General features: G+C 45.4%; 1 protein-coding gene across 1 annotated transcript; it reads right to left on the reverse strand.

Moving 5' to 3' along the window:
• Window positions 1-23625: 23625 nt before the first annotated feature.
• Window positions 23626-47143, reverse strand: wscd1a (WSC domain containing 1a). The gene is made up of 9 exons (XM_018748339.2): window positions 46774-47143; window positions 34408-35119; window positions 34132-34246; window positions 31602-31786; window positions 29604-29725; window positions 27617-27788; window positions 27269-27433; window positions 26228-26428; window positions 23626-26004 (listed from the first exon to the last, which is right to left on the reverse strand). The coding sequence occupies exons 2-9, from the start codon at window positions 34808-34810 to the stop codon at window positions 25649-25651; spliced, it is 1719 nt and encodes a 572-aa protein (XP_018603855.2). The 5' UTR covers window positions 34811-35119; window positions 46774-47143; the 3' UTR covers window positions 23626-25648.
• Between the last annotated feature and the right edge of the window lie 24946 nt (window positions 47144-72089).

Genomic DNA, 72089 nt, shown 5'->3' on the forward strand with positions numbered 1-72089 from the left:
TCTGTCTGTCTGTCTGTCTGTCTGTCTGTCTGTCTTTGTACAGTATATAAGGTATAAACGTGTATATGATGCAATGTCATGTTTGGGCTCGTTTTCCCCCTTTCATTTGTTTAATAGACAGAATACCTTACTTGAGTAATGAAGAGAAACAAACATTTTACACATTTGCATCTGATTAAAACTGCTTATTTGCCTTCGTGTAGATGAAATATGAGATGCAAAATTTCTTGGCAGGTTTAGTAACCTGTAAGCTATTTGTTTTTCCACTTAATTTATGATTTTAATTTTGCCCATAGTGAAACTTGTGTGGTTTCTTGATCGCTTTCCGCCATAGTGACTGGTGACTGAATGCTTCAGATTTGATTGCACTACAGTTACAAAGATTTGACAAGCTGTTTCTGTGGTCTAAGATATCAGTTATAGTTATTTTGCCATGTTAGTGTGCATTTATCCTAAATCCTGTTTCTGCAAACTTAAAGTAACATGACCATGACTTGCCTCTCACCACTGTATCAGTGATATTCCTATATTGCTACAGATATATTTACTGTAATACCTTTCCATTTTAATAAGAAATCCCACAGTAACATGCCTTTCATATAAAATTTTCTCAAAGCATATTTTTCATACTATGAACTACTGAAAATGGGGATGCTTTGAAATTTTAATGAAATTTCAGCTATTTGTGTCACTGGCCTAATTTACATGTGTGATGCATAGGGTCATTTATTTTTATTCATACTTGGTCAGGGCACTACTCATTTGCATATACATTCTAAAAGGTTTTAGAATGTCAGCGCAATGTAATTTGCATTAGGTTTTAAACACACCAGGCAATCTGTCGAATAATCAAATCAACCTGTTTAAATTCTTGCAATATGGAATAGAGATACGGGGCACAGTTGTTTGGGCTGATAAGATGTTTGGAGCTTCACTCTTTTGTGATGCAAGTCCAGATCATAAACTGGGTCTGAATCCTCTCTGCTGCAGTCTAGTCTAGGGGCGCTGCAGTTGATGACTGCTATTCTCTTGCAGTTATTCTCTTCAGTGAACAGAGCAGAAAGCAAAGATTGCTTGTGATTCAGTTAGGGAGGAATATGTGTAAAGACTATAAATGACTCTACACCCCCCATGAAAACCCATTTTCCCCAGAGCATCTCAACACATACAGTATTCACTTATTCGAACACCCTGTCAATCTCTGGGCAGAGCAAGCTTTACGGGACTAGGGCCAGTAGTCTTTGACTGACAGAAAAGATCTGTCTGGAAAAGCGCATTTGCAGTTTAATTCAACCCCATGCTGGCTCACAGAAAGGCTAATCAATTAGGGGCCAGTGAACATCCTTCTGAGGAGCTACAGATTTGGTCCATACTGGTGTTTCACTTGTAGGGTCTCCACAGCAGCAATACCACTGGTGCCTCCCAGCTCCTGGGTAGTGGGTTTGGACATAGGATTTGGTTCAGTCTACATGGAGTTGCAATGTTCTTCCTCTGCAGGTATCTTCTGGTGAATCTAAACTGCCTGTGTGTATGAGATGCTCTTTGGAATGCAATCACATCCAGGGTATACCTGACTCATGCCCTGTGCTTCCAGCATACTCTGGACCATTGTGGCCCTGCATTAAGACTGGTGGGTATTGATGACGGATGGATGGTGTCTTTGTGATTAGCACACCCAAGAGCTTTTCCTGTGCACACTTAATCCCTTGTGCACTTCTTGCCACTAATGATAAGAATGACTTGTGTTCTGACAAGTCTATCGGGTCCTTTTCCCTCATTTACTGTCAGGGTTGTGCTGTTTACATAGTGACTGATGGTACACAACTACTTGGTTCTGTATACACTGCACTTATTTGGCCAATTGTCTTGAAGCAGCAGACTGAAACATGGGCCCCCCCCCTCCAAGCTTTGGATTTTGCTTTCAGTGCTGTGAAACACTCTGATCCTTTGATGTTCATCATTTGCTAAATGAGCTTCCTTCTAGAAATCATTAAGGAAATTAAGGGGAACTGGGACATAAAGTTGTGATAGTGTTTATCATAAAGCTAAGCCTATATTAATCCCAGCAGGAAGCGAACATTTCTGCCCAGGGAGACAATTGTGATCTTTTTGTGATATTCATGGCCAGAGAAGCAGTGATTTTGTTTGTCAGAATATCTAAATTATAAGCAGTTTATTTAGGGAATATGATAATGCTGTACACTTCCATTTTTGCAGTTATCATCCATGCTATAGTTGCACAGTAAAATATTCTGAAATTGACTGAAAACTATTAAAATTCATAATGACAAGTCTGGTTAATATTCCCTTTATTCCAGGTGGGCTGTGTACATTTCCCCCACTGTTCATTAAATTTTTACAAAGCTCTATAAATATTTTTTATGTTTACTGGAGAGACTGATTCATAGACCCACATTGAGGTTTCTAAGTAGTTTTCCCTGCTGAATACAGCTTTCAGATGTTAAATTAGACTGACCAGTAAATGAGTTAACTTGCAATTATTGCTCTCCACTATGAATCTCCTATACTTTTAAACTGAAGTGGTTATTGTAATCTTTATGTGCTTTATTTACAGTATAAAATTTGAGAAACATTAATAATGTATTGGCTTCATTTTAAATTCTAAAGTGAGGACTAACTTGACAACTTACTGTAAGTTAATAGATCTTATGAGTGCATTTTAGATCTTAATAGTCATCTTTCAGGTAAAAAATACATTTAAGTGTTTAGATGGGGAGGGGGGGGTGCGGTGGTGTGGTGGCGCAGTGGGTTGGACTGGTTCTTCCTCTCCGGGTGGGTCTGGGGTTCAAGTCCTCCTTGGGGTGACTTGTGACAGACTGGTGTCTTGTCCTGGGTGTGTCCCCTCTGGCCTTCTGCCCTGTGTTGCTGGGTTAGGCTCTGGCTTCCCACAACCCTGTATGGGGCAAGCTGTGAGTGTGAGTGTGTGTGTTAAAATGTTGGACTAAATCAAAGTTCCTCTGTTGGTAATTGGGTGTTTTGTCAATTCGCTCTCATTAGCGCCTCACATTTGAACAAGAATCCACAGTATCAGTCCAGATGGTATGTGTGTATCTGACACCAAGCCAGACTGAGATCTTCAACATCCTGCTGCCAGCCATCTCTCTAGAGGCCTACTCTAGCAAAGAAGCTTGAGGTTCCCCCAAGGTCCATCTCCTGTGCAGAAGGCCTTGTCCATGAGCTTCTCTTCTAGCCAAGTCTCCAGGGCACAGCACTAGCAGGTGTACCATAGCATCATGTAGCCTTGTACTTGACTGGATCATCTAAATGATCCAGTTCTGTGAATGGATGGAAGGGTGTCATGGTGACACATCATTAAGCACTGGGGCCTCACAGCTCCTGGGCTTTTGGTTCAAATCTGACTGAACCCATGTAGTTTGAATGTTCTGTGTTCATGCAACTTCCACCCACAGTTCAGATGTTTCAGGTGAGTTAGTGACTGTTCAGTGTGTGACATTGCCCTGCAATGGCCTGGTGTCCCATCCAGGGTGTGTCCTGCCTTGTGCCCAATGCTTCTGTGATGGGCTTTGAGCCACTTATACTGAACAAGCAGATATTGATACTAGAAGTTGCTCTGCATAAATAATACATTGAACAGTTCTGTGTCATTATGGATGTTGTGATGAAGACAGGGTTGGCTGAAGTTCATATTAGAGGCCAAGACAACAGCAGCCCTTCTCATTTCTAAGGCTGAAACACTTCATTACCCTGACTGGAACCCAGATTCCAAGAGAATGTGAGATTTGCAGTTCCTGCATTTAGTGACTCCTTTCAAGTCTTTGGAGAAGGTACCAGCTGTGTTTTTCCACTGTATGAAGATGCCTTATTGGGGAGGAAGTGTGTGGGTTTTAAAAGTCACCGGCAGCATGCTGCGTGGTGATTGACAAGGCCCTCTGAGTAATGCTGGGCTCCCATGGCGACCGCGAAATGCCTTGTTTACGACCACAGCACTGTTTATAATAGCAGTTTGCATCTTCTACACTAAGTTCTCACTTTATTTCTATTCTGAATTATAATCAAATAAATGTCAAGTGGAATGAATGCAGAAAATTTAATGGGACTTTTAAATAAGATTTAAATGTAGCTTAGAAAAGCTCTATAGATTTAATTACAAACACCTTGTGATTAGGGTAAGAATATAATTTGGACAGACCTTGATTTTTTTTTTTTTTTTGCTTTACATAAATCAAAGACTTAAACATCTCTGCTAATTAGAGGAGAGTTTTTTTCTCTTCACCATAAGTGGGGTGCAGAAAGTTCCCTGAAACCAAAAGGCCTTTTCCCAAGTGAAGATTTAAAGTCAGTAGACAAATATATTTCCTCCTTGCTTTGAAGAGGAACACTGAGACCTGAAGGCATTTAAAATATGAATGCTGCATAACAAATGGCCAGAGCTTGTCATATGAAAAACCAAGCATTGATTAAACTAATTAGCAGGCATGGTATACTTTTTTAAAATGGTAAATATGACTTTGATGCTTTAGGTTTGACATTTAATATCCAGTCTTGCCATTCTCAGTTACTGCATTGTCTCATTTCAGTTAATTTTTTGGTTTTTCCTAAGGAGTCCATCCATCCAATTTCAATAACCGCTTGTCCTGAGTAGGGTTGCGCTGAGCTGGAGCCTTGCCCTGCAACGCAGGGCACAAGGCCGAAGGGGGGTGGACTCACTCAGCACAGCATGACAGTCTGTCGCAAGGCACCCCAAGCAGGACTCGAACCCCAGGCCCCCCACACAGCAGGCACCGACTGAACCAGTTATACCACCACACCACACCACACCCCCCCCTTCCTAGGGAGTTAAATTGATAAAATGCATTAAAATTTTGGTAATGTCTTTGAACCTATACTCCATGAAATCTATCCATTTACAGCCTCAGTTTTCAGGTCTTGTTTACCTGTTTGCCCTTTCCTCTTTGAGAAAAGCAGTTTTAATCTCCCACACAGAAGAGAAGCTAGACTTTATCTCATGGCTCCATCCAAATTGAGATTGGAATCTGTTGTTGGGTATCAAAGTCCCTGTACAAAGGGACACTCTGTTATACTGGGTTGCTTTTAAAAAGCAGTGCATCCTCACAACTGTGTACTAAGCGCCATTTATTGAGTAAACATGAAGAATCCCGAGTAGTTTTGGAACACTACATCCTTGGTGGAATGAAGACATTGATTAACTGTGACTCGGGCTCTCCTCAGCTCTCAGCGTGCCCTCGGTTAAGGTTCATTATCCGCTGCTTACGTCTGCCTTGGTTTTCTTCTGCAGCAAGAGGAGCAGGTGCACAGCCTCGCTGCCTTCCCTGTGTGCAGAACCACTGAGCTCTGAGACTTCTGGACCCAGAGGTGGAGGAACTGGGTTTGGGTGTAATAAACCAGTCCAGAATTCTATCTCTAAAGCATCAGACAGGGATTCAGTCATCCAAAGACTGATCCAAATATGAGTAATGCATTAATTTTTGCATTTAAATCATTCAGTGGAGCTTAGAACGGAATGCAGCTCCTCTGTTTAATTAGATTTTAGGAACTAATTATTTCTTGGTGTGTTTATCCCAAATGTGACAAACCTCATACATGAACGTGTCGAAGCCCTTTGCCTGTTGTGAAAGGAATTTTTAACTGGGTGATATGTCATTGTGGAGAAAAGCATCTTGTAAATGCATAAATGCAAGTTAAATATTTTTATTCTGTATTGTTTGCCTCTGCAAATTGAACAATATAAGGCATTTGTATGTTCTTTAATGTGTTCAAATCCTAGGTGTTATAATAAAGGGATTGCCTCTTAGAATGTTGAGCTATTTAAAATTTATTTTCAGTACAAAATGAAACTAAATATTAAAGTGCTTGGGTTTCTTGAGAGGTCGTGAATGTAAATGTTAAATTGCCAAAAATGCCACGACATTTTATAGATGAAAATACCCCTCCTTCACCTATTCCGATGAGACTGCAGTGATGCAGTAGAGTTCAGTGCAGTTCAAGTTAAATGGCAGCTATAACAAATGTTTCAAATCCTCTGAATCTCTGCTTCAGCCAAAATAATGCCACTGGGGATGTGCACATGTAACTTTGCAAGATCTTTGCTAGGAATTTGATGGGACTACGGGTGATCGATCCCCACTAAATCACTAATACTGAGCTGAGGTAGCTACTGTAAGAGTAACACACACAGCACATGTTCTGTGTGTATAGTAGGGTGTCAATGAAAGATGGGCGGAAAAGATTTAGTCTGAGGTCATGTCCCTTGAAACGGTTGTATTTGAAGTGAGGCTTGTGGGGGGAAAATTTCTCATGTCTCACAGGTTGCTCATGTATTTTATCACTACTATTATAGCATATTCATTACTAAAAATTTTATTCTTAATGCTGACTTATTTAATTGTATCAATGTTTATTTTTGCTAGCTCTTCCAGTTTTAATTTCTGCTAGCAAGGTGCCAGAATGAATTTAATTTTCTCAAGATAGGTTTATTTTTATTCAGACACATGCATGTGCAAAAATTGCAAATCTCTCAAATGTCCCAGTGTACCTAAGAATTTGTTCATATAGAACAGTTCTATAAATTAAGTGAAGACTGGCTGAGTAATTTAGCTTTGTGTTAATGTAAGGCATCCATAGAACATAAGTGACATACTTGAGAAAAGTAAATCTATTTTGAAATTTGGCTAGTTAGGGCAAAGGAAATAAGCTGAGGTGGTGACTCTGGAAAACATTTAATTTTTCATTGGCACCCTAGAGTTTGCTACATGCAGATGTGGTCATATCCAAGGTGGTCTTCACCCTGGTGATGTGTGTTTATGCTGTGGCTAGGAATGAGTAAGTGGCAAATAGAGCAGTTTAGATTTCGCACCTGGATTCTTATTGTGAGCCCTTTAAACTTGCTGAACCACTGCTTGTTTTGTTACCAATGTGGATGTTTAGTGGCAGATATATGGTTATCACTGGCGTATCTCAAGGCAGCAGCCACCGCCTCACAGAGCCCAACACTCAGTTGATGGAACATCCCAACATATGGAAGACCCTCACTCCAGGTCAACTGATGGACCTTGCAGGACCATGCAGCTGCTATCCAAACGGTGCTACGGTGGTAGTCATGTGATCATCCACTTGGCAGCTGCTTGGGAGAAGCTTTTAATACATTTATAATTTAGTGCATTAATATCTTGGAGAGAAAGGCTATAAGATGTCGCTTTTAATTTTGAATAATTCAAATTGCTCTGACGCATTTATTTATTTTTAATGGCATTCCTAATTCAAGAACAGTGTGCCAGAATAAGGTTTTTAAATTTATTTTTTTTCCCCGTTAACGGCCCCCTGGTTTTACTCACCGCTCCTCAAGCATTTGAGGTGGGAGGTGTGAATGGTTCAGCATATGCTTATGAGGGGAAGCTCAAGCAGCTGTTCCTTATTGCAAGGGGATCCCATCACTCTGTCTGCTTTTACACCTCAGAGTAAATATTAGTTTCTGAGGAGAGACTGACGGCAATCTGCCCGTCATTGCCTTTGATTCCAAAGTCTTTATAAAATACCTCCGTACTCTGTGCAATTTTTTTCCCCAATCTAATAAACTATGGAAGCCCATGAGCTGGAACCTCAGTTTATAAAACATCAATGCAGTTGTTGAACATCAAGAGGTGAAACTCATTAAAAACAAAACTGGATGAGATCTTGAAGTATCACTACTTCTCCATGTGATGGAAAGATGCTGTACTGAATAAGGGTGCAATGACTTTTATTTTGGCCAAAAAAGAATGAGCTTGCTCCAGCAGGATCATATATTTCCTGAACATCCACCTGTAGTTCTAGGCAGCTGTTCCTCTTTACTGCAGGTCTTTTATCATTGACTTAATGGTGCGGTTCTCACGTGGACAGGAATAGTGTTCGGAGAAGAGCATATGTTCTCCTGGATGCCTCAACATGCTTGTTTTGAACTGTTGGGAAGGGTGCTGTGAATCAGAGCGTGAATGTGAAAACGTACCGTTATGATGGAAAAGAAGTCAGCAGGCATAGTGGGTATTTAATTCATTTATCATTATCAGATTGTCCAGTGCAGGGGCTAAGTTGTCCAGAGCCTCTCCTGGAATTATTAGGGTATGAGGTAGGGTACACTGGGGGCAGGGCACCAGTGCAGTACAGGCACCTTAGTCACCAGTTCATTCGAAATGCATGTATTTGGGCTATGGGAGGAAACAGGAGCACTCTCAGAAAACCAAATGAACTGCAAAACATACAAACTACATACATGCTGCCTGTCCCGAGTGGGGTCGTTGCAAACCGGAACCTAACCCAGCAACACAGGGCACAAGGCTGGAGGGGGAGGAGATACAGGACAGGACGCCAGTCCGCCGGAAGGCAGCCCAAGCAGGACTCAAACCCCAGACCCACCAGAGAGCAGGCCACAGCCAAGCCCACTGTGCCACCGCACCCCCTGGCACAGTCTGAAGTGATGGGATCGCTTTTGATGTGATCACTTTTTGGATTTCTCATTGTCAGTTTTTCCTCATTTAGTACATGTAGGGAAAAGTGACCCTCCGGTGTGTTCCTTCTCCACTAGGGTTGTGATTTACACCCCATATCACAACTATTCCTCTAATCCAGTCAGCACTTTGATTAAGGCAATCACTGTGTGACAGCTGCCATCATTAGAGGATCCTGGAGCCAGCTGCTTATAGAATGTGCATATTTAATTTATTCCATGGTGTCCCCCATGCCTGTTTCAGAGATTTTCTGGTCTTTGGTTATGTTCATGCCATGTGAAAATGCCTTTGGAAAACTTCTCCATTCTAGTCTGTCTACTCCTTACTTTCTGGCAAAAATCACTTCTGTGATTCATTCTACTTTGGAAAAACGGCCCTGAATTTCAACAACAGTGAAGGAAAATCACGTTCACATAACTGCTGCATCTATGAATTGTTCTTGATTTCCATATGAATTGTCGCAAAGCAGTTACGAAAGATTCAAGAAAGGTTCTAGTTTCATTTCCCTGCACGTGATTCACAAGTTGGGGAAGCTCTAAATGAGAAAGTAGGCATGTGAATCCAGGAAAGTGCTAGTATTGCCTGTCTTTTAATCCACATATTACTTGATAGAAAAACCAATGAATGTAATGCGTTTTAGCATTTATTTGCGCACTAAGGCCTTCTGTATGAATGAAAAGCAGTTAGATGTTTTAATCAGTCCTCAAACCTCATCAGTGTCATTTTCTCAATTCGGTGAATTTCCACTGGGGAATAAAAAGCCACATACAAATATTTTTGCCACACACTTGAGTGCAACTTTGTGCTTCCAGACTTTCACCAGCAAATTATTTACTCTGTAAATTAAGAAACCAAGAGCTGAACACATGCGTGTTTCTTTGCTGGCAGTAATTTCAGGCTCTGAGCCCAGTCCATGAAGCTTGTTTGCCTTCAGGACTTATTAATGTGGGTTCGAATTCACTAGTCACACAGGTACATGTCAATATAACTTACCCACAGTCCATCACCACCCCGGGCACTTGCCCGTGAGCAGCCCTACTGTGTTAATTCCCTGCCCGTGTGGCCATACGCTATATGTACGCTCCGACTCTTGTTACACCAACCATGTGGCTCCTCCCTTTCCCTCCCTGTTCTCACATCATCCTTGTCTAAATACATCTTTGTTCATGTCTGTTCACATCCAATACAAGCCAGTGTACCCAGTGCAACTGTGCAAATGACAAATAGCTGACATGTTTTGATGTAGCATGTGCTTTTTTTCCATCACAACATACAAATGAGTAAATGGTGCATTTCATCTACAGATTAGATGCAGTTCAATACCACCATTTAAACAACATAAAAAATACTGCATGTAGAATTGCTAAAATCCAATTTTCGAATCAGTTAATATAGTGCAAGTTTATGGAGTAGATCAGAATAGAGGTGGGTGTGAAAAAGACATGTATTCAGACACTACTTCAATGTTGAGATGGATTCAGCAGGTCTGAGGGACAGAGGAAGTTAATTCCTCCTCAGTGTGGAAAATAGAGGGTGTGAAAATGTCAAATTAACATCCTAAAATTTCTCCTGAAAAAAGGAGAAAATCCGTACCATTAAGTTTTCATGGCCTGCAAAATGGCATGCAAGTCATCGATACTTCAACAATTCTCTACACACTGATTTCCTTTTAGAATTAAGTTGTATTATATGAGCTGTAAAATCTCCAGTGGGTCTCAGTATGGTACCAGCTGATCTGTGCCTTCTCTGAAGTGTTGAAATGAGTTTTTATATAGAATATTTCAGTGATTCTCCACATTTAAGTTACTATGCCATGGCCACTGTGGTGGGGGGGGGGCATTGTCACCAAAGAGCTTAACTGCCAAATCAAGGTCAAGTTTGACACCCTAGTGCTCTTTACGAAATGAAAATAATCAATTATGAAAAGGAGGAGCCGGTGTAAATCATAGTAATTTATGGCAGAGCGAGCAGCTGACCTCGCTGTAAAGAAACCCTGATTTTCTCCCAGTGGTTGTGCAGTAAAGTTTCCATCCAGCTGCGTGACCACAGGACATTTAATTTTACTGGCAGGACACCATTAGAGAAACGGCATTCGATGTTGTCCTTGCTCCTTCCCCAAAGGAAATAAAACAACTTTCTTCCAATCCAATTCTATCTTTATGATTGCAACAGAACAGTTTGGAAGGAAGTGCTGCATCCACAGTCACTTGGATTGATCTTCCCCCCCCCTCCTTTACGCAGACTGCTTAACTTTTTTAACAAGAGCCCAGGTTATGTTCTGGATTTTTCTCTCTTTACCAGCACCATGGTTCAGATACTTCAGCTATTTCTATGTTTGACACCTCAGGTCGACATGGACCAATGTGTTGCGCCGCTGCGGTCTAAATCTCCGAGTGTCGGTGCAACTCTCAGCCGGCCTCAGTCACGGAGGACTTCGCTGACACTAGTTTCATCACAGTGAAGCATGTGCCGCGCGAAATGAGAATTGCAAGGAATCTCTGTGGGTTTCCTGTACAGTTATCAACCTCTCTGGTACTCTGTACTGTGGTTCATCAGCTTATGAACACACCTGGGACTGGAGCAGGCAGGTAGCATATGGTTAGAGGGGACCCATGTTGAAATCTCAACTCTTGCCTGTGTTTGAGAGGTTTATTCTAAGCTGGCTCAGTAAAAATGACCCAACTGGTTAAATCACTAATATTGCATGTCACTCTGCAGAAAAGCATCAGCTAAATGTAAGTCCATTCATAAATAAAAAAATTAAGTTTGGTCGTTAAGCTTTCTAATACTGATAAATGTTGGTTTCTTCATTGGTTAGGTTTTTATAAAACCTAAAGATAAAGCTATAATTTAAAAAAAAAAAAAATCGGTGTGAAAAGTTGCCAGAAATAAACAAATCCATTTGCACATCAAATGTGTGATATATTCATCAGCTTCTGGCAAACTTAAACTTTATTTAAAATATGACAAAGTTAAGCATCCAAGACGGTCACAACTTTTTCAAAGTTTTGTTTAAACTACACTGGAATAAAAACTAATTTAAAACAAAAATGAAAATGTGTTGTCTGTGCAGACAGTTTTGTGCTGCCTAATTGGTTCATCTAATAAACATGTGCTGCTTTTTTTTTCCTGGATCACAGATGCACACAAATACCACATGCAAGCTGTAAACACTAGAGCAGCTGTAAACACTTTTCCCTCATAACAAAGTTTAGAACATGGTGACATTTTTCAATTAAGAATAATCTGGAATATGTTTGTCTTTGAAAATCCATAACTCAATTTATTGTAAGTAATCAAATCTGCATGTAACCTCTCTTTTGGCAAAATACTGCCTTTCCACCCAAAGGTCATAGGTTTGAATCCCACCTCCAACTGTAGTACCCTTCAACGATGTACTTCCCCTACAATTGCTCCAGTAAAATTACCCAGCTGTGTAAATGGGTAAATCATTGTATCTTGTAAATTGCTTTGGAGAAAAGCATCAGCTAAATGGATGTATTCTAAATATACTAAGGACAGCAAAACATGACCACAGGTTGTTGCTTAGTTAAGTTCCATTATAATTTTATTGTTATACAGCTGTCTCTCAAAACACAGGTGGATGCAAAAATGTGGCAGCTTTACAAAGCAGAGTCTACATTTGTGTCAAACAACCTGGGGAGTGAACCCGTAATTATTATTCTTATAACAGGAAATGCTTTGCAAGAGATGAGATGTCTGTCATCACCGTGCTCTCTAAAGGGGCCCTATAAATGTCGTCCTGGTCACTCTCAGCCTTGTCCAGGGAGGCAGCAATGCTGCCCACCTCATCCCCTGTGGAATCATGTCTCTTGGGCAGAGTGCAGAAAAATGATGTGAATTGATGAGCACGCGCACATAAGCCACCGTGCAACTTGAATCAATTGTCAGACTGGATTTTGCACCGCTTTCCTTCTCCAGCCAGTCGCGGCAGGAAAAATTCAGGCCTTGCTGCGATCGATGGGTCCTTAGCCGCATCTCTGACGGCAGCATCCATTCTAGCTCTGCAATTAACTTCATTAAAATGTAATTGAATTAAGTTTTAATGTAGACAAATCAATGTAGGTAAATACTGAGATCTGCACTTAGAAACATATTTACTGTATATTTACATTGTTAACTTCAAGACCTGCTTTGTTTCTGTTTAAGCCTTCATTTAAGTTCCTATCACATTAAATGCAATATTACATTAAATATAAATTTCACATGCTTGATTTCTAAACTGCATTCCCTGCGGGAACGCGACCCCCAAAATGTCTTTGAAGCTGCATCCAGCGCGTCGAGCTCTTCGCACAGCGAGACAACAGGACTCGCGGTTCTGCTGACGGGGTAGAGATTTTCTTGACGACGATTCAGCCGTCGGCTCTCAAACCTGAGGGCAAGACCCCTTGTTCCAGCGCCTGGGGGGCCGCTGCTGCGGCAGGAAGCAAACACTCTGCACCGAGCAAGGTGCCCCAGGGGATTGTGGGTGCCAATAAGAGATCCGTGTTCGATGAACACAGAGAAGGATCTCGCAGGCGATCAATGTAGAGTGAGTAAATAATAATTTGACCTTCTTGTCTCCTTTACTTCTCGGTGTATTTCACGGTTTCAATGCTCTTCTTGCTTTGAGTTTTTTTTAATTACATGTTTCCTTACTGAGGTATGTGAATGAATTAATGAAATTTTAATGACGGAATTTGAAATTCTTCATAGTTGCAGCAGAACAGCACAGACTTTAGAACATCAATAAACATACTGTAGGGTGCTGCGCTCTGGGTTCGGGTGGGGCGAAGGAGGACGCACGGAGAGCGATCATTATGAACATTTATTGGAACACCAGCATGCAGTGAGAGATACAGGCGCAAACACAAAAATGATGCTCTCAGGCCAAGGACCCTTTTCACAAAGACCTGTACCTTAAGCCAGCCTGTTTAGCACCTCTCAGGGTTTCCTTAGACTCACACTGGCCGACACACAGTCACCCCCTTATATTCCCCATGAGCCCCACAGCAGATAAACTAATTGAGCACGGTGGCACGGCAAGTAGTTCTGCTGTGTCACAGTGCCTTGGTGGTGTGAGAAGACATGGGTTTGATTCCCGCTCAGCCTGTGTGGAGTTTACATGTTCTCTCTGTGTCTGTGGGGGTTTCCTCTGGGTGCTCTGGTTTCTTCCCACAGTCCAAAGACATGCTGTTCAGGCTCCCCCATAATGTGTGAGTGATGGAGAGTGTGTTCCACTGACATATGGATAAGTGACCCATTGTAAGTAGTGTATCTCTTCATAGATGTATGATCTCAACTTCTCCAAATGAGAGATTCTTTACCTCCCAGCTGACCTGTCCTCCTGTCACAACCTGTCTATCAAACTGGACAACTCATTTCGCCTAGCTCCTTCGCTAACAGTCTGAGTAACAATTGATGCGAGTCTGTCATTCTTTCAACATATCGATGCCACAACCCGGTCCTGCAGATACATCCTGCATAATATTCGTAGGATCAGTCCCTACCTCGCTACTGACTCTAGGCCATGATGACTTCCCGTCTAGACTACTGCAACTCTCTTCTGTGTGGCCTTGCTGCTAATGCCATCAAACCTCTGCAGCTTCTACAGAATGCTGCTGCACGAGTTGTGTTTGATTTGCCAAAGCGCTCCCATGTATCTCCTCTACTCATCTCTCTGCGCTGGCTTCCTATAGCTGCCCGAATCAAATTCAAAACTGTGTACACATGCATCAGTAGAACTGCTCCCAGCTATTTACAGGACTTGATCAACCAGTACACCCCAGCCAGGCCCCTTTGCTCATCTACTTCTGCTCGCTTGGTGGCCCCGCGCACGAAAGGCAAAGCTCGGAGGTTCTCGGTTCTGGGTCCGTTGTGGTGGAATGACCTTCCCCTGTCACTCAGAACTGCAGAAACTCTGTCTATATTCAAGAAGGGTCTGAAAACTCACCTTTTCCAGATCCACTTCGCCCAAGATCTCTCCAGTTCATTTACGGTGTAACTGTTCACGCATCGTAGCTCCATAAGCATCCCCAGATACAACCTTTATTCAGCTACTACTCTAGCATGGTACTTGCTTATTAGTGTATCTTATAATATTTTTTAAAAAAAATGGTGGGAGGGTATCAGGATTTGTCTATCCTGTGTTTTATGCACCTACTCGATCGATGAACCTCGGTGCAGCAAGTGGTAGGTAACGAATTAGGTTTGCTTGAGACTTTCATGTCTGCAGCTACGTCTCCTTCTCTCAGTGTAATACATAAATTGTACTTTTGCTGAGATGCACGTCGCTTTGGACAAAAGCATCTGCTAAATGAATAAATGTAAATGTATCTAGCAGTGTAAGTCACCTTGGTGAATAAGGTGTGTGGGCTGATAACACTACATAGAGTTCATTGGAAGTCACTTTGGAGAAAAGTGTCTGCTAAATAAATGTAATTTACATTTTACCCATAATTCTCCACTATTTACAATAAACCCATTTTCCTGCTGAAACATAACACTCCCCAGTAACGAGGGTCTTTGCAGTATGTATAGCTGGTAGTGTAGTGGTTATGGCTGCTCCTTTGGACCCAAAGGTTGCAGGTTTGATCCCCCCTCCAGCTGTAATACCTTTGAGCAAGGTTCTTAGCCTAAATTGCTCTAGTAAAATTACACAGCTGTGTAAATAGTTGTAACATTGTGATGTGGTAAGTTGCTTTGGAGAAATTCAGCTAAATGAGTAAATGTACAGTAGATACATACAGTGAGGAAAGAAGTTAAGTATATGAATTTGGGAGGTCAGCAATTACTTTCATGTGTTAATTGTGGCACTAATTAGATAAGCAGTTACTCAAACCACATAGACAGACAATAAGGTCACAGCCTTCCCAAAATTGTTTAAATTCATAAAGAGCCATGTGCATCCTAATGTTCACTTTACATGCACCATCCCTGGGTGTGTTGGGCTCTTTCTTTTAAATATCTTTGTTTTTCTTAGACACAGAAGCCAGAAGTGTGTGATTCTGCCCCGTTTGGCAGGGCGACCTGGAGATGCTCTGCCTTATCTATTTGTAGGACAGGTTTACTGAGATAGCGCAGCCTTGTGCTGTAATGCATCTTTCTGACAAGGTGGGGAAATGCTGCGCTGCCCCTCCACCCCCACCCAAGGTGCACGTTTATCAGTGGTGATCCCCTCCCCATCTCCACGATGGCCGACGCAGCAACGCATCGGCATCTTGTGTGTGTGGCGCAACTCAGACAGGATAATTGACGGTGTCGTGTTCAACTGTGTCGACAAATCGGGATAATTATAATACCGTCGCCACGGAAATCAGAGTTGTGCCTCGGCGGATGGTGGTTCGCAGCAAAAGGGACCAGCATCGCAGTTCTCCAGATGGCTTTCACTGAGTTATGTGCATATTTTGCGATACAAAACCCATTGTGTGGAAAGATGACGGTTACTCGTGTTTTAGTGACACATAGGTGTTAAAAATGACTGGAGCGAAATGTAATTCTCCACCTTCGATGGGCGAAGTTATCGAAAGCAACAATCGAGTTGAGGGGAAAAGAGAATTTGCACTCGTACACCCGCTCTTGAATAATATGTCATAAAATGCAAATTGCCCCAGCATTAAACATTTGTGTTGATTGTATCGACTGAAGCCGTGGCTATATGAGTTCACGATGGCCCACAAACAAACGTTTGAGACTACAGGAGACTGATGAAGCGGAGCAGAAATCGAGAATAACAATCTTTTATAACAATTCCCATGTAGTTAAACTGCCCCCTGGGCCTCACTCTCCACTGCTGCTCTCCGTCACTGGAGCAGAAAGTGTAACGTGGGTAGCAGGTGCCAAAGCGGTTAAAGGATTCACCTTGCATTTGGAGGACCTGGGTTTCAATGGCCATCCCTGCTGTTGTACCCTTAATCAGGGTACTTACCCATAACCTTTACAGTAAACAATTAAGCAGCCATATAAATGGGTGTGTCATTGGGAGTAGCTTAGTTTATAGACCTAACTTTGTAAGAAAGTGTTGGCTAAATGAATTATTTTAATGTACTGGAATCATATTTTAGATTCCATGCTGGGTTCATGAAGTGAGTTTGATTGGTCAGCTTAGATGGTTAAGATAATATAATTGATACCCCAGTGTGTTTAAGAGCAAGCAGTCAGTCCTTCACTGTCTGTACAGCTAGTGTTATTTTTAACACTTTCTTTCAAACTAGAGGGAAAATTAAATTCTAACATCGTTTATCTTTTTTCTAATTTGAGTTTTAGAAAAGTAATTTCTTTTCGTCTAAAATTTTTAAGTATGGCACCAATAATGTAAAATAAAAATGGCTGTTTAAGTTGGTGGATGGCATAGAGGTTGAGGACAGGGTCCTGTGATTTACCACACTGAGCCTCTACTACTCTAGTGCATTCTAAACACACACACCATCTGAAACCGTTTCTCCCATACAGGGTCGCGAGGAGCCAAAGCCTAACCTGGCTACACAGGGCAAAAGGCTGGAGGGGGAGGGGACACACCCAGGATGGGATGCCAGTCCATCGCAAGGCACATGCTTGACTCAAATCGTTCCAGTTAGAATTAACTCACCTGCACAAATGGGTAGGGGTCATCATAATTTTTTTTGCTCAAGTATTGGCAAAAAAACAAATACATTTACTGTAATCCCCAGAAGCTGAGGGTAAAATATAAATCACACTGCACTTTTTAACTCGACAGAAAACATTTCAGATGTATCGCCTCTCTCCTTTCAAAAAGAGGCGTGCAGTGTTTTTGCGAGCCTTATATTTGAAACGCAAAGACGAGTTTGGCCCTTGAGCATAAACAAGCACGAAGTCGAAGTGCTTTAGGACAGAGGCCTCTCAGTAAAGCTGTATATCCAGGAGAGCCCCCTCACTGTCTTGCACACCCCCACAGCCATGCAGTTTTGAGGTGAGCATGTTCAACTTCCCCATTCATTAAATGCATCCATTCAGCCTCCTCTGGGGTTGCACCATTGGGTCACTCGAAACCACACTCCCTCCATATGGGAGTTGCTCATCCTGATCACATCCGTTTAGGTACATAACCCAGTGTGGACCTGAGTGCCTTCCTCATCCCTCTTTTTCCCAGTAGCCCACTGGCAGCACCACCCAGTTGTGACCCCAGCTTCTCTATCGACTACACTGCCCCTGTAATGCGACAGAGATTCAACAGAATCCATTGTCCCATCTCAGCGCTGGTGTGCTGCAACTCTAATATTCATTCCTTCAGCCGAGGGTGAATGAATGAATCCTTGTTAATCCCAGATGGAAATTCATTTTGGTTGCAGCAGCATAAAACGCACAACACACACACATGAGAACATATATACATGCATATGTAACCAAACAGGGGTGCGCAGTGGGTTTGACTGGGTCCTGCTCTCCGGTAGGTCTGGGGTTCAAGCCCCGCTTGGGTTGCCTTGGGACGGACTGGTGTCCCGTCCTGGGTGTGTCCCCTCCTCCTCCAGCCTTATGCCCTGTGCTGCTGGGTTAGGCTCCAGCTCTCCGTGACCCCGCATGGGACAAGCAGTTTCAGATGGTGTGTGATGTAACCAGACATAAATAGAAACATAAATGTTAGTAAGGGAAGTATGTAAACAAGTGAAGGTAGATGATGCAGTTATAAAACAATATCCAGTTGATCAGTAAGCTATAATAGTTGAATATCACACTCTTACTTTTTGCATGCTTGTCCTGGTCAGGGCCATGGCAGTCCAGAGCCTATCCCAAAATCGCTGGGTATAAGGGTCGGGGGGTACACTGTGGATGGAAAGCCAGCCTATTGCTGGGTAACCCCATCCACCTACCCACTCACTCTACTGCTACTCGCTTTGCCAAATGAAAAAAGAAAAAAAAATTCTAAATTTTGGCATTTAGTTATATTACAGCAGCGTTGTTTATTTTTTCTGTAAATCTTATTTTGGCTTTTCACTGAACCTGCAATTACAATCTGTGTTTATTAAAAATAGTTAATTTTATTTGAAAATGAAGCATTCTTATTGTAGGGGGTGCAGTGGCGCGGTGGGTTGGACCACAGTCCTGCTTTCCAGTGGGTCTGGGGTTCGAATCCCGCTTGGGGTGCCTTGTGGCGGACTGGCGTCCCGTCCTGGGTGTGTCCCCTTCCCCCTCCGGCCTTACGCCCTGTGTTGCCGGGTAGGCTCCGGTTCCCCGTGACCCCGTATGGGACGAGCGGTTCTGAAAATGTGTGTGTGTGTGTGTGTGTGTGTGTGTGTGTGTGTGTGTGTGTGTGTGTGTGTGTGTGCATTCTTATTGTGATTAGGAAAAATATGTATTTGGTTTTATGGCCCCTGACTTTTCCTCCAGAACGCAGTTATTTTAAAAGTAGAACAGGAGGCTGTTAATTCTTTCAAAATGATCAGCGTTGCACTTTCTCCTTCTCCCCACCTAAGCACTTACCCTCTCTGAATTTCCATGGCCCTTCAAGGTAATTACAATTCACGGGGTTCCTGAAAATTTAAACTGCCTATTACCATATGCATATCATTGGCCTAATTGAGACTTTGAGAAAAAGGTTTCATTTGCCGATCCCGCCCTGCGGGCGATATCCCCCGATGAGCCTCCCTCACCGCCTGCAAGTTGTCAGCCATGTGTGCACAACTGCCCCGTGTGACACACTTCTGGAGCCAGATGGGCCCTGTGTTGGAACCAGCAGCATATGGGTTTAACACTTTCAACTGGTGTGTGTGTGTGTGTGTGTGTGTGTGTGTGTGTGTGTGTTGCCTGCAACTGGAAACCAAGCTCATGATGATTTGAAACTTTACCTTTAAACTTTTAAAGAATTCACATCCAGCATGGCATCTTGTCCTTAAGTCATTGTCATATTTTTATCTAATTCATTTTGCTTATATTCTCTCGTTGTGTGTTCATTGCATGAATGGACGCATTCCCAACCCATGGATGCAACTGCATTTTAGAATTCTAAGCAGCCCTCATATTCAATTTATTCTGCTGTTGTCCTCAAACTGCGAACATTTAAATACTATATAAGCTGCCTTTATGAAAGCAGTCTTGCAGGGAGACATTATCCAGGCTATGGTAAGACTTTAAGAACATGCAAAAAAAGTGACAATCGTAAGAATATCCAAAATTTTCCCTCCTTTACTCTGCCCACTTTTTTGGCTATTCCCACAGCAATGTTAACTCACTGAACACAGATGAGAGTCATTTTACCACTGAACTGTGCAATCAGCCTACAGACCAAGTACGAGATGCAATCGACCATATGGTTTTGTATATGTGAGGGTTTGCTCTCTCTTGCTCTGCTTCCTCCTGTCAATGAATCATTCAGCAACTGGCGAACAGTGCAAGTAATACAGTTGGTGAATTTAAGTTCTTTAGTGATGCTCCAGTCTTTTTTTTTCTTTTTTTTTTTTTTTTTTTTTTTTTTTTTTTGGCTGGTTCTTTCTGCTGCAGCAAAAAATGGCCTTCCAAGGCATTATCCCTTTGAAATGTCATTTGCCTTTCTAGTGTTGTGTATCCAAACTGCTGGCCTATACACACATCCTTCTCCTAAAGCTGCCCCTTTGTCCATTGCTCAGCCAAACTCTACAGTTCCAGTGGCTGAACATTTATCCTCAGGCTGTCAATCACTGTGTGTAATTAAATGGACACGCCCCCTCGGGGTGCACCAGACTCCAGACCCCTCCCCATCTGACACACTCTTAGTTCGAAGCAGTTATCGGCTTTACAGCACTTAGAGCAAACATATAATAATACTTAAAGTAAAGAATAATTGAAACGGGAGAATGGATCAGAGCCAGGCTTTGTGAAGTCCTTTCCCGGCAATCAATAGACAGGCATCACCCCGTGTTAATTAAGGTGGATTAATTTGGCCTTAGAACAAATTGGAGGGGATGGATGATGGTTCCACCTTGATTTATGCACCAGGTGGTGAAGGTAGACTTTTTTTAAGCCTTAATACCATACACAAACATTTTCAGAAAGTCATGTTATCTTGGCTTGTTGAGTTTAATCCGCTCTGTGCGTGTGCGCGTGTGTACGTACGTGTACATATGGTGAATTTGTCATGTTGCAAAACTGGTTTTTGCAGCCGTCTCGGCGCACAGAGAAAACAATTTATTGTATCTGGAGTTAACAGTGTGAGAAGAATGTGCTTAGTATGAATCTGCCGTGCCTTACGTTTTTATGAAATGTGATCAAAAAGTTCTAAGTTCTTATTTATGTTAAAGAGTAGAATACATCCTTAGGATTCTGTCGTGTCACCACTTTAATTTTGGGCAGAAACAAACATTTCTATGATACCAAATCTTCTGAAGTGACTGACTCCTATCTCGTGTGACTTTTTTTTTTTTCTTCCTGAAAACGAAGCTGAAAGGATGGAGATTTGATGCCACTCCAAGCATCCATAGTAATGAGAAAGTAGAACTTCATCCCATCGCAGCTGAAGACTTCCAACATTGCTTAAAAATAGGAGGGAAGTTCTGACATCATCTGGGGGTGATTACGTTGAAGGGAACAGCTTGTAAAAGTGATGTATATACACTATTTGAAATAAATTAGTCCTAGAACTTCATCTCACCTCGTACACGTGTAGATGCTGTGAAGGGGTGTCAGAGTGCAGCGAATGACACAAGGCCCAGCGGTGGATGTTGGGTTTCATACAAACTAGCAGTGCAGCACTTCTGAAAAGGACATGCAGCACAATGTGTGCGGTGATGGCCTGTGGTACTATGATGTGAAAAGAAGCACGGAGAGAGACGTGCTAAACAGTACGAGTCGGGAGTGCTGCTTTATGACCTTAAGTGACCCCGTGAATATTCCCAAATGCCAAAAAAAGATTTGCAGCAAGGTATCAGTTTCTCTGTGGGCTTCCAGAGACTTCCAGTGGTTGCCCTTTCTCTGAGTGCTCTTAAGGAACACCAGGGCATAATTCTGCTTATCGGGGTCCTCTTTGAAAAGTATATGTTATAAATATATTTATATTAAATATACTATTACGGGGGCCATGGTGGCACAGTGGGTTTGGCCAGGTCCTGCTGTCTCGTGGGTCTGGGGTTTGAGTCCTGCTTGGGATGCCTTGCAGCAAACTGCTATCCCATATAGGGTGTGTCCCCTCCCCCTCCAGCCTCGCGCCCTGTGTTGCCAGGTTAGGCTCCGGTTCTGGCTCGGGACAAGCGGTTTCGGACTGTGTGTGTGCGCTATTACAGTGTTTGACTTACCAATGCACTGCCCATCTTGGAACTCCAGACCTGTCATTTAGTTGCTGTTTGGTCTTCTCCATGTCAAGTAGCTGCTTTCCTCATTGATTTCCTCTGTTTTTCTTGTGACTTTTTGCCACTGGGTAACAGAGGGCGATGATGCATCAGTTGAACAGTATCTGTTCTTCCGAGCAAGCACAAAGCCATGGGCTTTGGGTGAAAAAAAGGCTTTTGTCTTTCTAGCACACCACCTGTTATTTGAAAGTACTAGTCCATTGGTGAGCTGATTATTGTTCTAATTGGAAGGCTAAACAAATGTTGTACATTACGTGTTCCGCTGCTGCTTAAAGAAATCTTTCCTATCCAGACTTCCAGAGTCCTGCGTGGTGGTGGCTCCTTGAAGGAGTTGATTGCGCAGTTGTCACTTGGCCAATGGATGGTAATGCACATTATAGGCTCCTACCACCCATGGCTGATGTGAGAACTCCAAGCCAGTACTCTATGACAGGCCACCTTCACACCCTGTGGGAAAGCCTCATGAATGCAAAGGATGTCCAAAAAAAGTCTGCTGTGTAAGAAACATGCAAATAAAGTGTCAGATCACCATTCTGTGAAGAGTGGGAAGGGTTGCCGTACCCCAATTCCCTAAGTGCCAGTGCAGTTTAAGGAAAGTCTCATGGGTTGATGAGGGGGTGGGGTCCCAGGTAAACTCAATAGTATTGGAGGAGGACTGTGCAGAAGATGAGAACACGGGATTCCACGAGCTTATCTGTCTCATACAGTACATTCACAGTCCTGTGAAAGCTCATTAATGTGCAATACGAGCTCCCAACAACATGTTGAAGGGTTAATAGGGGAAGCACTGAAATACCATCTGGGAATGTTCTGCTAAATCAGACAGCATTTGCTTCCTCCATGTATTTGAGTCACATGCACTGGTATTGGTAGCACCTTATAGTGCAAGGAATTTCAGTTGTCTCAATGCATAAAGGAAGTCCTTTGGCTGCAGCATACATGATGAGGTATACTCTAGAAATTGCCCCCAAACCCTTTTCATTTTAGTGTCTGAACTGGTGTGTTTGGTTTTGGAGTGTTTTTCATCAGGTCTTACAGATGCGTTAGTCCATCAGAAGAACGTCAGTGATCCTCTCTTCCATAAATACCTATACCCCAATGAATGTCGGTAGCGGTGGAGACCTTTTATATTCCACTATTCTTTGAGAATGCATAGACCATAATATCCTGTACACCTAACCTCTGGCTCCTGCCAGTATGTCACTGCCTTGTTAAAAGCCCGATGACCTGCATACTCAGTTGTGGAAGTGGTCTCTACCACACCCTTCAAGGAGTTTCCTACAAAACACTATCATACCATACATATCATAGTGGAATGGAGGTGGGATAGAGGTTACGGTCCTCCACTTGCAATTAAAAGGCCTATATTCAAATCTTACCTTGTTTTCCTATATCCTCAGTCAAGGTGTTTACTCTGAACTGGTGCAGGAAAAATTCCCGAGCTGTTACAAGTAGCTTAGTATTCACATAGTGCAGTAGATGAGCTGTCTTGTCATAAATCCTTGACTGTCTGGACATGGGTTCAAATTCAGGTCAGGGTGTGCAGTGTTTGCACGTTGCCTGTGTTTGCAATCCAAACGCATGTGGGCAGAACAGTGGTAAACCCCTTCCATACCCACCCTTACCAAGAAAACTGCAAGTGGTCACAATGAGTAAATTCAGCAGCGCTTACCTTACACCAGCTTAGTATACAAAAAATGTTGTAAGAGAAATGTGGTGAAAAACTGTTTTGAAAAATGTCAGTAAAATGAAACAAGTAGCTTGCTTACATAGTTGCCCCATATACACCACAGTAGGTTGGATTCATAGCTGTGTGGACCAGTTAGAAATAACAAAAGTGGACAAAAAACATACCGAGATCACGTGTGCTTCATACGATGTATTATTCAGTGTGTAAATTACAGCGCACAGATTGAACACCGGGGACCGGCCCCTTTGTCTTTTCCTTATTTTTTTTTTTAAAGAAACTATTGTCATGGCAGAAGGAGCTGCAAGGATCAGCAGAGGGAGCGAATCTGATTTTGCTAATCTCTAGGAGCTATCTGGACCGAGTTGGTTTGTCCTTTGCTTTAAAAAAAAAAAAAAAAAAAAAAGCACTGTTGGGTGTCCTTTCACGTCTCCCTTTGGTTATGCAGTCCGCCACCTCCTCCAACAAAAGGAGATCTTGCAACATCCTCCATGCCATGACCCTAAGCTACAGTGAATGTCCTCTGAATCCAAAAGAACAATTTAATCTTTAGTACAGAGAATGGAGTAAGCTTCTCTTACAACAAAGATGCCCAGGACAAATGCATGCACGCACACGAACGCACGCATACACACACGCGCACACACACGCGCTGACGTATATACAGAAAAGCAATGTACAACATATGGTGCATAATGAAATTTCTAAATGAATCCATCTGAAGATGACTGGCAAAGCACACTGACCTCACCGGACTGAGTTAGAGAGGCAAATGTAATTATAAATCACATTTAGACCTTATTTTCTTTTTACTTTTTTTTCCCCCTCTTAACTGGCCTAGCAGTACCTACCTCCTGGTTGCTGTAGAAAAAACAATGACATCACAGAGGAAAAATGAGGAGTTTGAATGAGAACCCCTTCCAGGAATACCCTGAACAGCACTGAGTTGGCATGTTCATCACTGACGCATACATCGGATGGGTCGGAACATGTCACGCGGTTTACATGACCTGCAGGCTGTTGCAGAGGTGGCGTAAGAAGAGAACATAAGCTACGGCTACCAGAATTACATGGCATCTTAGACAGAAAAATATAACGGTAACTTCAGACACCGAGGCTGGACTGGACTGCACTCCACACAAAATGCAGGCAATAGAAATTCAAGAGTTTCGTCGACTGACTCATTTCCTTGGCGGCCTCGCAAGAATTAGACTATTACTCACAGAGTTGCCCTAATACAATTTTTTTCTGTGTTTGTTTTTAAACCTACTCTCAGCCAAAGCCTACCAAAGGGCCGCTCCGTTCGGTCGACGAGCCAGTCACATCTGGATGCCCCGGGGCTCTGCTGATCAGCTCAGAAGGGATTAGCAGAGCAGTGCTCCTTGGGCTTGTTTGGGGGTCATGGGGGATATCGGGGTATGAGTGGTGGGGGGTGTGGCAGGCTAGCCATTCCAGTTCCCTCATTCCTGTTCCATCTACATCTCCCCTCCAGTGCAGGGCTTTGGGGGGGCTTTGTTGAGTGCCTAATGCCCTCAAGACCCCCGCATCTGTTGGTTCCATGGCACCATGCCAGTGTGCCGGTGCCCGGACCTCTGCAGTTAGCTGGGGGTTGAAACTGTACTGCAGATTTTTATGCCTATGTGGACGTAGCGTAAGCACCACATACACCGTGTAAGGTGTGTGCTTTGAAGTCAAACGTAACCCATCTAAGGATAAGGTGGTAACGGCTGGAAAAAAATGTTGCGTGTTATTACGTAAATTCGTATGATATAATTTATCTTCCAGTAGAGCAAGGCCGGCGGCAGCGTTATTGTGAGAGATTAGACGCTGTCTTATTCCACCGTTTCAGTTACACTTTTTCCTCTCGCTCACAGCATGGAAACGGACGTGTGGAAATGAAATTTCCGCGCGGCCAGCAATCTGGCATTCTCTCTGTAGTTTAATCAGAGAGCAGAGGCCCGGATTATCCGGTCTAATCTTTCGTAAATCGTCTCCCCGATGTTTCATTCGATTGGACCTTGCTCGAGGGTGTGCTTCCAGATCGCTTACGCGTTTCTGGCACCCGGCAGAGAGCGGCGAAACGCCAGCTGAACGAGGAAGGTCATTTTGAAAGCAATGGCAACCAAACAAAGCGGTCACACCTCACCGGTTGTCCCATCCCATCTCTGTCCAGAATGTGCCCAGAACGAAGGGGGCGGTTCCCATCATCTGGGCATGTACTCGTGAGGCAGGCCGGATTGGTTGCCGTTCCTGAGCGCCTGGTCCACAGTGAGGATGTAGCCGTTGATCAGCCGCTTCATGTCAGGGGTGAAGGGGTCGAAGGAACGCCGCTGGTCCCCCGGTGGCCGTTTGAAGTGACCATCTTGGTTGCTCTCCACACACAGCAGCCGGTCTTCACTGACATTGGCATTCAGGAAGGCAGTGACAGCCCGCAGGCTAGGGACCAGTGCCGCACGCAGCTCCTCGTAGTGGACCACTAGCAGTTGCCGACCAAACCGTAGCCAGTCCAACACATGGGATGCCCACCAGGAGGCGTAGCTGCTCACGAACTCCGGCCACTCTGCAAGAGGTGGGAAACCACGTCATGGCTATATCACAACCAGTAAGCATCCACAATTAGTTACTGTGCCGTGACCATAGTGTAGCCAGTCTCGAATACAGTATGACTGCAGAAGGATCATGTCATGAGAATCTCTCCACAAGATAGCACATCTAAAAGCAACTTCCCTTTAGATGACCACCGTTAAGAGCTGGACCATGATGACCGAGTGTGGTTCTGGTACCTTTGCCCTTCCAGTGCTGCTCTGAGGCATAGCCCAGGTGGCCAGCACACTTGCGGTTGAACTCTGCCATCAGGGAGCGATAGGGGTTCCGGATCAGCAGGATGGCCGCGTCATACATTTCGATCTCGCGTTTCCCACTTTCGTGGGTCTTCACGCAGATGGTCCTTCCACTCTTCCAGTAATCCTTTTCGCCCTTAAAACCTGCACAGAATGGATCGGTTGAGAGGACCATCATCAGCTCTGCAGAGCCCGGCTGCGGTACCGCTCTACGGGATACTGTCTTTATATTTCTTTCTGCTTTGTCTCAGTGTGGCCAAGAAAGTAACTTCTAAAACTTCAAGAACACAAATTACATCCTGCCAGGTAGAAAGAAACTTTAGGCTATTACAGAGAGCTTGCTGAGTGTGGAGATTTATCCACCGAATCCATTTCAACAGAGTTGTCTGCTGTAACTTCGAAAGGCAATTACGAAAATACTGTTACCATCCACCTGAGTTTTTTAAATGCTTTTTTTCTGTGGGTTTTTTTAAAAGGATTTTCTCCCAAATACCAAGAAGGAATAGTTTCATTTCAGACTGTGTCATTAAGCATACTTTTGAACAGAACGGACTCAAGCTCGGAAACACATTGCCCGTCTTTCTGGCACCCGGCACTAGTTCGGCCTTTTCTCTTAAATCCGGGAATGTGGGAGAAGGAGAATGAATGGCACTCAATTAAATAAAGTTCAAACTCTGAAAGCCGGAACTGATTATGCATTCCATTTAAGCTACCTTGTGCACGGATGGGATTTGGATGCATAATTTTAGAATATGTTAGAGCTTTGTATTTTTATAAAATTTAATAAAAGCCCAATAAGGCACATCTGAGAGACAGTGTGAGGGTTAAGTTATTTAGTCTCTGCAGTCTTGCCAAGTTCAGTAAGGGACTTTATGCACTTGTGCTCTGAGGTCGCTGTGAAAGAATTAGCCGTAGTAGTGGTTGAACGTGAATGTATGGATAAGAAACCAGTTGGGAGGTCTGTTATGTGATGACGACGGTCACCTTTGTTGTAAAGAGTGCCGTCAAAGTAGTAGCTTCCTGTGTAGTACCCCGTGGCCAGCTCAATGAGGTGTCGAACCCACGTGTTGCCCGCCCCGGGGAAGCTGGACAGCGCCACCAGCCGGTTGGACTTCTCTGGAAAGAACTTCCTGTCCGTGCACCTGGCATCTGTAGGTCACAAGTCACAATCATGGCATTCTTTATGCTCCTAAAGTACGGCTCTCCCAGCTGCTCAAATTTAGTTACAATAGGCTAGTTGAGATATCACCTTGCTGGTACCCGCAACTCCTTCGAAGGCTTCTGGCTAAATTGTGCACCAGCCCACCAGTCCTCCTACCTTCCCTGGCTCACCTTGCACAGGCGTTTGGTACACCTGGAAGAAGTCTTGGTCCTTGGGGACTTGGGGGCCTGTCGTGTTGGCCAGTGCACAGCGCTCCTCCGGCGTCGCCTCATGGAGGGTGAAGTGGCGGGAGGCATAGCCACAGAAGCAGTCAGGTCTTCTGAGAACGGCCAGCGGCAGCTCCTGGCAAGGTCACAAAACAGAAGAAATAGAAAAGAATCCTATAATGAGCAATGGAGATGTTCACTTTCATTTTTTGCCCTTTAAGACAAAAATGTTGATTAATATAGGAAGTAGGTCATGTTTAGGACTTGAAATGCTTTTAGGAATTTTTTGGGGAAAAAAATGTAACGTAAAATGTTTGGTAGAAAACTGGAACTCAAGAGATAGAAGAAGAAAAATGTCATTTCCAATAGAACAGGCCAGGCTTGAACACAAACACTGAAACATGTATTACAAAGTATTTCAGGGTAGGGGGTATGTTGCCGGGTTAGGCTCCGGCGCCCTGCGACCCCGCATGGGACAAGCGGTTTCGGGCGATGTGTGGGTATGTAGGCTCCATGCTAACATCAGGATGCACATGTGCAAGACTTGAGCAGCTGCTCTGGGAGTGTGTGTAAGGATGGGATGTGTGTAAAGGAGAATCCTTTAGTGTGTGTGTGTGTGTGTGTGTGTGTGCGTACATACTGTACGTAGCTGAAACAGGCGGGGGGGGTCATGTTACTCACAGGGTCAATGACACGCACCAGCACATCTACACACAGCTCGGGGTGTGTGAGGCATTGGACTCAAAGGTGCTGGTGTCTGCTCGAATGGGGCTGGTTCACCGAGAACTGCAAACTACTGGCACCCGATTCTCTCCTCGCCAAGCAAAGGTACGAGACCACAGTCTGTGTGCTGTTACCAGACAGGTCCCGGAGCCACGCTTCGTGTTGCATTAACACTGCGCTCCTGCTATTGTTAATTTCGCTGAGTGAAAATATTCTACGGTACTAAAGCTGCTGCGGTTTCAATCGATGTACATGGCGAGCTGGCCGAGTCCAAAAAGCTGATGTAAGACAATGCAGCCCACTCCAATTATTTAGCGTGTCCCTATTTATTCCTGCTGACATAAACTGACCACATGATGCTCAGAGAAGGAATGGATTTCACATTTCTGACTTTACAGCCCCATGATATCACTTTTGTGGAATTACGGCTGCTGTTCTGCCAGATCTGCTCCAGGGTAACACTTTACGATTATGCACAGGCATCCAAACTCTTTTAAGCCACTGTTATTTGTATACATCTTTTTCTACAAAGCAGCTTACAATGCTAGGTTTTTACTCTAAGCGACTGACAATGATTTACCAATTTATGCAGATGGCTGGTATTTACTGTACCAATCAGGGTAAGTACCTTGATCAAGGGTACTACAGAAAGATTGGGAGTTTGAACCCAGGTCCTTCAAGTGGAAGGCAATAGCTCTAGCTCTGCCTGCTACAGTACCCTCTCTACCCCTCTACTGCTACCCTCTGGCTCTGTAGATATGAGGCTCAAAAAGGTCATTAAAGCATTAGGCTCCCTATCAGTGTTCTGCAGAGTCAACCCACTGTCAGAACATACGCCATGCAAGTCGCTCTTCTGCTGCAGCGCAAGGGACAAGCCTCCGTGTCGGAGGACACAGTACGGCGACCAGATGAGCGCGGGGGGCTGGGGATCTGCTCCGTGCGATGCGCCAAACAAACCGGTGTGCAAGATTGATTACAGAACACATTGATTCTGGTTAGAGGCGCATTAAAGTTTAAACAGCAAGATTGTGTTCAGGAGCTCCGGGAAAATCAAACCCTCATCAGGAGTGCTCCGAGCGAACCATTATCCAGTCCGAGGACTGAAAAGCACGGCCAATCAATGGTAATCTCCCTGCATGGATATGGGAAGGCGGGGGGAAAAACTACTGCAGAGCCCCAGGGGACGGTGGCGGGGGGATGGATGCCGTTCCTCGCAGGAGAAGCCCACCTTGTCCGTACAGGTCTCCACGCAGGACTGAGATGTCAGGTTGGGTTGCAGGGTGTGGAAGAGAAAAGCAGCCGTGGCGTTGTCCGGCCTCTCGAAGCAGCCTCTGTAGCGCACATTCCTGTCTGGAGACAAAGGGTGGAGAAGAGCCTGCTGTCAGGGAAAGTTGGGGTCTCACGGGAGCAGGAGTGCTGAGGGTGAGGTGTGTAGCACACACCCAAGGCTCTGATCCACTAAAGAGGAGCTGAGAGGAGCTGCAGCTTCAGAAAATCAGAACTGCTTTGTCTGTGTCAGTCTTCTCGGCAGATTGCAGCCTGTGAATATGTACTATTATAATATAAAATATACAGGTGGTCCCCAGCTTACGATGCGATGGGTTTCGCAGAACGCAACCCCAAGTCGAAAATGCATTTAATACATCTAATACACACCTCTGCGTGACAGAATGGGAGATGCGGATCGCTGCCGCTGCCCAGCATCACGAGACAGTATTGCGCCGCATATCGCCTGCCTGGAGAAAAATCTAAATTCAAAATCTGAAGTCCGGTTTCTACTGAATGTCTATCGCCAGCTCACCATCGCAAAGTCGAAAACATCCTAAGTCGAATCGTCGTACGTCGGGGACCGCCTGTGTAGAAGCTGCCTGTGAAATGGGGAGACGAAATTCCTCTTGTGTCATAACAGCAAACTTTCTTATATTAACGACTTCAAAAGAGGAGTTGTAAACATGACAGCATTTTTTTTTTTTTTTTTTTTTTTTTTTTTTTTTTTAATCTGACATCTTAACCTTAGAATTTTCAACTAACTTGAGCTTCTCCGTGTTCAGTTGAAACAGCCCTTTCCTTTCTGAGCCGTGAATAATTCATGCAGTGCCTTAAAATAAAACAGCATAGTATAAAGAGTTATCTTATTTTTGAGGTTATTTTCACCTTATTTAGGTCTCTCTTTTTGTTTTATTCATGTTGAATTTGCCTTGAGAATTTTGACAGACCTGATCATGTCTGCGCGTAGTTGAAACGCTCCTTTCCTTCGCGAAGAGCGTGCGTCACAGTGAACAAGACCTTTGCGTTTTGTTCACTTCTAACTCCGTGGTGCAGGAGATGGGCGGTGGCATTAATTTACAGATTGCAGTGTTAATTTTTGCCCTGCTTCTCGTGTGCTGATGTGCTGACAGTCAGCCTTTGGGCTCGAGTGGATCATCTTCCTAATAAGTGCGCGAGCGGTCCTCTGCAAGCGTGGTCTCGTGTGTCTCGGGGAAGGAGAGACGGTGAGAAGCGAGTGTCGTCTCTGTTCATCTCCAGCTTCCGCCCGCAGTGCTCCACAGAGCTATTTCCAGCAGCACCAGAGCGCAAACACCAGCGCTGCCCGGCGGCACATTCCAGCGCATGCTGAGTGCAATAATGAAATGGCATCTAAATAACCGGCATCACTGAGCTGAAGACTCCCTGTCTCTCTGCCTCCCAGTGATCTTGTGCAGATTCTGACACATAGGGACAATTGGGCCTTTTCCTTCATTCAGCCAATAAAGGTTTCATAAGCAAATATAAAATAAAATTATCACAGTTACTAGTTAAAACCAAATAAGAAAACAGCAGAGTTATTGCTGAGGTAGCAGTGTCTTGCATTCAGTTGGTCACATATATATATAGTAGTTTCAGTAATGCACTGTGATTTGTATATAAGGGTCAATGGATGTGCAGTAAAATTATATGATTTGTAAGTTTTCAAATGTGAGCAAAATAATACCATGTATGAGAAAGCAGAAGTGATTTCTCTGAGGGACATTTACTGTTCAGTACAGTCTAAAGGCTCGAGGAATGAAACTTTGTGTGTCATGGTGCTGAAGCGCACACTGCGGTTCAATCATCACGATGGTAGGAGAGTAAAGAGCCCCTGGCAGGGGTGTGAGGCCAAGTTACGGTTTCGGGGCCGATCTACTTATGCGGGTGGAGCAACGAGTGGGAGGAGCCCGCGAAGCCCCTCCTCACATCCGGTACTCACATCTTCTATGGCCGGGGAGCACCTCGTCCACCTTGTAGACAGAGAGGCGGCCCACTCCTCCACAGGGCAACCCCCTCTCCCCCTTACAGGCCAGGTTGCAGTCCTCCTCCCGTGTGCGCGGGCTGCTGATGCGGTTACCGCAGTGGCACTCGGACCCGTATTCCAGCCCAGCGAACTGATACCCGCTGCAGCAGAAGAGGGAGAGGAGAGAAGGCTGGGTGGCTGCTGGGGTACTCGGTTATGAGAAGATGTTCTTTCGAACCCCGGACCATACTGTTGCCCTGACACCAGCTGATCATTTATTGAGACTGAACTACAAAATTAAAACTGCAGTTCAGATTATTTTCAGAACACATGATAATGCATACTTTTTTATAGAAAGATTCTCATCGGTGGTAAGTCTGTTTTACGGGAGCAGCAGGTGGCGTAATGGCTAAAGCTGTCACTTAGCGTCTTAAGGGCCCAGGTTTGAATCCCTGCTCCAGCTACAGTATCCTTGTGTAAGGTACCTGCACTGGATTGGTACGGTAAAAATTACCCACTAGTAAAGTGGTAATTAACCGTAAGTCACTTTCTGAGAAAAGCATCGGTTAAATGAATAAATGTAACATAGGCTCGCTTGCCCGCTGGTATATAATGAGGGTTAGGGTTTCTGGAGTTATTTCGGTAATACTCAAACAGTGCAGCCGGCAAGGCATACAGCATCGACAGGGTGCTATGCACTGCGTTCCTTCGATCTGAAGACGGCGATAGCTGCTAGTCCTGCAGATGCGCGTTTCTACGGATCTGAGGACGAGCGGCCCTGCGGACGCGCGGTTCTCGGGATATGTGCGCGGGGGCAACCGTAATGAGGACGCCTCTGTCTGTGGCGGCGCCTCTCACACGTTCCCCTCCCGTAATGCGCCGCAGGTGGTTGCATTTAAACAGCATCTGTGCGCGCCGTGTGCCAGGGACTGGCACCAGCGGGAGCTTTGTGCGCCAGCCATCCCTGCCAGATCAGGCTGAGCAGCAGCCTGGGAACCGGGTTCCTGTGCGGGCGCAGCGATGGCGTGCGATCACAGCTGCATGAGGGACCCCCTCCCTTTTTATGCCTGCCGGCGAAGGTTAACATCTGGTTATCGCTCCAGCTCGAGGGGGGAGCCTCGTACCTCAGCCAGTTTCCCCACTGGCTTAACCCCCTTGTAGCTACCTATCCAGTGTAGTTCCAGACCCCAGCTCAGCTCGCAGCGCCCAAGTGCTCCCTCTAGCCGTTCCTCAGCGCAGCACGCTCCTGCCCTTGCGCCCGTGTCGGCGCTTTTCTCCGTCAATTTCGATCTGTTTTCATCATCGCACTTTCACTGCGCTCTGAACTGTGAAATGGGCCATTCCGAAATTACCCGCAACCGCAGTTTTCACGTCTCAGAAGCTACAAAGGCTCCTATTCACAGCATCGTGATTGCGCCGCACGCAACGCACAGCATGGGAGCACTTCTATTCCAGGGTGGCGAAAGGCCGTGGGGGCCTAGAAAGGGCGCCTCTGCGAACCGCTCCCGTGCTCCCACTCAGTCGAAACCGCGCGCAGCATCCCGCTGTTACCGTGGCAACCTTCCCCAACACGCTTCATTTTTATTTACATTTGCATTTATTCATTTAGTAGACGCTTTTCTCCAAAGCAACATACACCTTGCAGAAATTTATATTAATTGGGATCCCCGGGTGGTCTGACGCATCCCACGTAGACATGGACCTGAGCAAAATGGCGAGCATGTGTCTACAACTGGAAGCATAACCCCCTTTCATATGGAGGGCATTGCAGAGTATACCCTGAGGTGTAACAGGTACATACTGGGATGCCTTTCAATACAGTATTGCAGTGATACTATCCAGCCAATGCAAATAAAAGTGGGGTTTTCTCTGTTTTCTTTTCTTACAGTATTTCCCTACGTTTGTTATATTCTCACTTCACCATTATTGTTTTTTTTCCCCCTTGTCTGTTTTTATTTGTATGAACATCCTTCGCACTGTGTTGTATTCTCTTTGAAAAGGAACAAGCCATACTATAATATAGGAATTCTACTGCACATGCACTCAGCAAATATGATCCTGCATTTACTGCTAAAATACACTTCTGATGGGCAGAATTTCTCTTCTGACAACAGTATGAAGTGCAAGTCAGTTCCAGCACCGATCCCAAGCAGACGGTGGCTTCAGAATTAAAGTCATTCAAATTGCAATGTGTCATTAAATAAGGTCTAGGCGAAAAGCACTGGGGGTTAATTAACCGGGCTGGAAGCTCTCCCTGATGATGCCGCAGGAACCAGAACAGGTGGCAGGCTCCGTCGCGTGGCCTCCCCAGCTCCCCGGATCACCTCCGGCCCTCCCTCTCACGCCTGCTGGCCTCCCTCCAAGCTCCTGTCCCGCCAGCTCCACCAGCTGGAGCTTCTCCGTTGTCTTCCCAAACGCCATTCCAGCAGCCCTTAATTCAAGTCACACACGGAAGTTCTAACATCCCTCAGTCGCAGACTTGGTTCCTTAGGCGGAGCAGGGGTACCTCTCCGAGCAGGTGTCCTGGCACAAGGTGCTGGACATCTTCCGAAAATCGTAGAAGACCGTCCCCTTGAGGCCACGTTCTTTGCTGTCATCCAAGAAGCAACCAACATAGGTGCCTTACCAATAAAAAAAAAAAAAAAAAAAAAAATTCTTGACATAGCGAAGACTTTAAGAAGTCAAACTCAGTGGACTGCAGGAGTGACGCTTTATTTACGCTAGATTTTTGTCATGGGAAGTTCTTTGTATGACATTTTATGTCTCTTTGATCGCTACTCACCCTTGTGGTGGGCTTTCCGCTGCAACGGCCCTCCATCTCCCCTGGGGGTCTCCTGTTCGCTCATGAGGCTGTGGAACCAGCGCCGCCGGAGGTGCCGGATCTCCAAGTTCCGGGACACGAGCCAATGGGGCCCCGTCCGGCCATCGGGAGACTGCCCCTCAGCTTGCCCCTCGCTGGGTGCCATCCGGCTATGGTGGGGCCCTGCCACAGGTGCTGCCAGGGCCCTAGGTGGGGAGGGCAGGGAAGGTAGGGGTAGTATACTGGATCCCCGTTGAGACACCACCAGGCTGGCACGCTGCAGGAGGAGCACGCTGCCCGCCATGATGTAGGCCACGCCCAGGAAGAGGAAGAAGAGCTGCATCCGCCGGAGGAAACGCTGTAGTCTATAGAAAGGCTTGGCCATTCCCCCCTCCCACCTTCTCGTGTGCCGCCCCGGACACCTAGAACAGGAAGAGCTGGGGCCTATTGACCTTCCCCTTCTTCAATCATCCCAGCATCCCACTCTCCTTCCCACACTGCTCGCTCGCCCCTCATCCACACCTCCTCTTCCTGCAGCTCCTCCCGCTCATTTGAGAAACACGGAGCTATGGAACGATGGTCGGCGCTCGCACCCGGGATCCCTCGGGCCTACTTCAGCGGCACCAAGCTGGGCCGAGGCCGAAGCAGGCAATATCCATGACTGTACTGACGGCGCGAGGGCGTCCCGGCAACCCTGGGGAGGGAGGAGAAGCAGTCAGATTGGAGCCGGGACTCATCCGTCTCCTTTTCATCCGTGGTAATAAAATGAAGGGAGGCGCGACGGGGAGAAATATGACGAGGCTGGCCGCCGTTGGTTGCGGCTGTATGTCTCTATTAGGGCTGGCAGAGATCTCCCCAGGTAAATGCGCACACCGCACTCCTCTGCAGCAAGGCCCACAGCGAGCAAGCGAATAAGCGCCCCGTCCTTGTTTCTTCTGGGATGAAGATGCCTCACCCCGTGAGTTTCAGCCAAGTTATAATTAACATTTGCATAATCTGTTCTCTAATTCATTTACATTTTCACATTACTTTCCTTTTCTGAGAACTTCTTAATTCACACTCTTCCTTTAATGAAGGAAAGTGCTTTAAAATGCCGGGTTCAGTATGACAGCTGACAGTGTTGTGTCAATATGCTTCCATGGGACTGTTAACAAAATGCATGGAAATGGTCGTGCAACCGTGCTCCTCTGTCTTGCGTCCACTGTTTTTTGCGCATGTTCCAAACAGTGAAAGTCAGCAGGTGGCAAAAGGTTTAAGGTTGCTGCTTTCCAGCCGAAAGACACAGGTTCAAATCCCTGCTCCTAGCCCAGTACCCTTAAGCACGAGTACAGTAGAAATGAACCTGTTGCATAAATAAACCTAACACTGAAAGCTGGGGATGTCAGATAAATGAATCACTAAGTAAAATTGCAATTCAAACACTTCAACATAAGACATTTTGTGTACAAAAAAAAATCTGCAGCGCTACAATAAATATTAAAAAGCACAGATTAATATATAGCGTCATTGCGGAGTTGGCACTGTGAAGTCCTCTTCCCCACAGTTTCCATTGTTTCACACATGAGACGTCCTCTGAGAGCGTCTTGTAAATGGTGCTATTTTAAAAGCATTCTGACAGCTGTACGATTTCTCCCACCAATTTGTTTTTATTTATTTATTTGTTCTGGGTCTCCCGGGGGGGGGGGGGAGCGGAACTGTACGGCGGTGCTCTTGCCCGGCGCTTCCGAAGCGAGCGCTGAGCTCGGTGAAATTCTGCAGCACGAAACAAGCGCCCTCGGCGGGCCCGGGACCCTCCCCCTCGATTCATCGCTTCGCACCGACAAGTCAGAGTGTAAAATCCCACCCCTCGCAGTATTTCTGTGGACCGCAGTTTCTCTACACACATTTCATGCTCTGCTGGATTCCACTTGTACGCGACACAATACTAAAGACACCACCACGAAGGTTTAAAATTCTCTATGAGGGGGGGGACATGGCAGGGTTGGAAAACGCAGCGCATAGGCTTGCATTTTACTGCATCCTCTAAGTTTTAATGCTTTTTTTCAAACTGTATCGGAGTTTGTTTGCTATATGCAGTCAGTGTGGATATTTTACATTTCTACCGAGTCAAGGAACGAAGAACTAATGACTCGGCTCTCTCTCTCTCTCTCTCTCTCTCTCTCTCTCTCTCTCTCTCTCTCTCTCTCTCAAAATTGATTGGTTCAGAATTGCTTAACAGTGCACATCAGCATGAGGGCTGTCCGAAGAGCTTGCCCCCGATGCCCTTTCGAACCCCGATCATTGGCGCCACGGTAATGTGCCGAAGCTCCGTGACAGGGGAGAAGACAGCCGTGCCCTAATTAATTTTCCAAGCCAGTAACTGGAAGGTAGGGGGTGGTGTGTGTATGTATGTGTATGAGGAAGTGCAAGAGGGCTGCCAGCCGGGTGCTTTCATGCTCATGCCGTGAGACAAACCAACGCTGGCATCCATACAGGAAGGACGGAGGCCACTTGGGCACTCGGTCTAGGCCTGCATCATGCCTTTCTTTTCGCTCTCAAACACTTCCCTCCCATTTTTTCTTCCAGTCTTTGCATATCACCTTACTACTTATCATCCTTAAATGGAGAAATGTGTCTACAGAGGTCTATTCTGCTCAGTGCTGGCCATTACGGAGAGAAGACAATCGTATCTCTCGGACGGCTAACGGGGTTTTCGGCCCGGACGTTGCTATCGGGGTGCGAGCTGACGGCTCCGCCAACTAAACAGTGCTTCTGTCAGCATTTAGCCTCGCTTGCCCCTTGTTCCCCTCCTCGCTTCCCCTCGTCCCTCATCCTCCTCACCCAGTCCCCCTCATTCTGAGCCAGATCTTGGCCGGGAGCCCAGATCCACACAAGGTCTCGGTACACATGGGCTTTCTTAGCCGGCACCCGGGGGATACAGGCGCGGAGAGCTGACGTGAATGTCAATCACCCCGGAAAGCTCTTAAGTCTTATTTGTTGTGGCTACGAGTTTCTCCTCCGTGATCAACGCATCATCAGAGGCATTAACAGTGGCACAACCTAGCAGCTCCCCGCAGCACGACTACAAGAGACAAGGCGCGTTCTCGTAGTTCCGAACACCCAACCACAAGTAAACGTAAGGAATATCATAGCGGAAAAGGTGGAGTTGTACAAAACAAAGCGCTCGCTTTCTCTTCGCTTGTCTTAACCTGGAGTACTGGCACTTTGAGGAGATTTTACACTCATTTGCGATGACTGCAACATTCACGAGTTCCCCGTCTGCAGCAGGGAAAATAATAACAGCAGCGGAGAGCATCAGCCTGACAGTGCACCGCCATCAATGACAGCGGTAAATCCCTCGATGGAATCGCAGTCGTGTCGCTGTATGGGCTGACAATCCATTATAATGCTCGCCCGGCTTTTCTCCATCTCGGCTCCCGTTGGCAGCCACCCACGGCGGAAACCCCATTAAAAAACCCCACGTCTCGCTGGAAAGACCAGAAGTAAAGGTTAACAGCCATTTCGCCTGCAGATCTTTAGCTGTCAAAGTTCTACCTGAAAAGCTATTGTCAGGAGACTCTCGGGTTATAGAAAACTATTTTTTCTTCTGCTGTCGTCGAGTTCGTGTTTTCATAGGTTACCATTTTCCTTTCATCTTTACCACAAACAGACAGGTCCAGGGAGCAGAGCAGGAGACTGGACCAGTCTTTGCTGCTCAGCCCGGTGCTCTTGCCCTCCTACCCCGACTTCGTTGGAGCAACGTCTTGTGGCGCGCATCTTTTCCATTTGCAGGGTGACGGGGTAAAGATACACGTCGATGAATCACGCTGTACAGGCAATTATACCACAGCAGCACAGGCAAATGGGTAAATTGCATTCTGCTGGGTAAATGTTTATTCCTGGAAACGCCAAGCACATATCTATATGTGGAAAGTGAGCTATGCACTGAACTCACAAAGTGCCTGTTGAGTTCTGCAGATGTGTGTTGCATTCTGGGTAACGCTCCTCTGACAGGACCATCCATTGTGTTCAGTGTTTGAACAGGGCCGGACAAGCGCGGATCCGGTCAGCAGCTAATGATGCTGTTGTTGTTAAATGGGGCATTCCAAAATCCAGGATCAGCCCCAGCAGAGCCACCAATCACTCAGGATCATTTATGCTGCACTTTCACACGCTCTCTGCATTGACACACAGGCTGCTCTCATAACCCTTACAGCATCTGCCATCATCCCAGCTGCCTGGAGTAGCAGGTGGCATTGGGGTTAAGGGATTGGACTTGTATCCAGTAGGATATGGGCTGGAATCCAAGGAACGACACCGCTGTTGTACTACGTCTGCAAAAAAGAGGTACGTAACCTGGACTGGGTCCACAGTTGCTCACTGTTATGAATCTGTATGAACTTATTTGCTCTGGATAAGCATCTGCAGAGGAATTTCATTGAATTATCAACACTGTGCATCACATCTAAGCGCATCTCCTCTATAAGTGGAAGTAGTGGATGGCGTAGTGGTCAGAGCTGTCACTTTTGGCCTTGAAGGACCCGGGTGTGAATCTCATCTCATGCTGTAGTACCCTCGATCCAGGCAATTCCCTTGAATTGGCCCAGTAGAGTTACATTTCTTTATTTAGTAGATGCTTTTCTCCAAAGCGACTTCCAATGAACTCTATGTAGTGTTATCAGCCCACAAACCTTATTCATCGCGGTGACTTACATTCCTAGATACACTACTTAAAATGGGTCACTCATCCCTACAGTCAATGTGGAACACACTCTGTCACTCTCACACCATGAGTGCACCTGAACAGCAAGTCCTTGGACTGTGGGAGGAAACCAGAGCACCCAGAGGAAACCCACACAGACACGGGGAGAACGTGCAAACTCCACACAGACTAAGTGGGGATCGAACCCACGTCCTCTCGCACCACCCAGGTGCTGTGAGACATCAGCACTACTCGCTGAGCCGCCAGTAGAAATTAACCAGCTCCTCTAATTGGTTAATAATTGTGTGTGTGTTAACATTGTAAAATGCTTTGGAGAGAAGTATTAGCCAAGTAAATAACTGTAAGTGGGAAAAGGGTAGAAAGAGCAGCCATGACAGTATTAGACAAATTGTGGCATAAAGACAAGTGTGATGCATCTTCAGGTTCTTCAACACAAAATATAAACAAAATGAACGGTAACAGCTCATATTAATATTTTTCTTGGTTCTTAGCCCTGCTCTGATAGTGAGGTGCATCAGGGATGTTCCCTCGATTGTGGTCGAGCAGCATACTGCGGGAAAGATTTGTAAAGCTCTGAGAAGGATGGCTGAGGATCATTTGCCACGCCGAAAGCAAGATGACACTTTATTCCCCACATGCGCCTGCTTCCGCAGCCCTTCTTTCGTCCCCTCGTCCCCCAGCCACTGCAAACTTCACATTGACATTTGATTCCCGCTTGCTTTGTGTCAGTCTGTATTGACTTTATTTCTCTGCCTCTTGCACAAAGGGAAAGACTGACTTGTGCCTGTTCAGTGCTGCGTGTCGCTGGCTTTTTTGCTTGGGGAAACTGTATTTCGAGAGCAAATGGGATGATCCCCCAGGTGTAGTAACCTTTTCTTGTTTTACCCCCGAAATCCCATTCCAAGGCAAGAGGGATTCGTGTTTCCTATGGCTAATGCGTCGCCTGCTGATCCTATGAGCAGCAACGAGAGCCAAATTGCCTCGCGCTAAATGAGTTGTCGACTTCGTTGTGGCTTAAATGGCAGGAGCAGTGTGGCAAATGGACTTGGCAAGTTTGTGTTTTTTTTTTTTTTTTTTTTTTTTTTCTCCTCCCCCCTCCGTGAAAGCTGTCGCTTAAAGCATGAACAAGTGTGATTTGCAGCCGGTACAGTGTTTTTCAGTGACTACACACCACAATCCCCAGTCCTTGCTCCCACTGGGATGGAAGCCGATATCCAGCTGTGACACAGACAGCAGAGGCAGATTAAGGAGAAGATACTGTAGGACGTTTGGGAGGCTGGCACCCCCACTACACTACCTATGCCCACATTTGGCTGTCCCTTGTGATCTCCTTCCTCTTTGGTTGCAACGTTTCGTGAGAAGTGGTTCTGTAAGTACTGCCAGTTGAGAAGTATGAGCCACTGTTTCACACTGCTGCCCAAAGCAGTAAGTGGTACTCATTCCCACCCGAGCGGCGGCCTGGCAGATGACCACGGTCAGTTCCGCTTGGGAACACGGTGCACGTCGCTCCCAATCTGTCTTCTCTCACCTGCAAGATGATTCAGCGGCTACGTTAGGAAAAGCGCTTGTGCGGAACGGTACTCCTACAGTCCAGGTGCTGGAGTGCAGGTGGAGGGGAGGCTGGGGGTAGCATCACTCCAGAGGCACCAGTCAAAGTTTCTTTTTTGCTTTTCCCCCCGCTCCTAAATCATGCTCTTGTAAAACTACTCTAGATTTGCTGTAGTGCTGAAACTCTTGGCAAATCAAAGCTTGCCCTGCACTTCCTGGCCCCGATGGGCAAAAACAGCCTCATATGGCCATCATTCATCTCCCAGCCTGTGCCCCTTTGCACCCCTTCCATCTCAAGGTGACCCCTTCACCCAGATCTGCCTTAGAGCATCACCATTTTGTCCTTAGTCTGCTGAAGGTTCAGCAAGGCCAAAACCACTTACTCAAGACTCTCAGCAAAACAACTGTGAACAGAAGAACAAACCCAAAGGAAATGTGTACTATATTCCTTGGGTATGGGGAAAAAAAACATTTATTTTTTTCCCAGATATGTACAAAAACAATTGTTTCGAGCCCTCTGTGGAGCACACAAGATGCAGAGCTGTCATTACCACCTGGTTGTCTCCACAGCGCTTCTCAAATCTCTTCCACACAGAATCGAGGACTTGTTTTCATTTGTTGTCTTTGTAGATTTATTCCCCAGTTCATTATTATTTTCTTTTTTTTTTTTTGTATATGCTGGCTGACATTTGAAACATTTCAGATTAAGCTGGTTATCTAGCTCAAGACCAGCGACGGGACCGGGGATATATATACAGCACATAGTCCACTTTTGATGTAATCCACTTTTAAAAGTTGCTAAAAGCGACTTCTCAGTAGTTTCTTTTAACACGAACACCTTGGGAATTCCAAAAAGTTGTTAGATCCAGCAACAAAGTTGCTAAGTTGGCAAGACCGCTCTCGCGGGTTCTTTCTGTGCCGTTTAGCTTCGCCACGAGACCCTGTGCCTCAGGCAAGAACAGTGGCACCACTTTGTTCTCTTCTTACCTCCCCGGCATCAGCAGCGTGTTAAAGAGCGCCTTGCATTAACATCGCTACAAATTTCAGTTTTGTTTTCTCAAAGTTTCAGCTAGACGCCGTTTCTGGAGTACCTACAAAAAAGCAACCCAGAATTATCTAAAAAAAAAAAAAAAAAACTACCCATTTCCTCCAAGCGATCTGTGGCCTTTGCCATGTGTACAACTCCCAGAAATCTAAATAAGTTTCCTATAGAAGACGCTGAATATCCTGTGCAATTTATAGTCCATGAAATAATGACAAATGAAATGTTGCACATAAAACCTATAAAACAATGGCAGTATTATTTGATTCAAGTTGATGAAGGCATTAGCGGTTGTGGTCAAAGAAGCTCTTTTGGCGTGACCCATGCTAATTGAGTAGAGAGATGGCACTCGCCAGCGCCCGCCTCTTCAGCAGGAGGCATGCGGGGACGTATATTAAGTGATGCATTAAAATTTTGTTAGGAAATGGACTGTCTTTAGTTATTTATACTTTGTGTTTCTCCGGGCACATTTACATTCCAAGATTTACGACTGGGCCGTAAACAAGCCGCTATAAACTAAAAAGCGGTCGATAAACGCCCGCCGGAGCGATCGCAAACGCCGGCCCCCCGGACACCGTTTTATTGACCACTAAAATAAAATGGAAGCGTGTAGAGCAAGCGGGCTGCAGGCGGGGGCCGTCATCTCCGCGCCCTGCTGTAGCAGCCTTCAAAAATGGCTTGTGTTCGTTCCAGCACTCTACCTTCGGGAATTATGCATTAGTTGCCCAGCCGCGTGCAGACGCCTGCCTGGGCCTTGGTGATATGACGTGCCTGGCGGATCGGGCTGGCATTTTCCAGAAAAGGGGCCCCCGTCCAGGGAGCATCCCTGTTTGGGAACTTTTCTGCGACTCTGTCCGCTCTTCCGCGCCACTGTAGACGTGACATTTCATTGCCCGCTTTACACAGCTGCCTGCTTGGGCACCCTTTTCAGTGCACCGTTTCTCGGTGTTAGGGAAGAGGAGTTACCTCCACCAGAACCTTTGTGATGGAAGTCTCACACAGAGTGCTGTGCAAAACCTTCTACTACACATTGCCACAAAATGTGGACTGGTGGGTGGATGAATGTTGTTGCATCAGCCAAACCATTCCCAGAGCCGAAGAGCCCTGAGCTGCTGCAGAGCTGGTCAAATCTCCGACTGCCACACATGTTGGCAGAGCCTCTCGCATCTCGCCACACTCGCTGTCCTCACTGACAGTGGTAACACCAGCCAGAATGATTACTCACTACTTCCCTTTGCCTGCCGCATGGCCTCCTCCTGGCAGAAAGAAAGACGAGCCTTCCGGAGCGTTTCATGTAGCCAGCATCCTTCCAGAACCTTCCACCAATCAGAATTTGAGCCCTTTCTGTCTTTGTGCACAAATGGACCAGCAAGACCCTGAATGGACCCGTGCTCCTTTGGACTCTCGGGCAAGTGGAAAAAGTCAAAAAGTTACATTTAAAATATAGACTGACTTCTCAATGTCATTTTTGTGTATTTATAGTAATTTTACAAACGAAGTGTGTGTGTAATTTTGTACATGGACTAAATAAGTGTGCTGTATTAACAAATTAGCGGATTTACCCAGATCTTCTGCAGCTCAGACGAGCTCTGAAATTTACTGCTGACGTGTAATAGAGCTGTTTACATTTTCATCTCGTGCTGCAAATGTATCCATCTTGAGATGTCGCCGCCACCCGGGAGCATACCGCCTCGTGTGCCTAGCAAGGTAAAAGCCATAAGCATGTACAGCGGTGGGAAACATACGGCTGCCTTCAGCGCTCAGCCGAAAACGTGACTTTGAGCCATTTCGAACAGGAAGGGCAACACTGTTCTGTTAAGGCAACTCGTGTGAAGGACTGCAGCACAACCTTGGGGAAACCAAACATAAGCTCATATTGCAAAAAAAAGGCACAAACTCAAAAAGATCTACTCGAGGGGATGTAACGAGGGCTGTGTCAAGTTCATTATTCATGACAGAGTGTAAGTGCTTCAGATCCAGGATGGATTAGTTCACCTCGTTCCTCTAGTGGGTCACAGCTCCGACTATGAATTATGGACCTCTTGCACCACAGCTGTGTGGCCTAAAAGTGACTAGTTAAGAGTTTCCATCCTTAGGTACAGTGGTTTACGGACATCTCAACTTTGTGGGTGACTGGCAGAATAATGTGGGATGCACATGATGCATTCCGCTGTCAGGTGTGAAAAGCTATACGTTATTTCTGTCTCTTCTCAACCTCAAAGTGCCTGCAATCAAAAATCTGGGCTGCGTGACTCTGCTTCTCTGCTCAGCAGAATCTCTGCTCTTCGGTGGTCAGGTCAAAGGGAAAGTGAAAAGGATTAGGCAGAGAAGGATAATGTGTGGCCCCCTGATATGATCCATAATATTCGCAACGCCCTCATGCGAGGCGTGAACTGAATGCCGAACTTGTGAAATCCAATCTATCGGCAGCGGAGGCAGACGCTGCGAGATGGGGAGATCGGGCATCGGGCAGGGACTCCTGATTCTCACATGCAGCTTGGCTCCAGGAACGAGCGGTGAGTGCCGTGGAGGACCTGGACCATGGGAGTACCTCGGGTGCTGGCATTGTCAGCCAGGTAGGCGATGATCTCACCCACCCACCTTCTGTTCTTTGTGACCGATTTACATTCACAGAAATGAGTTGGCAGTTACCACCTCTACCCACTGTACCCCCTGGGTGCTGCTTCAGCCTAGGTCATTCTTAGGGTAGCGGAGACCCAGCAGGGTTTGCGGAAACTGTCCTTCCTAAACCCCCATCTCCCTCCGCGAGGGAACCGTGTGACTGTTCAGATGGAAAACTAGCAGGGAGCACAACCCGCAAACCTCAGTCACAGTCAAGCAGACAGAATATTTTTTCCATTTAATCTAGTGAAAGGGCAAATTAAATAAAAACAAAACATAAAAATTGCTACTAGCTTTGTGTAAATTGCCCAAAATAAGAAATATAATTTCGAGTCATTACATACAAAAGGTGTGGCAGTCAATTCTAAAGCTTTGCAGTTACTCATTTAACTGCCACTACTCTCCAAAGCAACTTATAATGTTAAGGTCACGATTATTACATGCTTACAATCATTTACCCATTTATACAGCTGGGTAATTTTACCAGAGCAATTTAGGGTAAGTACCTTGCTCAAAGGTACTACAGCTAGAGGGGGGATTGAACTTGTAACCCTCAGGTCCAAAGACAGTAGCTCTAACCACTATACTACCAGCTGTTTTACCAAGACTATGATATTTCAGGAGTCACAGGTAGAGTAAAAGCCAGAGCCATGTGCTTGTAAAGGAAGGATCTGGGTTTAAATCCCAGCTTCTGCTGGGCGACCTTTGATCAAGATTCTTACCTTGAGTTCCACCAGTAAAAACTGACCCAGTAATGGGTAAATCACAGTAAGTAGGTAGTATACAAACACAATGTTGCAAGTTGCTCTGGAGAAAAGCATCAGATAAAAAATTAAATGAGCCAAAATCACTTTTTTGTGCTGTTTTCTATGAAGTTCATGTACATTTCAACTTCTACTCCAGCTACTGTTATGTTGATTATGATTGCTCAAGAAACGCAGCACCTCTGAACCCTGGACTAAGGATATTTCCAAATGCACGTTTGAAGGATGCAAGCAGCGAGGTAAAGTGATCCCACGAAACACAGCTGTGAAGGAGAAGAGATATTCAAATCACAGCAATATGGAAAGCGTTTCTCATCAGAAAGACTGAAAAGCACCACTGTGTTTCTCCTCAGCAGTTCCACAGGTCTTGGGATCTGCATAATTCTGTCTCTGTATTTATAATTACTTTTATTATCATTGCACAACTCTCATTTCAGCTCAACTCTCATTTCAGCACTGTGCAGAAACCTCAAACAATTCAACTGCACTGCTCACAGAGATTATTGGACTCCAAGACAAAGCGAAAATGGTGAAAAATCCATTTTTAAAAATTAACCATGTGAACAAAGACAATACACGGCTATGCTCCTGCCCGGTTTTTGCGCTGCTGGGCATTATCCAGGGGAGCTGTCCAATTTCCTTGCTTTCGTCAAGTCATTTTTAATTGCCGCAGCCTAATTGTGGAGCAAATCAGCCATCCAGAAAAGCGATAGCTGGAGGCTCCTTTATTAAATTCCCATTACCTAGAGTCCACGAAGCACGGTGTGCTCTGTAAGAGAAGTGCATCCCTGTGCGGCCAGGATCAGGTCAAGCGAAAACCGTTCCCTTACGTTCATGAGCGCTTGACAATGATGGTTGAGGAATGCAGCTTTGTGCCAGTTAACAGCAGAACAGAATGTAAATACCACATGGAGTCATGTGTGGGAATCACTAGCAATGATTTAAGCTGAAAGTTGTTTATCCCTGAAGTGGGTTTTTGTGTCTTTTACAACTTGAGGATTTCCACAGTCTCAAATGATTCACACCATGGCATTGAAAAGCTGGTTTAAAAAAACCACTGCTCCTTCTATCTCCTCTCTTCCTCTTCTTGTCTCTCTTGTCTCTCTCTGTCCTCTATATATAAATAAATAAATATTCCTTCAGTATGAAAATATGAGTCAATCCCCACCGCACTTTGTTCATCTAAGAAACACTGATTCACACTCCAGATCAGGGAAACGTGTCGCCAACTGTCTTCAAGGATGTTTTAATCTGTAAAACTGTCTTTACCTCCATTTGAATGCCTATTCTGATAATTTCACAGCACTGTATACGTTTTTTGCCCCAGTGTCTCTAACAAATCTCCCATGTACACACCCCCCCCCCCCCGGAAAACAGCACTAACGCGTATTCTCTATTGCTTGCTTCATCGCAGGCTCTACGATCGCTGCGTATTTACGCACTTGTTAAAGAGGGGGAGCGCACTCGGGGAGCCGGTGCACTTTACTGTACTGAGCGTCTCACTTCGGCACATGATGATCTGGGGAGATGATGATGATGATGATGAAGATGAAGAACCCACGCGCGTCTCCGAGGCTCTGCGATCTAACAGTTCGAACTGCGTCCAGCGCAAAGGACGCAACTTCACGTGTGAAAGTGCCCGAAGATGAACCGCTCGCCATCGCTCTTACCTGTGTGACAGGGACCCCGCAGGGACTCCCCCCTCCTTCCCACCCCACGTCGGAGGAGGAATTCAGTTGTGATGCGCTGACGATGAAAGACTCGCGGTCCGTGCGCGAAACGCGCGATCCCGAGTCCCGGTACTGTAAGTTTGGGATCAGAAAATCCAGCACGAGCCGCGGTCGCCGGGTGTTTGTTCAGGACGGGTCCAGCCGCCCGCCCCTCGTGGACGCGCCTAATCCTCCTCCATCTCCTCAGTGCGCGTCGCCGTGGACCCCCTCGACCAGCGAGCGTCCGCGCGTCCGCATCCTCGCAGGATCCGCTGCCTTCTGCTGTCCCACGTTTCTTCCACCCATCTCCCTCCCGACACGAAAGCGCCGAGCGCCCGGGAGCGCGCATCCGCGGGGGGGTGGGGAGGGATTTGTGTACTCCGCGCGCATGCCCGTCTGCGCGCCCCCTTCCGCCACTGAGCCCACCTTTTGAGCGCGAGCCCAAGAGGCCTTGAACTTTGTTGAAGGGTATCTGATGCAAAGCTTTGTAAGAGAGTAGGCGGCTCTTATTTATGGCATTTAAACACAGACAGACGAATCCTGGACCCCAGGAGACAGGGTGTGTGAGCACAATCGGATGGATGGATGAGTGAGGAATAGATGACAATGTGTGGATGGATCAAAAAAGGAATGGATGGGTGGGTGAGTGAATGAGTGAGTGAGAAATGGATGGACAGCTCGGCTGAGTGGATGGATGGATGGATGGATGGATGGACGGACGGACGTGAGATGACAATGTCTGGATGGATTAGTTGAGGAAGAGATGGGTGGATGAATTTATGGATGAGTGAGTGAATGAGTAAGTGAAGAATGGATGGATGAATGGATGCACACATGAGTGGCTGGATAGATGGCAATGTATGGATGGATCAGCGGAGGAAATGGAGAATAGATGGATGCCCTGCAAGTAAACATTTGCTCCTAGCTCCTTTGCTAGACTTACACACGTCCTCTGAAAGGTGGCCGTGAAACCCAAAGGTCCCTGAAACTGTGTGATCAAGAAGAAGAACATCACACACAAACACTTATTGTCTTAATTTCTAGAAATAAGCACTTGGATATGTAGGAACCCTAACCAAGAGAGAAAGGTTGAATATGCCATCATCTTAAACCTTATATGAGATTAAAAGTTTAAATAGTTTAATTTCTCTACAGCAGTGATGATAATTAATATATAATCCTAATTTTTTTCTCTGGCTAACAGGATCAATGCTGAATACTAAAGTCCTTTTATGTTTATTATTATGACTATAGTGTGCTCATCTGTATCGCTAAAATAGTCACATTAGTCTTATTAATGAAAATGTGAGTCGAAGACCTGTTGGGGTGTTTGGCTGTACAGAAGTTGCCCTGGACACCTGTGGACAGACGTGAGGGTTTAGCGGTGGCACAACAGAGTAAAGGAGGACACATTCAAACTTGGGCACAGCACAATGGAGCGATTTTGTGTGGCCTTTTCTAAAATACGCGCTATTGTAATGTAGTGCAACTAAAATAAAATAAATTCATTTTACCTTCTTAGCTAGTTCGCAAGTTTGGATTGAGTAATCTGACTTTTAAAATGTTCGCTTAAAATGTTTAATTGGTGTATTTCCTCAAAACTGTTAAAATGGTGCTCCGGGAACAAGTACATACCAAATACACCCCCCTTGCAAGTAATTTGTTTTTTTGTGATTAAGCATGATTTACACCACATTGCAGTTTTGCACCACACAATGAAATCAAACATTGAAAAAAAATGTAAAAAATGACAAAGTTAACTTTTCAGCAATTATTTAAAGCTGCATATGAGTAGCAGTCACCATGCACTTTGTAAGTATTATGATTTTGATAATTCAACTTTGACATTTTTCACTGTTGTTGTTATAATTGGGTGGCATGGTGGCACAGCGAGTAGCGCTATTGGCTCATTGTGCCTGAGAGGTGTGAGTGGATGTGGGTTTGATCCCCACTCCATCTGTGTGGAGTTTACATGCTGTGTCTGTGTAGCCTTCCTCTGGGTGCTCTGGTTTCTACCCACACTCCAAAGACATGCTGTTCAGGTTCACCCATAGTGTATGAGTGACAGAGAGAGGGTGTTCCACTGATGTATGGATGAGTGACCCTGTGTAAGTAGTGTATCTAGCAGTGTAAGTCACCACGGTGAATAAGTTGTGTGGGCTGATAACACTACGTAGAGTTCACTGGAAGTCACTTTGGAGAAAAGTGTCTGTTAAATTAAAAAAAATGTAATTGGCTGACCTTCCTTTTGAAATGTCCACCTAAGAGGCTTAGAAACATTTAGAACTGAAGAGAATGCTGTGACTGCATAAGGTAAGCCTTCTTATTGCTATAGAACTAAAAGGAAAATGCTTTAAATTTTGTTCTTGGGGTCACCAGGATGTCAAAGTGAATGTGAATGAGCACTTGAGCATCTCACGGCTGCCGTGCTCTCGCTGTGATGTCATTCGGTGATGTTATAAGATGAATGAATCAGGCCTGAATTGTACAGATAAAGTTCCTTTTCTGTTGGTGTCACTGTGGCACTGTGATAAATTGCGGCATTCAGCCATCGCCCTTGAATACCTGCACTGTCCCCAATGTCAGTCATCTGTGTCATTCTGGAACGCAAGGATCGCACGGTTAATGCTTCCGGATAGGAAGGTTCAAGACGGAGTAGCCTGGGGCCCAACACTAGGGTTAATGCCAAAAAAAATTTGCCATGTTGCTTTAAAAATAGCTCAGTCATAGTCAGCACTCAATAAAATTTCATTGGTTTCTTTGAATTCCTTACATTTATTTACATTTATTTATTCAGCAGATGGTTTTCTCCGAAGCGACTTCCAACAAACTCTATGTAGTGTTATCAGCCCACACACCTTATTCACCGTGGTGACTTACACTGCTAGATACACTACTTACACTGGGTCACTCATCCATACATCAGCGGAACACATTTTCCAAGTGACAGTCCACATAAAACCGCAATACACTTTTGTGCCCCCAGGACGGAATTTTTAGAACTGTGTTTCTCCTATTATGTTATAATGCAAAGTAGAGCATGTATCAGACCTATTCACATCTAAGTCAGAGAGAGCAAACAGGGGAATGGTGGCCTCTCCAGGCCAAAAGTGCAGGAATGCAAGCAGCCAAGAGGCTGTCTTGACCTACAACTGTGATCTTATGTAAAGTGAAAGATTACAGCGATAAACAATTGGCTCTGCACGAGTGCGACCCCCTCCCAAACGCATGCACGCTCTCTGCCCGCGACCTGCTTCTCCGAACATGCAAAGGTTGGGCCTGATGGAGAAGACAAATTGCATACAAATTGATAAGGACAGAGATTAATGTGAACCTTTCAGTCAAAGGCGGGGTTTTGGGGGGCTGGGATGGGGGTCCGAGATGCCGAAGGAGAGAAAGGTTCGACATGAAGGCTCCCTGCAAAGTCAGTTGACAGTCTTCCTTTTTATGGAAGTCATGCTTGAGATAGCTGGCTTATCAATGCTGCCATCTCCGGCTAAAGCAGCACACGCGCTGTCTGCGGCCGCCCGAACTTCTCGCTTTGCCATATTATGTCGTGAATAAACAACGGTGGGCTTTGCCTTACAGAAATAAAGGAAAATATTACAATTAAATTCCTTATTCCCCATTCTCATATACTCCAAAATTGTTTAGTGAAAATTTTGAGTCCTCAGTGTGCTTTACTTGTATGTGTAATAAAAACAATGACAAAATTTGAACATCTATAGTAGGAATATTCACGCTGCTAAAATAATAAAGCAAAAGGTGTGTGCGTATATGTTTGTGCATACAGTAATTAAAAGCAGTCTCCAGCTGTTAGAATAATTAGAATATTCATAGTTTGGTTTCTATTTATAGTTCATAAGTCTGTTTGGAGTAATTAAAAATTAATCCAAAATTTGCTATATGTTTAATCCATTTCATATTCTTATGACCTCATTCCTCATCTGAATTTTTGCTTTTTTTTTCCTCCAGGTTATCTGATCCACCACAACGGCATAATAGATAAGGTTCAAGGTACCTTGAACCTGACTTTATTTTCCTTCCACGCTTATATACAAGAGAGAACAATATGCAGTTTTTAAACACAAGGTGAAGGTTTACAAGAAGCAGAATCTGAGTCCAGCAATATTTCAAATGTTTTAAAGAATATTTCTATTTTTTGGTTTCAAACTAGCAGCAAGGCTGATAATTGTTCTCAGGTGCCGTTGAGTCGATCGATATCGACTCATGGCGACACTTTGAACAGTTGTCCTGAAAGGCGTCCGATCTTCTGCCAACCGGCAAAGACTTGAAAGTGGCGCATCCATGGCTGTGATGATTGTGTCAGTCCTACGTGTAGCAGGCCTTCCTCTGCGTTGACCTTCCACATTGCCCAGCATGATGTCCTTTTCCATTGACCGTAAGAGAGTCGAAGTCGTGTCGTCTGAGCTTCAAGTGAGATCTTCGGTTTGATCTGTTGCAATACCCATGCATTTGTTTTCCGGGCCGTCCAGGGTGAACGCGGGATTCTTCGCCAGCACCATAGTTCAAAGGAGTCAATTTTCAAATGTCCAACGCTCGCATCCTTGTGACGTGACTGAGAAGACCATGGCTTGAACTAGTCAGACTTTTGTGTATGGAGTCACAACCCTGCACTTGAGAATTTGGTCCAAGCTCTTCATGACGGTTTTGCCCAGAGCAATTCATCGTCAGATTCCTTGGCTGCTTGTCATTTCTTTATTGATTATTGATCGGAGTAGACTGAAGTTAAATATAATAAATTAAGTATATTATATAATGAAATTCAATATAACAAAAATATAATTAAAACTTAGTTTTAAGCATCAGACTACATACAAGTGTGTCTTATCGTCAGTAATATCTGCAATTCCAAAATCATTGTCTATGCAGGTCTCAACATTTTTAAAGCAGTCTCATTCTGAGTATAAAAACCATGTTAACTATTCTTCTGGTGAGCAAACAAGGGATTATTCTCTTGGTTTATTACAGAGGAGCAACCTGGCAAAAATAGTGTTTTTGGGTGTAAGTGATTGTTTCTGTTAACAATAACAAACTGTCTCTCAAAGCGATAGAAATCCAGCTGTTTCTGTGCCGAAGCTGATAATTAGCGTTGCATTACTCTCACATTCCCGCTACACCGATCTAAAATGACACAACAAAAGGTGTGGTGACGTAAAGACCGCCGATCAACATACTCATGCCAGTGTCTCTTTCTGTTCCTGCTGGAAATTACCGAGAGGTCAAATGTCACTGCAAAGTGATTCTCTGCAGTCTGGCATTACTGTATATTATTATATATTGTTTTTTTTTTATTATTTTTTTTAATTTGTTAGCATTGGCTGTTCCCTTTTTTCATTTGTCCTCTGTGCCTGACATTGATCACATTTCGCTCAGTTAATTCCGGTCCTCAAGCATCAGCACTCCCCAGCCCCCAACGGCAGGCGAGCGTCTCATGTGGCTCATCCCACTGCTCAGATGCAAGGTCCACCCACCGAAACTTGTTAGCATGCAGTTCATCCTCTCACTCATTTACATTTACATGGACACAGATCTAGCACGGCCATAAATACTTTGAACGGCGCCTGTTGCATAAATGCCTTTGCCTTTGCATCAGCGCACTGCCACCCACTCTTGTTCTGCTGGGTTTGCAAGGTCGGGTTGCGCCCGCAGCAGGACCAGGTTGGGTAGGAAAATTAGCCTCTGGCCACGGGTGCAACCGCCCGGCATCCTCTGACGCTGGCCCGTTCTCTCCGCGCTGCCGTGGTGGCATCTGCCTCTGCCCCCTGTTCCCATGACTAATCCTGCCAAAAGCGCTCACAGCAGCTGGGCTCCATCCAATAGCGGCTGGACGAGCGGCGGCTGGCTTGACCTCTGAAGGTATGGCGCCCACACATCGGATCCCTGTCGCCTGCTCGCGCCTGTTCCGTTTAACCCGCGTGCTGTGGGGGCTGCTGGATCAGTGGGGGCAGCGTGTGTGACGGTATCACTCATGCGATTGCATGTGAAACAAGTACTACACACTGTAGCGCAATGGTCCCCAACACCTTCTCGCAGAACTGCGCTGGCTTTTATAAGGTGCCGCTATCAGTATGCAAAACACTTTACCATGGAAATTACTGACATGCCTAATGGAGTATTATCGCAAGAGCTCCGTCTTCGAGCTCTTTCTCGCAGGTTTTTGTTGCGCAGTACTGTAGGTGCATTCATTATGAATTCCTCCCCCTCTGTTTACGTTGCCTTCCTCATGGATGAACATTTGGCTATTGTGGAAATCATTCGGCGCGGTTTGCCAGTTCGGTGACGTTTGTGTCCAGCTTCATTTTCCATGATTGCATTTTTTCACTCACGGACTGAGCGAGCTGACTTGTCCTCGTGTTCGCGCGTCATGTTTTTCCAGGTCTAAATGTACGACGTGTGCAAAAAAAATTGAACGCAGAAAACACACATCCTTTCAGTGGTGCCAGCCAAGCAGAAGAAACGGCAGACGTGGGGGGTGGGGGTGGGAATCAGCGCTAAAGTATTAATTCTATTTGTCTGCAGATTGACGTGGGTTCTGCTGCTATGCAGTTTCCTGACACACGCACAAACACGGTCAGCCTACACAATTTCATGCTTTTGTTGCAGAATGACTTTGTATGCATCTCCGGGATGAGGCGGTACCTGTCTTTCCGAGGCTCTCTCTTTAAGAACAGTGACAGCATCCCATTTTGGGGCTCCTTCAAAAAAGGAGATAATGGACATATATGGTCCGCATTCCAGACCTATGGAATTTGTGATAATTTGCAGAGGAAAACAAAAGGCAGATGTTGCATTTGAGTTAAGCATATGGATCACCCGGAAAGCCTCAATGGAGGAGGAACACCTCAAGCCGGCAGTGAAGGTCTTCTCAGGAGGATCATGGCTCGATGCATCAGCCCCAGGACTTGAATTTAGAGACTGTATGCTTGTGACTCATTCCTTTTGGAGTGGTCTGCTTGTATGAGCATTGTGCTGGAACATGACACAGGCCACTTCAAATAGGAGATTTCTCAGTGCCCCTCAGTGCTAATGAAGACTTGGATGAATGGATTGCCATGGTGATGCTCTTGAAGCACCTCATACACACCAGATCTCTGTGCGTGAATCGTCCCGAGTTGCCTCTGTTCCGTGCAATTTACCCAGCTTTCTACTGACCGTTTAGGTCCCGCTGATTGATGGGCTATTTCTCAAAGGTGCAAGTATATGACTTAGATGAAAGGATCGTATTGATCCATTGATCCATCTATTGAATCATAAATGAAAGTCTGAAATTTCTCATACACATATTCAAAGGCATAATAATGTTGGCGAGACCTTTCCTTGCCATTATTCATGCAAAACCTGTGTACAACTCCTATGAGTAATACAGCTAATATTTTTCTGGTGGTCCCAATATTTCACAGGCTGTTACACCACTGCATACATTTATCCACTAGCATGCCTCGGTTTTACCGCAGCAGGCCCTCCAGGTATAAATTTGCAGTTCTTCCTCCTGCTTCACACATTCATGGCTTGGCCTGTGCAGGTGAGATATGGGCTCGGAGCCAGATGTGTTGAAGAGACGAGAGAAGTGGCTGGGTGGAGTAAAGGTGGGGAGGGACAACGGAAGTGCTAAACCTCCATGTGAGTACCCTTCGTTCTTACGGAACCGAGAACGAAAGAGGATTGCTCCACGGCAAAATGTTAATCTCGCGTAAGTACGCAGCAACTATTCTGCTGGTCACGGTTTCTCATCAGCACTGTAGACAAAGCTTGTGCGTAGAGCATGCTTAGCACTTAATCTCAGTTGGAGCAAGCCAAACACCCTCCAGGCTGAGCAGGGCACTGTTAAAGCCTCATTAAAACCAGGGCTTTTGGTCCGCAGCTGTGCCCACGATAAGGTCAGGTCTTTAATAGCTCCTGGCCATCTGAATATGTGTCTGTGCATCGAGTCACAGACTCCAGGATCGATATCTCCTCTGTACCCGGGGACGTTTCCTATTGAATATTGTCTGCACCACATGCCAGCCCACCCGCGGACCCAGAGGAGAGAGAAGGGGCCCATAATGGGCATTAATAAACAACACAACTCCAAGTGTGCTCCACTATTCTCCAGGCAGCCTAATTCCTACAGGTTGGAAATGGGATTAGTTGCTTTCCATGCAGGGAACACCTCGGGGTATTGAGGAAGAAGAGGTCTCGGGCTGCTTATTTGTCCTCATCTGCTTGCTGCCCACATGGTCCATTTCTCTGCGAGTCTCTCGCAATAGAAGCCGATCTTAAATTAGAGCAAATATCAGCTGTCCTGCTCACTCCCCCATTGTGACTTTTTACACATTGTCTCTTTGTGTCCAGGCAGGACACTCATCTTCTTCTGGTTGTTTCTCTCCAATTTTTCCACACAGGATCAGTAGCGGCGAAATAGCTCGTTCAAGGGGCCTGGTAACTAGAGAACAAGGGCGTCCTTGTGCAAGAGCAGCATTCAGCGAGCCGAGGACAAGAGCAGGCAGATGCACGAAAACTCACACACGCTACCCAAGTGTCACATGCATCAGTATCTGTGAGTCTGACGAGCCGTGGGAATCGAAAGCGCTGGAATATAAATGGCACCGAGGACCGAGCGCGCTGGAAACCTTTTAGAGAGGGAAGAATGTTGCTAAGTAAGCAGTGCACGCATTTCTGTCTTCTGCAGAGAGTGTGCTGTTTCTGCCTTTTTGAGATCTCAGCCCCCTCAGGTAGCGGAGCCTGGTCTGCTCCGGATGTCTCCGCTGTCGCCGCGTTATTGTGCCGGTTGTATTGTACACACAGCAACGCCGTTACCCAGCCAGGAAGGTGAACGATGGGCCTTCCTCCCTGCGGGTCAAGGTGAGAGCTTTCACAGCAGTTGGATGAAAGCTCAATCCCTCCAAGAGGATATGCACACCAGTACCGACGCATGTATCGCCAATCCAAATATTGGATTGGACATGGGAGCAGATGTACTGGTCTCCTGATGGGATTTGTGTGTGTGTGTGTGTATGTGTGTGTGCGCGTGTGTGTGTTTTTGTTTGTTTGTTTGTTTGTTTGTTTGAAGAGGCAGCATCCTGTTTCCACTTCTTCTGTTATCTGAGCCTCCTCAAGGCCCAGAGGAGGTGTGGATGCTTGTTGTCCACTGAACTCCACTTGACTCCATGTTAAACACTTCTCCAAAGTCCATCACCCTCTTACACCCCCTGGGGTGTGCCAACAATGAGCCCACTCGAGCTGCCAGAATCCCCAGAACAGTTTGGGAAGAACCAGCCTGGGGATGGCTGGAACTCCTGAGATTTTGTTAGAGGTGATATCCTCGTCCCTTTTTTCCTCTACCATCTGAAAAATGAATGCACAGATGCACAACTCTTACAGTACGGATGATGGGGTGAAACTCGTGAAATTACCCAAGAAGATGCAACACTTCTGACATGAGCTCATGAGTGAATACAGATATACATATACTGATATTTTTATTATTTACTTATTAGAGGTGGCGATGGGGTGTTTGCTTTGGCATCAGTTATTTTCTGATTTTACCTTTACTCCACTGTTTTCTAACCCCCCCCCCAGTGACCTGGCACTGAAGGTAATGAAAACAGACAGTGAATGAAGGACTTTTTCTTGTCGAGACATACTCCAGCAGCTCATTGATCATTTATGGTGGACCTTGTAAATATAGTTGCTCCAGTCTCAAGCAGCCAAGCAGGAACCCACCTCCCCCCACACCCCATCCTTACTGTCATGCAAGCAGCCTGCTCTTGTTTTTCTTCATCAGTCAACGCCACAGTTTATTGTGCACCATGGACACAGCATGTGCGTCCAGTGGGTAACCAGGGCCAACGGAGTGAGGAGGCATATTCGAGATGAAGGCTACGTGATGGACACTCAACCCTCTTAAGACGTCTGCATTTCCACACGTCCAGGAGTGTTGCGCTTGGCTCAAGATGAATGCTTGTAAGTCCCAGTTGATTTTTCTTTCATTTCCACTCTGCTACCCTCTAAACTTCACACTCAAGGATGGAGATACAGCCCTGTGCCATCAATCAGCCTAAAAGGAATCTAGCAAAGGGACGGACACAATATTGTTGCTGCTTGTTTCCTAAATAGTGAGTGTGGGCAAGAAGCGAACCCACGGGTTGTTGTGTTCACTGTAGCAGTACCCTTAAGAAGCAGAATACTTCAGCCGAATTAATTCTTAAAGCTGAAAAACTCAGGGTGTGAACGCTTGTTACACAACCAAATAATACAAATGATGAAATGCTTTTCTAGTTGCGAGGAGAAGAAATGAATCGCCTTACTGAGTGGGGAGTTGAAGGGTTGCCTGTGATCTCCTCAGCCCCTGGTGTGAGAAGCTCAGAAAAGCCTCCTACAGCCCCCAGTCACATCTCCAGGGTGGTAACTAATGGACCTCTTTCTTGATTACGGCCAGAAGCCGAACCTAATGAATGCAAAGCAAGCATCCGACTGCCCGGCTGCAGTACTGAACGGAGGAGGAATGGATTTTGTCCTCTGCTTTGAATGAACACCGATACGTTGTCGTTGTCCCTTCTCCATCCTCGACTGCTGTGACACACGATTACGTGGCCACATGGAACGAGCTTTAATTGTGAGGTTGCTCCATTCAGTCCGGCCCTGCCTATGCCATAGGACTGAAAGACTGACGGGTCGCCGTGGGAACGCAGGAGCTGAGAAAATAGTGAGGGCCCAGTGTTTTGTGTCCATCTGTATCCTTGTCAGGTTGCCAGGTTTATTGAATTCTCATTTCGCGGCCCCCACACCAACGTTTTCGTGCTTCTCCAAAGTCCATTTCCAAGGTCAGGTAACAAGCAGCGAATTGATCCGGCCCCCTCTCCCACAGTCTCCGCTTGCTGGGTTAAACTAGATTACTCTGTGAGGATGGCGGCTAGCCTCCCGGGCCCGTTTTAACACAAGAGCCAACATAATGATCATGTCTCATCCCTCTCGTAGAGCGCCGTCACCATAAGGTAGCAAGACTCGTCTCTCTGCACGCCATGTGCTTCCCCGTGCAGCTGTTGGTCTTCCTATGTGAAGTTCTGCACTAAGGCATATTTAGCGTTAATGGAAACCTCGTTCCTTTCCTCACCCCTTTTTCAGTAGAGGACAGCAAACCCTCAAGTCTCCAAGCCTCCTATCGATTACCTTCAGGCCGTGCCCAGCAGGAGCCTGGCGAAACCTTCTGAAGTACTCAGGTGGCTGCTGAAAGGATAAGGGGGCAGAGCCGGCTAAGCGGCCCACCCTGCAGCGCAGTGAATGGGACGATGGGGTCGGCGTGTTTACGTGTGTCTGTGTGTGAGGGGGACGTGTTCTGCGCTGTAAGACGAGGTTGGCTCAAAAATGGGAACATTCGAGGTTGGCGTGCAATGGTTGGTCTGATAATATAAGCACTAACCAGGTTGTTGCAAGGTGCTGAGGGAAGGCTCGTCGTTACATTACGGTTCTGTTAAACAGAAAAGGGAAAAACATTTTAAAACAGATTTTTGGAAGGGGGAATGGACTTAGTGCCATCTGAGTCTCCATTTTGCCGAAGCTTGTTGGTGCACTTCCCTGACAATTGTGTAACATTATTGCATAACATAAATATAATAATTGTTGTCTTCTTGCATCTAGAACAAGATGCAGCCGTTTTTGATTTCAAACCATTTTCAAATTAAAATACACACACACACATTTTCTGAACCGCTTGTCCCATACGGGGTCGCGGGGAACCGGAGCCTAACCCGGCGACTCAGGGCATAAGGCCGGAGGGGGAGGGGACACACCCAGGACGGGACGCCAGTCCATCACAAGGCACCCCAAGTGGGACTCAAACCCCAGACCCACCAGAGAGCAGGACCTGGTCCAACCCACTGCGCCACCGCACCCCCCCCCCCAAATTAAAATATTAGTTTTTTTTTTTTTTTATTTCATAGCCAATCAAAAATCATCTATTTGTAGAATGAAGGTTCTTGATCTCAGGGGCCTGGTCATCCAGTCGCATACCAAGCAGCTCCCAATGCTGTTTATTGTTCAATGTCCTTCATCATCCTCTAATTGTGGCTGGCGGAACGACTGTCGAGCACAGCAGCAGAATGGCACCGGAGTGAAAGACTGAATTTTAATGTTGCAGGCCAGGAGATTTGTCTCTCAGATTACTCCCTTTCTGTTGCTTTGAGTTTCCTTCTTATTCCCTATCACTGACTCACTCTCACATGTCTATGATTTGGACAAAGCAGTGTCAGTTAGATTCAGTGCTTACAAAGATTCCATTTAAATACAAATGTACACTAACATGCATATGTTTTACAGTCAAGACTGGACAAGTTTATCTATGCAAGGTATAAAATAATAATAAGGTTTAATGCTATAAAAGAAGGGAGTCTTTCAGCACAAGTGAGACATAACAGCTTGAAAGTTTTCAGAAGTTACTGGTTACATTTTAAGTTATGTTACACGTCTCTCACTCAGAACTGAAACTTTGTCCACATTTAAGAAGGGTCTGAAAACTCACCTCTTCCAGACTCACTTTGCCCACGATCTCTCCAGCTCATGTAAGGTGTAAATGTTCATGCACCATAACTTTATGATCATGCCCAGGTAAGCCTTTACACAGCTACTCCTGTATTGTACGTAAATGTTTGTGTACCTTTAAAGAAAATAAAAAAATTGTAGGAAAGTTATCAGGAATCATCTATTCTGAGTTGAGCACATGGCACATTTTAACAGCAGTTTCAGCATATGGGGGGGGGGGATGTGGTAGCGCAGTGGGTTTGGCCAGGTCCTGCTTTCTGGTGGGTCTCGGGTTCGAGTCCTGCTTGGGGTGCCTTGCCGCAGACTAGTGTCCCATCCTGGGTGTGTCCCCTCTCCCCCCAGCCTTACACCCTGTGTTGCCTGGCTATGCTCTGGTTTGCCGCGACCCCACTCAGGACAAGCGATTTCACACGTCCTGTGTGTGAATTTCATCATGTTCATTGCTGTAATGAAGCTGACATCCGCTGTGTTCATATAGACTTACCCCACCTTTTGGCTTAGACAACAGCATCAGTTACATGAATAAATGTATAGATGTTTTGGCTCACCATGCTCAAACCTCATTTAAATTTATTCATATACCTTAAATTGTTCCCTTTAGTGTGAGACTGCCAGCTCCAATTATCTATTGTAAAATAAAAACAAAAGTCCCCATCATTAGCTTTCAAAGTGCTGTAATATATGTATTTTCTATGTTGATGAATAACAGTTTAATAAGCCATAACCTATACTTGGTGTTTCAATCCATGCCTGCCAAAATATTGCCTAGGATATATTTTTTCTGCCCTCTTGATAATTATCTGTCATTATAAATTGAGTTGCATGTCGTATTGTACTCTTTGTAGAGGCAGTGACTTTGTTGCTGCTGGTGGAACAAGGACAGGTCCCTCACATCGCTCTAAGTGCTCAGTGCAAAGGGGTTTTGAATAATAGATAAAATTATAGATAAAAGGTGTGACATTTCCTCTCCCATTCTTCTTCTGTGTTAATAAAAGGCTCTAATAAGGAGGTGACCTTTTCACGATGGATTTGTAAATGTCAGAAAGCGGCAAGGCTCCAGTCCCATGTCAGCCACTGCTCCTCCCGCCCAGCCAACCCCCCACCTGTGAAATGGACACCTTATATATTCTGGAGAAGAGCAAGTCGCACGCAACTGTGCTCCCCCACCCCAACCCCCTATTTTCTGGAGAGGTCATCCAACTGAAATCCTCCACAGGCCCCTTTGGCTGTACTCTAAAATCACTTGAACTTTTTCTTCTCGCTGACGAATACCACGACTTTGTGCTGAGTGTTTTGAGTCCCATCTGGTGTTTATTTTATACAAAAGAATGCCATTTACAAGCTTGCTGACGTCACAGTACACACAAAAAAGTATAGTCAGTGGCCTCCTTAACTGTTCAGCTAACCAAGATGCTCATCCTGGACCTTGGGACTTGGACCGTGCTTTGTGTTTAGACTACACCCACCTGCCAAATGTTACTTTGTTCCACAGTGCTGGAATACAGCAGCTATATATCCATAGCAAGGAGTGTTAACTCAACCGGAACGACTTAGCTGAAGACATCCCACAGAACTGCTGGACTCAGGACCTACAGATCACTGGCATGGGAGCATGCCGTATTCATACCGTTTTGGCAGCAAAATTAATCTTGAAATTAGATTCAGTGGCACCACTCTCCTAACCCTTATGCTAAAACATAGCACAAATATTGCATGGCGTAAGGGGCCCAAACGGTACAGAGCTGACACAGCTCGGCACCACAGGATAGATGAAATTGTGCAGAGATGGACGCATCGCCTATACAGAAATAGGATCTTGCTCAAAAAGGGTTGTGGCTCAAATTAAGAGGCCGAGTGAGCCAGGCGTGATCCACTTCCAGCCATCCTGCCATAGGCCAGATGGTAGTGTGCCAGGGACTGTGGATGGCTCCTGGATCCAGATCCTCACATCCCTACTTAAGAGGGTCGTCCAAATGTGGTTTGTGCTGGATATTCCTGGTACCGGCCTCATTGGAGCAATGTTCTCTATTCCCTCTATAAGTGCTTCAAAGTTGGCTGAGATTCATTATTCATTAAGCTGGCTTTGATATGAGGGGAAGCTGGATAAGCACGAGAGCAACTGTGGAGGGTGGTGGGAGGGGGTTGGTGGAGTGAGACCAGGAGAAAGAGGTTTTCACAGGGTGAGGTTCCTTGCATCCTGCTGTTATATGAGGTGTCCTTGTAGCCCACTCCTCTGGAAGTCATCCCCAAGCATGGGCCACATTCCCAGAGCCCATGCCCACCCACCCTTCCTCCCTCCCTCTCCTCTGTGGGAATCATTCCCAGTCTTCATACAGAACTTCAAACGTGTATAATTAGGCACCTCTACGACTTATGAGTGGGGGAGGGGAGGTCTTCTCCTGGCTTGGAGTGCTGAGAAATGACACAGAAAGAAAGCGGAATTTCAGGGTGGCTTTGAAAACCACCTCAATTAAGGGTATCTTCTGAGAGGATGCAGAGCCGGGGAGCTTAATTTGAATGGTCATCTTTGATCCATCGGGATTAAAGATGAAATCTCCCACATCCCGTCCTGACAGTGACGTAGCTCCTCTTGGAGAGAAATCTGCTTTGACCTGAATACGAGAAAGGGAGAGATAAGGGGAACTTTCCACTAGAATCTTGGGCCAGGATTAACCAGGTTACATCATCTAAGGCCACATTGAACTGTGTGTCATGACCTGCCTGTCTGTCAAAGTCTCAGCTCTACGATAGCTTTTCCTTTCCAATTCTTTCTATCCATTGCTCAAGGTAGAGACAGGATACAAGGCAGACTCATCCTTACCCAACTCCCACCCCTCACACCTCCACAGCTCTCTGATGATCCCTTCCTCTGATTTTCACAATTCCGACCTTGTGACTTATTCATCCAAAGCTTCTTCTCTACCCTACCTGATTCCCATGGTGAAGGGAGCAGAAAGTGCCCCCGTAGCCAGAGACTGCAGATTGCTCAGCTAGTCTGGCATCATGGCCCTGAGCTGTCAGTGTTAGTTTTTTTTTTCCTATTTTTCCTAATTAGGATGGTCACGAAATTTGGATGTACCTGGTAAAAGGAATACCAAGTTGCTGGCTCTTCCTCCTGCCTCAGTAAATAGCCACACCCACAAAGAGAGTGGTGGAGCACTTCTCTCTTCTGGTGCTTGTTTAGGTTCATTGAGAGTTCTTCCGTTTGGGTAGTGATTGCATACTTTATGTGTAGTGTATATATAAGTATACATAGTATGTGCTGCCCTGTTGCTGTTTGTGTGGTTTTGTTAGTCTAGATTGATTTTTTTTGCCTTTGCCACTTTTCTTTTTTGGGTTTAAGGGAGATGATCTCATGGTTTTGTCATGACAGAATAACATGCAGATCCTTCCCACCCGAGACCTTACTGAGCCTAACATGTAGAAGGGGGTGCAATGCAGAGTCTCTTTTTCCACTCCACACTTTGACAGTCAAATCCTCCATAAGTTTTGGTGATGCCTTGTTATATGATTGTCACGCCCCCGCCATCAGTCCAAGCAATCGTACCTGCACCGAATCAAAGCAGCAAGGTATAAAAGCACCAACTCACAAGGTTGTGGAACCTCTTCGGAACCAGCGCTTTGACTATGCAGCCACAGAGCTCACAAACACCTTTCCCATCCCACTTCACCCCTTCGTTCCTGATCCCCTGGTTTCACGTCCTCGGCTCCAGACCCCGGCTTCGTGACATCGACCTTGGCTCCTGTTTTGTCCCCGGAACACATTTGCCCCTCGACTGACCCTTGCCTGCTCCACGACTATGATTCTGGTTTGTCCCTTTAGTGTTCTTCCTTAAAAGTTCCTGCGATTGGGTCCACCTATCCCTCTGTCTCCCAGCCTCATCCTTAACAATGATGACCTGATCACCTGCATTTCCAGCACAGCTCTCATTTTCAATACACATTGAGACAATATGCAGCATGACAGTAAATGTTTGGAATACATACAAACAAATGGATAGAGTCAGCTGCATTAACCTTTGTGCTCAGACTTGGCACTGCTCTCCGGTAGAAATATTTTGAAGAATTCCTCAAATAAGAAACCCAGCCTGAAATTCGTCAGCAGCTTGCAGATTTGGGGGAGTTTTATGCTGAAAGATGGGAGCAAGGGGGCAGAGCTGAGGATGCCGACAAGCGCAGAAAAGATCATAGGAAGTTCTAGAAAGATCTGTAGGCAGTTGCCTCATCTAAGACATCATAGTGCAATCTAAAGACAAGTGGGCACAGCCGATAAAACTAATATCTACTAAATCCTAATTGTGAATGCAAATTATTGTTTCTGAAGTGTGACCTCTAGGTCAGGACATCATTTTAATTGAGGAATGGTTCTCATCCGATCTCCCCAGTTAGAAAAAAATGGAAGATATAATAATTACAGTCATGGGTTACATGGTTTTAATTTACTATATATATATAGATATGTGGAATAAATTATATATTCTGTCTCTATCTATCCATCAACCAATCGATTGGTTGATGGATAGATAGAGACAGGAATACAGCAGTTTCTTATCAGGATTGCTTTTCAACTTTTAAATGCATATTTTTTTTCAAGCTCTTAGTCAAAGCTCTCAAGTTGGTTACACATTGCTAATTTGGAAAATATTTATGTCACATTGGCTCTTGTTTGCTGTAAGCCAAGAAATAAACTTGATCAGAGACGCATTCATAGGCACGTTGACTTTGTTAAGAGTGATTGTATATTTAGACCCTGCAATGCAGTGGCAGGGAGTTTGTTCCTTTCTTTTGCCAACCCTGGCTGTAAACAGTCTTTGGTGGATCACGACTGTACCAATGAGCGTACTGTACGTGCTGTAATGTCATGCCAATTACCGCCTCCTGGCACGGCCATACTGAACTGTTATTCTGAACAATGTTGAATAGGGAGTCTCCCTCATGGCGTTTCTTGAAAGGGTATTCATTAAGGAGCCTTATATTTCACTCTGAAACAGTGCCAGAAGCTGCAAACTGTTCACAATGAATATATGAACTGATTCTTTTTTCCCCTTTTCTAAATGCAGTAGGAACAGCCAGTGGTTCCTTATCCAATGGGTTATACTCTCTTAGCTAGTTATGCATCTAATGGCTGAACTCATAGTCTCGACATAAAACTTGACAGATTTTCTTTCCTTTCCTCCAAGTAAAAACATGCTTCTCTACGCGTATAATGCACCATTTGTAATTGTCATCTAAAATTTAGATTTATCAACTTTTGGTTGCTGATGTTTTATTTAATAGCCATATATAATTCATTGGCTTTCCTCAAAGAGCAATGAAAGAAAAAACAAACATGTTTTTACACCGCTGCATCAACACACAAATGTGCCGTGTGACCCGTTTCCTGGGCCCTGTTATCCCGCCGCACTGGCTCGCGGGTGACCAGGATCCCAAGGGCCAAGACCCATGGAGCTGCTGGGGCTGCTCCGTCGCCATGGTTTCACATGCTACCGGTAACAAACCCGCCATTGGCAAGGGTTGGCGAGAGAGGCTGCATCACCAGCGGGCTACAATCCACAGAGTGTCCCCAGCATCAAAGCACCATTATGTCATTTCAGCTCTTTTAACCAAGAGGAAACGAAAGAGGGATGTAAATTTATGGCTGATTTACAGGCATGACAGCTCTCCAAGCTGAGCCTTTGATTTTTTTAATACTATGTATATATAAAATTCCACTTTAATGCAAGACTTGGCATTCAAGCCAAAATGAAGAGCCTCTTTCACGGGAAGACTACAAAGGAAATACATGTGCATCGTCCAAAAATCTTTAATCTCCTCCATCTATTTGTGCTGTTGACGCTTAGTTTTTGTTTGCTTTGTTTTCCTTTTTTTTTTCCATTTGGCAGCGCAGTGCTTTCATTAAATGTTCATTAGTGTTAATTCATTTCTCCTTTCTGCGGAAGAGTGATTCACTCTCCTCACGCACAGCATTCTGGTTACCTACCAGAACTTTCTCTGCAGGTTTCGGGTTCTTCCCCTTGCCGCTGTACACTGATGAATAGGACACTGAGGAGTAGATGTGCACCTCCCGCGCTAAAGTGTGCCGGCGTATGGGTTTTGAAAGCCCTTCGGCAGACACCATAATGTATGTGTGCACCGCTGCAGCTTGCACTCTGTTAGCTGAGCCTTTTCTGAACTTGTTTCTTAAGGCGTTTCTCTTTACATTATTTATCTCCATAGCAAAGGCCCTTAGTCAGCTTACACTGCTTTGCACTTTACTCCGTTCATACAGCTGGATGTTTCCCAAGGCTGCTTGGCCAGTGCTCCTGGATGCCCTTGTGATTTTTGGCCCGCCTCGCTTCAGGTGTGTCCGTTTTATTCTTCTTAATTAGGTTTGGGCCCGAAGCCCAGCTGCTCATGGGTTTTGGGGTTCATCTGTTGCAGCGGCTTGTCCGATTTGAGGCCACTGCGGAATGGTGGACAGATGGAGATGCCCCCCACACTTCCATATATACCCAAAGTGTTACCTGGGTTGCTGGAGGTCCGCCTAGGCCTCATCCAGAATTCTCAGTCCAGAGAACAGTGGGCAAAGCTCCCCCTTCCCACTGACGTTTAGGGCTAAAGAGCTCTTTGGAAGCTATCACTTCTCCGAGACCCCAGGTAGGATCGAGGGAGTAGGATGGATGCGCTCTGCTCGCTGGAGGCAGGACACAGAAGTCATAGGCCATCATGAACATACTTGTCATGGTTTTGGTGCTGTACTGAAAGCCTCTTCCTGAGATCCGGTTCTAAAGCCACTCTTGGTCCTGCTGCTGGGCTTCCCACTGAAGACAAAATGACCCACAGGTGAGGTGTGTCTGAGGTAAGGGAATGCTGGGAGCCATCATCTTACACCTGCCAATCACTTCCACAAAATGCAGAACTGATGCTCTTATTGGCTTTTGCTTCTCAAAGGCGTTACCTGTCGGTGACCCCACTCTTCACCATCGCTCAGAGCCATTAAAAGCCCAGGGAGATCAAGACCTTAAGTTGCAGCTTACAAACATGACGAAAATCATATTATTCCCAGCCACTGAAATAGAATGTTTCTTTTTTTTGCTCACCTATGATTGCTTTCTAAAATATCAGATGTAGCTCAACTGGTTTGTGTGACTTGGCGTGCGTGTTTGCGTGTGCGTGAGTGAGCACACCTCGCTGTGTGTCTGTCAGCTTACCCACACTGCTCTTTTTTTGCTCGGAGTTTCCACTGACGCGCAGATTAATGCCTTTTAATGACCGGTTTCTGTGTGTTCGCTGTCACCCATGTTGCCCACGTGATGTAAACACAGCTCTCACCATCTCAGACCAGGGTGCAGCGTGGGAGAGAGCTACGATTTGTCTGGCGAACCGCAAAATTTGTGTTTTGCCTTAATGAGGTCGGCGCTGAAGGTCAGCCGCCTAAACAGTCTGTGTCCAAACCAGTAGGGCAGAAGCACTGTGGTCGTGCCGCATGCTTGCGCAGACGCTGGGCAAAGACGAACGGCGGAATAAATGATGCTTTCACGAATCGCCTCTTTTATCCTGGCTTTGCATTTAGCTATGGTTTTTCAGCCCAGCTGCGCGTCCCTTTTTCCTCATCGACATCTAGACTGGATCTCGATCATCAGACGCACTTAATCTGCTATGCATGCGGTTGGTACACTCAGCTGGACCAAATGATCGTAAGAAAGAAAGCTGGAGACAGGACAGAGAGTTTAAAGCTGAAAGAAGATTAAGTGGAAGAATTAACATGAACATGTAGGGTGATATAACAAAATCTATAACAGAATTTATATAATCCCCCATCTATCCCATGAATTGTGACAGCAGATCCACAGTGAGGGCCACGACATGAAATGAATGATGTTCTTAGTGACACAGGTGATTTCTGTCTGTATTAGCAACAGTTTTAATGAAATATAGAGGGCACCATCTCGGGAATAAGAAAGCAACATATTCTTAGGCTACTTCCATTAACTGCAAGGCGATCATGATGGGCTTTCGCTAGTAGGGGAACCTGCTAACCTTTCGAGGCATATCTCGCTAGAGCCTTGAATTTATTGTCGCTATAACAGACAGGCCTTTTCCTCTGATTTTGCTTCTCTTTGTCCGCTCATTTTGTCCGTCTCTAGTTGCGTTTCTTCGGATTACGTAATTTTCCCTCTTTAGGAAAGAGTGCTGCCGGAAATAATGCCGCAGGTGCAACACAGGACTGTTTAACAGGGCTATAACGTTACTACGGCCCTTTCCCTCTGAAGCAGAATTTGCTTTGTAACAACAAGCTCAAGAACAAAGTGGGCGGTTTTGGGGCTCGGAGGGACGCGGCTCAAAGTGTTGCATTTCTCAGCGAGTTCTTTCTCGTCATGTGTTCTTCTGAGATAACCCAGTAGACACTGGACACTGGCTTCAGGATGTTTGCCGTAAATAAATAAAGAAACAAACAACACTAAGCACATTTACATTTAAGTATATTTGCACATATCTTGTCTCCAAAGTGTAATATGTGTCAGGGTTTGCAAAAACTGGGTTTCACAACAAATGAAGAGCTTCCGATGCAGACACGTGTTTATCAAAGTGCAGTTTGTTTGTCTAACGTCACCATTTTTTTTTGCTGGGACACATGACCCACTCGTGGCTATAGAACTGGGAGTCAGAGAGGAAATGCAAAGAGCAGCAGGAAAGATAAAATCCAAGTTTTTTAAGCTGTTAGAAAAGAAGTAGGTCTGAGGGAAATGTGTTTTGAGACCTTCTCAAATGTTGGAAGGCATTCAGCAGCTCTGAGGGCAGAGGGACTTAATTCATTAGTGTTAGGGTTAGTTACTACAGACCTTTGAATCTGGACCCCTTGCGAGGGGCTGTCAGTGATTCTTCTTCTTCTTCATCCTCATCCCAGTCGCTTCCTCATCTTTTTTTTTTTTTCCTGAGAGGAAGTTAAACAGGTGTTCCACACTTGATTCTTAGTCTGAATTTTACATATAGTGTTGAAGGTTGAGTTTTCTCCTCCTCTTGTTTCCATAGACGTCGTGTACCACACTGAGGTATGTGTGACATGTGCACCGAGGAGCTATGATGATGTTACTGGATCACAAGTGTTTTCCCTGCTTTAGATCCTATTTACCCAATATGTTGCTGAGAAGAGAGGGATGGGTGGGCATGGGTGTAAGGTGTAAATGTTCGTGCACTATAAGTTTAAGATCGTGCCTGGATAGACCTTTAGGCAGCGACTCCTGTAATGTAACATAAATGTTAATATGTATCCTTAGAAAAAAAAAATTACTAGGAAAGTGATTAAGAATCGTCGATATTCTGATTAAGTTTTCTGCGGCTACTCGTGCGACAAACATTGGTTCATATGGTGGAAAGAAACAAATTGACTGCACTTAAAAATCATTGTCTGTAACTATGTCTTTTTCCTAATGTAATGAGTACATTGTATTTTCTATGAGATGTGCGCCACTTTGGAGAAAAGCCTCCGCTAAATGAATACATGTAAATGTAAATTGGGTGTTTGAGACAGGTGGTATAGGAAAGGAGCCACACAGTCAAGAGACAAGCATGCAAGGGCAAGGGAGGCAAAGAGGTGGCAATACACCTGTGTTTCAAGGTGACACATGGCACCTGTGGATCCACCAAAATAAACACACCCGAGAGTGTCTAAGGAACGGCCTATGTTATACAGTACAGTGAGAAACCCAGATTTAGTCACTGATGGTGAGAAATGAGACACGAGACAATGTTTTCGTCTTGACAGTTGTAGGGGAGGGACAGAGAGGGCGGTCCCCATGCTGACATACCCCTGCGGGTCTCCCTGAAAGTCCAACACCGCTAAAAGTATCCCACCCCAGCAATGTCGCTACCCAGCAGTTAATTAAGGCAGCTAAGAGGAGGTTCTTCTCCCGGGGTGGGTAAACTGTGGTGGTTTCAGGCCAGTCTTCTGCTGCCGTAATAAGCTTAGTTCAATAATTAATGACCACACGATCGGCTCAGGAGTAGAATCGGCTTAATTTAATAATTTAGACATTGTCGGAAGTGTGAGACCCACAGCGGAGAGGCCACCTCCCCACCGGTTGATGATTTAACCGAGCGACGGCAAACAAAGCGGAACAAAAAAACGATGCCCAAATACGGAAGCTTTCATGAAACCTTCTCCGCTCGAAGACTAAACCATGAAGCAGTGGTTGAGGCCAGGGTGAAAAGGGACAATGCTACATTAGCTTGTGTGTCAGGGTCAGTAGCTGCCACCCTGAAGATTTTACCTCCAAGAGGACCACCCTCTAGTGCGTGCGTGGCTGCGTTTGTGACTCATCTCGCATGCAAACCGCTCTCATCGAGATGTATGGCATCTCGGGGAGCTGAACACTTAACCAATAAGGCCTTAAATTAAAAATGTCTTTCGAAGGCTTTATCTTTCAGCGTCGCCAGATATTAATTCCCCCGAGTGAAGCTGATGCTCGCTTAACTTTGATAAAAAGAAAATGACAGCCCAAGACACAGTTTCTGACAACTTTATAACAGGGACTGTGTTTCGTTGTGGAATCAAAATAGCAACTTATGCAGGAGGTGACCTATAAAAGCTTTTATTAAAAAAAAATAATAGCATGCTTTCATATTCTTCTGACAGGGAATGTATGGGATTAGAATGGGGAATGACAGAGAGATTAATATACTGGAACAGTAAACAAATAAAGCAGCAATAAATCGTCTCTCGCTCTTTTCTGCCGTCACCTCCTCGCCCCCCCATGTCTGCCGCACCCCCTGCCCGAGCGCTACCTAAAGCACGTGACGCACGCAGCGACTCAAAGCCACATTTGCTCTGGGAGTTAAGGAGCCACTGATGACGGGCAAAGTCTGGCCCGTAAATATTCCCTCACGGCGCGGAAGCTCTACTGTGACCGTTGGGAGAACAACGCAGTAAAACACGTCAAAGGCACGTACCTAGCGACGCATGCATTGCGAGATCTTCATGGTGGAGCGTCTCTAGGTTACGAGAAGTCCATTGTCATTCACCGGTCGCATCTTGGTAGGAGGGTTCTCAATCCAAAGTGCCGAACAACACGGGATTTTAACATATGCCTGAACGCCTTAGAAATTTCATGAGCTTTGGCCAGCTGAAAGGAAAGTTGGAGAAAGTCAAAATACGTAGGAAACTCATTGACATCTGAAGATAAGAAGTCCGAAAGTAAACACATACACATCATCTGAAACCATCTGTCCCATACGGGGTCGCAGGGAGCCGGAGCCTAACCCGGCAATACAGGGCGTAAGGCTGGAGGGGGAGGGGACACACCCAGGATGGGACGCCAGTCCCTCACAAGGCACCCCAGCGAGGACTCGAACCCCAGACCCACCGCACCACCGCGGCCCCCTCGAAGATGAACTTTTAAAGATAAACTGTAAGGGTAAAAACTGATTTGGGTTTTATATGTACATAAAGAATTAAATGCATAAATTTCCGTCTATAAAGGATTAGGAGCGCTGAATTATTCAAGACTTTGTACATGTTTAAATAGGCCAGGACACAGCGAACCCGTGTTTCTCGTCCGCTGACCTAAGGCTGTGTGAGCTGCACACAGCGCGGGCAGAGAACTGAAGATTTAAGGTCTTCGTCTGCTTTTTTTTTTTTTTTTTTTGGAAATTTTGAAATTTCTTCCATTTTGTCCCTTTCAGTTTTTACATTTCACCTTGTAGCTGTTTTTGGTGTAGACCAGTCGCAATCTGCACACTCTTAATGCATTTCAAAAGTTCAACGCGAGAAACAGCCACCTGAATGTTAATGAAGTCATTGTAGGAATTGCAAATAAAATTTATGTATCACGTTGTCATTTCGGTTTGTCACAACTGCCTTTAACGTCCCACGGACATTTTAATTAGCTGAATACCATTTGGGCCCAAAGTATACTATTAATAATAATTAGCGGCATTTGAATGTTGACATGGTCCGTGAAAGAGGGAAAAACTGTGATTGCAAAAATCATGATGACAGCATAGCGATCAAGTTAACAATAAGTCGGATTTCTGGGAACATTACTGGGTTTGTCAAGTAATCTGATTTCTGAGATGAGTTTTATTTAATGAGGCTTAATACTCCATTCCTATTCTCATTCCTTTGTTTGAGACTGAGATAGAAGCTGCATGTCTGTTTAAAATATATTCATAGCTTCAAGGAACCATTTAAGTGACATGCACTTTAAAGCACGGCTGTGTAAGGTTGGAACCTGTATCAATTCAAGTCAAATCCTTCCTTTGTTTTGTGTGAAAATTCCAAGCACAGCTGGGCTAATGTAGAGATGTCTTCTTGTCTGCTTGCAGATGTCTCAGCGAAGTAATGTGACTGAACCCACAGAAAAATGCACATCATACATTAATCCAAAAAGCAAGAGGTTGTTAAAACTGTGCGCTCTGTTTAAAAGAATGTGTGTATTGACTGATAACATTTACTTTCCTACTGGATGGCACGGCGAGTAGCACTGCTGTCTCACAGCACCTGGGTGGTGTGAGAGGATGTGTGTTTGTTCAGTCTGTGTGGAGTTCGCATGTTCTCCCTGTGGGTTTCCTCCGGGTGCTCTGGTTTCCTCCCACACTCCAAAGACATGCTGTTCAGATTCCGCCTGGGTGGTGCGAGAGGACGTGGGTTCGATCCGCACTTAGTCTGTGTGGAGTTTGCATGTTCTCCCCGTGTGAAGTACATGAAGTCAACCTTGACCTAATGAAACATGCAACCAGTGATCTTGTTTGATAGCCAT

Source organism: Scleropages formosus, chromosome 10, assembly GCF_900964775.1.
Source record: "Scleropages formosus chromosome 10, fSclFor1.1, whole genome shotgun sequence".
NCBI classification, from domain to species: domain Eukaryota; kingdom Metazoa; phylum Chordata; class Actinopteri; order Osteoglossiformes; family Osteoglossidae; genus Scleropages; species Scleropages formosus.

Coding starts and splice junctions, on each gene's coding strand:
- wscd1a (XM_018748339.2), bottom strand. CDS start 34,810: ATGGCCAAGCCTTTCTATAGACTACAGCGTTTCCTCCGGCGGATGCAG. Junction 27,434..27,616: donor GTACCAAACGCCTGTGCAAG/GTGAGCCAGGGA, acceptor TGTGACCTACAG/ATGCCAGGTGCACGGACAGG. Junction 26,429..27,268: donor CGGCACTCTTTACAACAAAG/GTGACCGTCGTC, acceptor CATTCTGTGCAG/GTTTTAAGGGCGAAAAGGAT.